At 40.6% G+C, this 72,089-nt stretch overlaps 1 protein-coding gene and 1 pseudogene across 1 annotated transcript; both read left to right on the plus strand.

Annotated features, from left to right (window-relative positions):
• The first annotated feature begins 27,516 nt into the window (after nucleotides 1-27,516).
• Nucleotides 27,517-29,817, plus strand: LOC128588373 (tetratricopeptide repeat protein 4-like). The gene has a single exon (XM_053595114.1). The coding sequence runs from the start codon at nucleotides 27,554-27,556 to the stop codon at nucleotides 28,715-28,717; it is 1,164 nt and encodes a 387-aa protein (XP_053451089.1). The 5' UTR covers nucleotides 27,517-27,553; the 3' UTR covers nucleotides 28,718-29,817.
• Nucleotides 29,579-36,620, plus strand: LOC128588790 (N-lysine methyltransferase KMT5A-like; annotated as a pseudogene).
• Nucleotides 36,621-72,089: the final 35,469 nt, after the last annotated feature.

Consider the following 72,089-nt stretch of genomic DNA (forward strand, 5'->3'; position numbering starts at 1 on the left):
CCGTACAGCAGTGCTGCATTAATATAATTTAACAATTCTGTTTTCTTTGAGTGACCATCTGCTCTGACCCCACCGCTAACTGAGTGATCCTCTAGGCATATTTCTGGTTCAGTTCCCAGGGAGAATTTTGCTGATCCTAACTATTTTTCCTATTAGCCAGGACATTTTAAAAGCTAATCATGACTGCTAAGCTTATATTTTGGCTTGAGTGGGTCAGGGGCCAATCGGCCCAAAGGATACTGCCAGTCTCACTTTGCAATGAATAGGTAATTTCTGTGTAGGATTGCTAAACTGCAGGGATTTGGAAATATTAGAAGAGGGTAGGGGGGTGGAAGTAGGCATTGTAATTCCCCCTCTATACACCTATCTGCATTATCTCATTTGAATCATTCAAGATTTGGACTTATGTATTTAAGTCGGTTCTGCTTTCATCTGGCTACTGGATATTTTTATAGTATAAATTTTTATATATTATTATTATAAGTGTCCTGGGTACAAAGTGAACAGAAAGAGGAACCAAAAATAAATGCATGAATAAAGTTTCCTGGATAGTATAAGAGACAGAGGATACACAGGAAGGGTGACATCTAGGAGAACAGAGGTCTTCTCAAGGAGACCACAGGATACACCTGCGGGGTCCTCTCCATGGTGACTCAGCTCTTAGGAATATATAGACTTAACTTCCTGGAACCTGAAAATTTCCACTTCTGTGAAATCCTGGACTGTAGTTCTGAAGGGGCTGGAATAATTTCTCCCACTTGATTCAATCTGGCCAGTAAGAAAGGTACCCATGGGTTGGAACATTTTGACTTAGAGATAAAAAGGAAAAGATCGAGTCTAGGAGTGAGGCCATTTTAAATTCTTCTATGCCATTAGCTCTGCCAGCTGAATAAAAGCCTTTTTTTCTTAAATACAGTGTTTGGGTGCTCTTTCTCTCAATTGGGACTCGTATTCCAGCAACATATATTCCTGGGAATCACTCAGAAATTGAAGATAATAGATGAGAATGGTGAACAAAATTAACAAACCAATAATCTAAACTGAAGATTAGAAACAGTAGGTAAAGGGCTCTTCAGAAAAGCATCAGGAATTACAGATGGAGTAGGTCTCCTATGTCAGGTATTTCTGAAGCAGACAGAAAAGTTTGATTATAAGAAGCATCACCCAGCCGGTACTAGTGTTTGAAGCAAAAGAAACTAGTTTTGATGCTAGATTGAGCTTTTAATTCAGAGCAAATATTCTGCACTGCCTTCTAAGAAAGTTCAGGAGCATTGGAAATTCTAAGCCAGCTACCAGAGGAAGTAAGCAGTCCCAGAGATTTGCCATTATCATGCATCGAAGCAGTAAAAAAGAATGCACAGCATTTTCACTCTTTGTTGACTGAGAACAGGCTGTTATAATATCAAGTGACCTCTTATTCTGGTGAATGCCTTAGACCAATTTGGAGGGTTAGAAGTATCTGAGAAATCAAAACCAAACCCTAAACATAAATAGCAATGAATAACCTGGACAGGCTGCTTCAAATATGAGTCCTCAGTGAATGAAGACCACCAGGAGTGATAATGGAGGTGGTTTAGCCTAACCCCAAACCAGCAAACGATATGGTCTGTGGGTTAAACCGAAGCCTTTTCTGTGTTTGTAAGTAAATTTTATTGGAGAACACCCACATTCATTTATTTATATATTGTCTGTGACTGCTTTTGCACTATCATATCAGAGGTCAGTAATCACTGCAGTGACAACATGGCCTGCAAAGCCCAAAATATTTACTCCCTAGCTCTTATAGAAAAAGTTTGCTAACCCAGGCCTGATTCACCACCCAGTAACAATGCTTTTCAATACAAGTGTATTTCCCATATTTGGAAAATGGAGATCAGTGCTCTACATGGAGATGGTGTCTGATGATGCTAATCCTCAGCATAAAGTATTAGTTTGCCCTATCAGAACAAAATCAATGTCTGAAGAAAATGGACAGGGGCCAGGAGAGGGAAGGAGAGGAAGCCAAAGGAAGGAAATCCAGGGGAGGAGAGGACACAGGAGGCCACATGCAGGAGAGGAGGAATGGTTTGCAATCTGGAGATATGTCGTATTTAGTACCATTTGCTTCCGATGGCCACTTTGCTTATATCTTTGTGATCTATATGCCATTATTCACAGTAAAGTCATCCTATTTTAAATTAGTTGAAAGCAGATTTTGCTGATGTGCAAATGAAAAACTCCCCATCAGCTTAGCTTATCTGATAACTCAAAGTGGTAGTAATTTCAAGAAGGGCTAAAAGAACAAACAATGGTGTTGAAAAGTCCCTTTAAAAATGGAACAATCATCTGGGCATGGTGCCATGGACCTGTACTTCTACTGGGGGAACTGAGGCAGGAAGATTGCTTGGGCTCAGGAATTGAAGGTTATTGTGAACTGTGATTGTACCACTGCAGGTCAGCCCTATGACAAAGTAAAACCCTAACTCTTGGAAGATAAATGGAAGTATGGAGTAAGATTTAGCAGAAGACTCCTTCTTCCCACTACTGAAAGAAAGATTACTTATTTATATTAGACTGTTAGACCTGTAAGTAACAGACAATTTTATGCTGTTTTTTTTATTTGTAATTTTTATCAGAATTGATTAAAGGAAATTGTCAGTAAGAGCTCCAATAATATAAACTGTTAGGCTTGCTATCAAAATCACAATGGCTACACTTAGTAGATTAAAAATAAAAGTTACTTCATGCCACGTTACATGTGTAGGACAGTTTTATTACATATACTTTAACATATATTTATGACATTCCTTTAGTTTGTTAACGTACTTGGCAGTCCAAAGCCTGCTATCAAATAACAAAATAGGCTCCTTTGTATCCTAAAGCACTAACACTGTGCGCTAAAAGTAATAAAGCTAGTTAAATGAAAGGAAAACTAGCTCCTTGAGGTTATTCCATTTTATATGAAACACACTAATAGGTATGTAGCTGGGTGAATATAATGGTTTCTGTGGGAACCAATTTAAAGCCTAAGCAAATGAAAATATTGATTTTTGCTGTGTCAATGTAAATAAGCAAAATATGAGTGCTTACTATATAACAAGCAATGTGCAATGTCACTGGAGAAACATCATGAAATAAGACATATACTTGCACTCCAAAAGCATCTAACTGCTCAGAAGAAGAGTCGAACGAAAAATAATCAAATTTAAGATGGAAGTTTTAAATAAATTAGTGATAAGAACCAAGTACTGTACAAATAAAAAGTAAACTATGACCTTCATTCAACTGAAACCTCAATATCTTGGAAATTGTGCTCATTTTCTCTTTATCTCTTTCTAAAGATACTCACCATAGTGATAAATGTTCATGCAAAATGTCATATTTTCATCTATATCAATGAAATAACTATTTTTCCAATTTTTTCCCTAAACCTAAAACTTCCCTGAAAAATCACATCTGTTGGAAAGTATCTCACTTTTGCATTTTCTCAGAGTGAGACTGTGATTGGAAACCCCCAATTAATTGAATACAATATAAGTTCTGCCCTGTTGTTCAAGTGCAGACTTGCTGAATAAATTGTATAATTTTTACTGAGATCTCCTGAAGGCAGCAGTAAGTGTGTTCTTTGCCTTCTTTTTCTTGGCAAATAAATAAGAAATTTTTATGTTTAGAGAAAGTTCTTGGTGTCTGCCCAGGCTGCCAGGCGGAAGCACAGGGGCACCATCATAGCTCACAGCAATCTTGAACTCCTGGGCTCAGACCATCTTCCCAGGTCAGCCTCCTGAGTAGCGGGGACTACAGATCTGTGACATTCTGCATGTTGGCTGATTGTGTGTGTGTGTGTGTGTGTGTGTGTGTGTGTAGAGATGCTATGGTGCCCTCCAGAAACATGCTGGTCTCAAAATTCTGGCTTCAAATGATTCTTCTAACTTGGCCTGCAAGGGGCTGGGGTTACAAGCATGAGCTGCAGTGCTCTGCCAGAAATACATTTTAATGTCCACTGTATGTTTTTGGACTACATCTTGACCTCCATCTTTTGGTGATATTTTATTCTTAAATTTTTATAGCAACGTTTCTTAGAGTAAACATTTTACTTACAGAAGACTTTAGGTAATCAAGGAAATAACCTAAAACATTTAACAATTAATTAACAGTTATTTCTCCTAGATGATGGTCAGGACACTCTGAAAGTCAACGCCAATTGTTACTTTGAAGCACGCAAGACCTTTTGATTCTACTCCAACTATACTGTGCATGGTCAGATGCTTTCCACAGCTCTTTCATCTCCCTCCCACCTTAGGCCTCCCATTGTTTTATCTACTGCACACCCCGCTTATATTTCTTATGCTCCTTCTGTGAAATACTGTCGACATTAAAGGGCTCGTTAGCTCTGAGAGTAAGTTCTTACATGCTAGAGTCTGATAGGAATAAGTGGATTATGCCTGGTTTGATGAAGACTGGACAGTAAAGCAGAAGTGGAATTGGACAAGGAAGATGTGGCCTAATGGTAGTAAATGGAATTTAGCAAGCGGTGTTTGTTCAGATTCGTTTCTGTGTCCCTTTGTCTTTAGGGACAAAGAGGTTCCTTTCCTTAGGGTACCAAAAGGCTTCTCTCAAATGAAGTCTTCAGGCCCACTTTAGGGAAAGGGTAGAGAATTCTTTCATGGTTTGCCTCATGGAGTAGGATGGGAGAAAGTCAGAGAGAACTTCTACTTCTGCTCTTTCCTCAAATTCCAAGGGATCACTTTTTTGATAGTATTTCCCAACCCCCATTGCCATTTTAAAGTTTTAACATATGTGCAAAAAGATATGTATAAAATCTGGGTGAGGAATGTGGATGACACTTTGATAGCAGCGTATGATTGAACATAAGAGATACGAGAAGATATTTTCTCCCATAAAACCATGTAAGTGATAGAAAATTATGAATTTTAAAGCTATATCTATATGTAGATGATCCCCAACTTACGATGGTTTGACCTAACAACTTTCCAACTTTTGATGGCACAAAAACAATAAGCATTCAGTAGAAACTGTACTTTGAGTACCCATACAACCATTCTAATTATCACTTTCAATATGGTATTTAATTGAATATGAAATATTTTTAACACTTTATTATAAAATAAACTTTGTGTGAGATGACTTTTCCCAACTCTAGACTCTGGTAAGTGTTCAGAGCATTTTCAAGGGAGGCTGGGCTGAGCTACTGTGTTTAGTAGTTTAGGTGTATTAAATGCATGTTCTAATTTATGATATTTTAAATTTAAGATGGGTTTATTGGGATATGATCCTATTGTAAGTTGAGGAACAGCTATACTGGCAAAATAGTTAACTGATAAAAATCAGTAAATCCATTAATTCGCTTTTTGCACTACATATTATTTTCTAACTATTTGATTTTGACTTCTAGAATATCATCTAAAATTAGTTCATTGAATTTTCAAAATGAAATGAAATCTCAAATCCATCTCTAGATAGTTTGTAGTAATTTCTAAAATAAAAGAAAATTGTGATCTTATGCCAGTGGCCGTATTTGTTCTCTGGGGCTTATACCATTGTTACTCTAAAGGCCAAATTCATTGTCTAATACAAAATTATAGTTTTTATCTTTAAAAGAATTTACTACTTATTATGGTCATAAACATAGTACTCTAAAATATATTTTAAAGAAAATATTTTAATTCTTGTGTATACACAGCTGAAATTAAACTCCAGTTTTAAGAACAGGCTTCTCAATTTGTTCTGCAGGGTATGATTTAAAAATAAAGTTTTCAAATATGTGAACATAGACATTATTGCTAATGACATGTTCAAATATCTCTAGTCTGTCTTACAGGGTTTAGATAATTTTGGAAGTAGGAATTATTTTAATATAAATCCATAAACCAATGTTCAACATATGTGAGAATGCTTCTAATATTTCTGGTGGTATGACCCGCTAAGGGACAGACCCTTGGGACAGGATCCTTGGGAAGACACCCATGTAGGGAAATTTTTTTTAAATTGACTGTGCAGAAGATAAGACATTGAGAGGCACTATTTGTATTAATACCCCCCAGGGTAGAAATTGGAACTGCTCTTTCCTCACATGTCTTTGTATACAAAGCAGTATGATAAATCACTTGTTCTTACATATATAGACATATATTCACACACATATAATATGAAACATATATATGAAAACTGAAGTGACTGAATAAATGCCTGTTTCATTCCATCATTAAATATGAATTCAAGTTGTTTTTTACTTAACCAGTTATTGGGTATCACAACACGGGGCCTATTGCTTTTAAACATGAAAACTGAATTTTGGTGAAGTTAAATAACATAAGGAGTATAGCAGATATACGTAAGGGGTGTGTTTTTTTGACTCTAAGTCAAGTGCTCTATTTGTGGAAAGTAATTTTTCTCTATTACATGCAGAGACTTTAGCAGACACATTTAATATAACCGGTAACCTTCCTTTCTTTTTTTTAATGTTGCCAGTATAGCGTCTTATGAAACTTTTGGTAGAGGACTATTAACCCTCAACCATAGATTCTATAGGAAGAATATCAAGGCTCTACCTTCCCCCAATGTTAGAATGTTGCTGTGTTTCCTTCCATTTTTTTTTTCCTTGACTAGGCAAGCTCAACTCTAATATAGTCAATATAGACATCTGGTTCTCTCTACCAGCTAAACCACGGCTGTCCAGTTTATTCATGGACACACACACACATAAACCCATCAAGATGCAGGTTCTAGAAAGGCAGGACCATTGTGGGGCTTTTCTCCTATTCTACTTCTCAGGAGTTCAACAAACCTGGGCTCTGGATCTCTGCTTGTTACCCTTTCTCCCTCCCTTGCCTGTCTCATACCCACACCTCTCCAAGGCCAGCACCTGCCCCCTGCCCCCACCTGTCCCCAGGGCTGTACACAACAAAGGTCTGGGTAGGAAACTCAGCAGAACTGGATTCCACCTCAATGTTGATGTGAATTTGCTGTGTAACCCTGATGTTTTTTGAGGTCAGGGCCCTTGTGGGAAAACCGAGAAAGCTGCACACTAAGAGCTGTCATTTGACAGTTGTGGCTGTAACACAAACCAGCTTTCACAGAGAGGAAGACCAGGAAAAAGTGGTTTCCAATTTGGCCCAGTCAGGTGTGTGCAGGGTCAGCTGGTAAGCATTGGGTAGAAACTGCACCTGCAGGTTCCTTACTACAAAGCACTGTGTAAAGTCCAGGCTTAGACACGGAGACTGGGATGAGGGCAGAGATGCCACAGCTTCCCAGAGAAGCAACAAGCCAAGGCTACAAAGGCAGCTCCTGGGAATAGGATGCTTAGCCACCTGTAGAGACTGACCAGCGGGGGCCTACGTACACAGTTAGGACACCTCCAACTCCTTGCAGCTGAGCAGCCCACCTGTGGGCTGTGGCAGGTTAGGACTTGAGTGGAGATGGTGAGGAACAGTCTGTCTTCTGGGAAAGGTGAGAAGCCCTGACATTAAATTTGGGTGGTTTTGCTGAACTGTAGTACGACCTTGCATCCTTGAACAGCCCTCGTCTTTGTATAATAATGTTCACTATTCTGTGCAAACACAGCTTCCACTTACACACACATATGTACCCAGCACTGTTCTAAGTGATCTACATCTATGTATTCCCTAATAGCCCTCTGAGGTGGACGGTGGGTTGAAAACAGAAAACCTCATGTCCGTAGCGCAAATCTTGTCAAGTTTATGTGGTTCATCCTAATATTATTATGTCCACTTTACAAATAAGGCCAAGATTAGACATCAAATTGCCCAACATCACATACTGCAGTCCTTCTTCCAGACACATTGCTTTACCAAAGTCTTGGCAAGCAGGGCCAGGTGGTTTCAATGGTCTGTCCTCACCCCAAGCAAGCCAGGTATCCCTCTGTCTATACAGTGGCCATGGGTTCCCCAGCTCATGTGGTCTCCTCGTCCAGGTAGAGACCCCAGGTGTAGCCCACCTGCTCTGCCCAGCCCCATCAGGACCCTTACAGCTTACCTCTCCATATTACTATCACTGGCCACCTCTTCCAAGTCTGCCTGCAGGTCAGCAACCCACTAGATCAGTCATCCTCAAACTTTTTAAACAGGGGGCCAATTCACTGTTCCTCAGACTGTTGGAGGGCCGGACTATAGTTTAAAAAACAAAACAAAACTATGAACAAATTCCTATGCACACTGTACATATCTTATTTTGAAGTAAAAACAAAATGGGAACAAATACAATTCACACGGCTTCATGTGGCCCACGGGCCGCAGTTTGAGGACGCCTGCGCTAGATCTGTGGTTCTCAACCTTCCTAATGCTGCGACCCTTTACTACAGTTCCTGTGATTCGCAACCCACAGGTTGAGCACTGCTGCACTAGATAAACGTCTACAAGTCTGTCTGGAGGGTCTGCCTCACTGTTACAAGCTCCTCCATGTACTTCTCCCGGAGAGAGACCACGTCACGCACACTCTGGCCTTAGATAAGATCCCTACCCACCTATCTACACATTCTCTGGGGAGGAGACACACCCTCAGCCATGCCAGGTGCCCAGTGAGCATCCGTGACATTGTGGGTGCTCCATGAGAGGCTCTCTGCGAAGTGCTTGATCAAACCTTCAGCCAGGTGCTCTGCATTTTATAGAGGAGGAAATGGATGTGCCAGGGCATGGCTCAGGGACACATAGCTTGCTCATCCATGCAGTAGACGCTGCACCTAGTGTGCCCAACAATGCTCTGGATCTGCACTGCCACGCTGCCCGGCACTCTCTGTGCTCAGCCCATCTCGGATGGATGACTAAACAGACACGAGGGTCACAGAAGCAAGTTTTAGAGGAATAACCCACAGGATGGATGGAATGGGGGGGGAGGAGAAGTAGGGTGCGTGCAGAACCAAGAATAGTTTCCATTTAGCTCTGTGCCCTGGGTGCCGCACTTTGATCTCCCCAAGATCAGCAAAGGCAAAGATGGAAAGCCTTGGCAGGGCTCCCACCAGAACAGGCAAAGACGACAGGCTGCCTTTTGTGGCCAGTGCTGTGTTGAGTGTTTTAGGCTCATGCCTTTACTTGCGCCTCACAAGCCTGGTAGATGAGTTGACTATTCTCACGCCCATTTTACAGATGAGGAACTGAGGCACTGAGAAGCAAAGATTTTGTGGCGGGGCTGGACCTCGAGCTCAACATCTGACTCCCCCTCAGTGCTCCTTCCCTGTGCTCAGTACTCCCTGGTATTGCCCTAAACTTTGTCCAGAGTCAGTGAAATCTGTTCCATCCATTCACACACACCCCTACCCTTTCATGTAATGACTATCAACTGAGGGTAACTTCAGAACCAGCGTCCCCCACCCCAGGGGACATTTGGTGCTGTCTGAAGACATTTTTGCCTGTCACAAATAGAGGGACACTATTGGCATCTAGTGGATAGAGACCAAAGCTGTTGCTCAACATCGTACAACACATAGGACAGACCCTATGGCAAAGAATTATCTGGCTGAAATGTCAATAGTGCTGAGTCAGGTTAAACCCAGAATTCCACTTTCTGTGGAATTAATCCTAGGAGGGTGAAATCAAAAGGCAGAGCACAGCTCTGTATCTGAGGAGGCCTGGAGTGGTGCTGTTGATGACAGGAGATGCTGAAAGCTCCTTCATCACAAAGCAATTGGGAATAGTTAGGGAATCACAGTGTGTCACTTTGAAGCTATTAGGCAGACATTAACATTGGAAATAGAATTGTGGCAGGCAGCCTGGAACGCTTCTGTGAAATAATGGGAAGCAAACACAACAGAGCAGAGGAACATCGTGTCTGAATTTTGCAAACAACATGAACACTCACTCAGAGAGTTGAGAGTATTTACGGACGGGATGAAGTGTGGCTATTGGATTGGATTTTTTTGTAAGAGGTTCTAACTATGTGAAGTTTATTTTTGGACTGTTGCTTAAAGGAACACACATGTATCAAGCGAGGAGAGGATGGGGATTAGGAACACAGAATGTGAGGATTCAGGATCAGATGTAAGTTCAATTCCCAGCTCCCCAGAGAACTCACTAGCTGTGTGACCATGAATGGCTCACGGCCCCTCCCCGAGGCTGGGGTCATTCTGCTTTATTTGGTAGATGAGGAAACTAAGGCTGGTGAGGCTATTCAGGGCAAGTAAGGAGTAGAGCCCTGGTCTTCCAGGTTCCCTGTCCAGGGATCTTTCTAGGGCAATGAGTGCCCCATTGCAAAGGAAGACAGAGAGGACCAGGGCAGCTCCCATCATAGAGACACACTCAGCTCTGCCCTGCAGATCAGCTGGTCCCCTCACAAAATTGCAAGTCCATGCTTCTCAAATGATTTGGACTCTTCTAATTTTAAAGAGAAAGAGAGAGGGAGACATGGAGAGGCAGCAGGAAAAACTGAGCCAGCTCGAGAGTGTGCCAAGCTGTTGAGAGAGGGAAGGGGTGGTGTGGAGGGAAGCTGAGTCTGTGTGAGAAGGGGCTGACAGTACATTGTGGTTGATTGAAATTGCAATTGTGGCATCCCCATCTTGGGCCCCCAGGCTGGAGGCCAGCAGCGGTCAGAGAAAATAAAGGACACTGAGGGACAGAGAGGGGGTGCTCACCGCAGGACGTCACCATGTCAGCTCATAAATGCACCTTGAAAGTATCTGCCTAAAAAATCCCTACAGTTTACAAGAGGATTTACCCACACTCAGCTCTGAGGGCCAGAGCAGCAAAATGTCCTGTTCAACGTCACACAGCTGGGGGGTGAAAAAGATGAGATGAGCATCCAGGTCTTGGGTTCTAACACATGAGAAAGGAGTGCAGACGTCCCCTCCCATTTATGTTTGGGTTAACCTGGCCCATCTCAGTTCATGGGGGATTAGGAAAGGTCTAAAGTTTAACCCTTGGGGAACCTCCTAGTGGGTAGAGGAGAGAGAGACAGACCCTGGGTCCTGGGGAAGGGAGGGCTGGTCTGGGACCAAACATGTAGGTAGAGGAAATAGGGCCCTGAAAAGAGTCAAGTCTCTGGAGCCCAGCTGCCTGAGCTCAAGTTCCAACTCTGGTACTCACTGGCTGTGTGACCTTCTGCAAGTTACTTAACCTCCCTGACCTTCAGTTGTCTCTATGGTAAATGGGGGCAATCGTCCCAGGGCTATTGTGAGGAGTAACTGAGTTTGGCAGATCAAACACCAACAGTGGCATTGCTATCATTTAATTCTTGGGGGAAATGAGGAGCCTCAGAAAGGGCAGATTCACTCCCACATCACTGAGATTAGAATGCAGGACTCTGGCTCCACTGCTTTTTCATCATCCTGCAGAGAAAGGATATGAACAAAAAATGAGGGCAGCATAGAACATGAATTATCTAGACAGAGTGAGAAGAGGTGAGGCCAAGAAAGCTATCAGTAGAGGGCAGTACATTTACCAAGGAGGAAGCCTGGGGACCTGCCACCAGCCCTTCCGCTCCACCGCCCGCCTGCTGCTCTGCTGGGTTTGTGCCTCACACTCAGTGGGAACACTCCAAGGAGAGGGATTTGAGAAATATAGTGTCTGTGTAATCAGCAGGAAGACACAGCCAGCCTAAGCCAAAAAGGAAAAGCTGAGAAGTTGGTGCATCCAAGGGACATCAACAGTGTTGTCCAGCACAAGCTAGCTTTGTGGAGGAGGGGAGTTCCTAATGGGATCCAGAAGGGGAAGGTATAGCTGTTCAAGCAAGACCCAGCAAAGGAGAAATACCCTGGATTTCCTCCTCCTTCTCCTTTAATTGTCCATCATTGCCGGAATCATTGGCTGAACCCATCAGAAGGCAAGAAACAGGAAACAAAGTTGTTTCTCTGTAATTACGCAGCAGAATGAAAAAGTGCAGAGAATGGATGTGAGAGTGAGCAGGCAAAATCTCTTACAAGGAGTGTAAGAACATCCAGGATCTAGCCAGGCTTTATTATTTAAGACAGTTTATGTTACCTCGGCACCTGTAACTCAGCAGTTAGGGCGCCAGCCACATCCATCAGGGCTGGCAGGTTCAAACCCAGCCTGGGCCTGCCAAACAACAACAACTGAAATAGCCGGCCGTTGTGGCAGGCACCTGTAGTCGCAGCTACTTAGGAGGCTGAGGCAAGGGGAGTTTGAGGTTGCTGTGAGCTGTGACTCCACAGCACTCTACCAAGGGCAACACAATGAGACTCTGTCTCAAAAAAAAAAAAAAAAAAAAAGATTATGTTGTTTTCAGTTTGTAAAAAGTCACTTAACTGTTTACTTAGAATATATGCACACTTTCTATATATGTATTTCAGAAAAAAAGTTATTAGACATCCAGAATGATGACTTTCAAGGGCTATAGAACCACATGCTGAATTACAGATCCCTATTCTGTATTAGTTACTTACTGCTGCAGAACAAATTACTTAAACACTTCTTGCATTGAAAGGTCAAATATCATTTATTATTGATCATGGTTATTGCAGGTTGACAATTCAGGAGTGGCCTGTTTGGGTGCTTCTGGCACAAAAGACCGTCGTGGGCTGAATAAAGGCTTTCCAAAGATGTCCATGCTCTAATCCAGGAACATGCAATTACGTTACCTTATATGCAAAAGGCATTTTACAGATGCGATTGAGTTCAGGATCTTGAGTTCGGGAGATTATCCAGGTGAATCAAGACATCATGTGAGGCTGTGATTGTCTGGAGGCCTGACTGGGGCAGGAGGGTCCCCTTCTGACAAGGTTCACTGACATGGTGACTGGCTGGAGGCCTCAGTTCTCTGCCCCTTCGGGGCTTGAGTGTCCCTGTTACATGGTGGCTGGTTATCTCACAGCAAGTGCTCAAGGAGAGGACAAGGTATCAGCCAAATGTCTTTTATAACCTAGCTTCAGAAGGGATGCCCCAATACTATAGATATAATCTATAGGTCACCCAGACCAGCTCTGCTCCAGTAAGGGAAAGGGCAACACAGGCTGTGAAGGGCTGAGTCAAAGGTCATCGGGAACCATCCTGGAGGCTGGCTACCACAGTAATGTCACAAGTTCTTCACAGTCAGACCCCAGTTCCATGGACTCCCACACCAACACAGGAAGTCCCTGTAGCCACTCTGTCCTTCTGTTCTTTTAAAACAAAGCTGTTTATAGGTTGACTTGTGTACCCAGGAAAGACAGGTCAAATCCTTATTGTTGATTCCTCCGAATGTCACTGTGTTTGAACATGAGGGTCTTCATAGAGGTCATCAAGTCAAAATGACATCAGTAGGATGGGCCTCGTATGATACGACTAGAGTCCTTCAAAGGAGGAGAAATTTGGACACAGAACAACATAAAGAGGGAAGAGCATGTGAAGAGCACAAGGAGAATGTCACAAAGAGTTCAGGGATTAGTGATGCATCTAAACCTAGGGACATCAACGACTGCCCCCAAAGCACCAGAAACTAGGAAAGGGGCAGGCAACGACTTCTCCCCTAGAGCTGCCAAAGGAAGCACGACACAGACAACATCTGGAGTTTTTTGACTTCCAGCCTCTAGAATCATGACACAAGACCCTTGTGCTGTTTCAAGCCACCCAGGGTGTGGTGACACTTGGCTCCAACGGCCCTAGCAAACTAGCACAGCACTGTGTGCTCTCTTCTTTCTCTGTTACTTGTGTACAACCACACTCAGTGACTGGATTGGTGTTTTTCCACCCTGTGTTCATTTTTGCAAATGTGTACAGATATGTCCATTTGACACAAACTCAGCTAAAACGGGTTTATATTAAAGGCAAAATAGGCTGGGCATGGTGGCTCATGGCTATAATCCTAGTGCTCTGCAAGGCCGAGGGAGGTGGATTGTGTGAGCTCAGGAGCTTCAAGACCAGCAAGAGCAAAAGCAAGAGCAAGTGCAAGACATTATCTGGACCAAAAATAGAAAAATTAGCCAGGAGCGGTGGCACATGCCTGCAGTCCCAGCTACTCAGGAGGCTGAGGCAAGAGGGTTGCTTAAGCCCAAGAGTTTGGGGTTGCTGTGAGCCAAGATAATGCCAAAGCATTCTACTCACAGCACAGAGTGAGACTCTGTCTCCAAAGCATATAAAATGGTAAAACTCACTGGTAAATGTGAGTAAACAAATACAAAATACTGCACTACACACTCCAGTCATTGAGAACTAATCACCAGCACCCACAGGGTTATGCAGGGTAACTGCACCTGCTGACTAGGTCTTTAAATCCATTCATTTATTCTTTCCTGTATTCAGAGATGTATTGAGGTTTGATCCTATGCCTTTCATCATGCTAGAAACTGGAAATGCAATAACAAACAAGGAGAGCTGACAAGTGCTTTCATGGAACTTGCATTCTACAGAAAACGACACACCATAAACACATTCACACACATGTAGATGTGTCACACAGGAATTCACTGGAACATGGAGGTACACAGGGGGATAGAATCAACAACCAGCTGATTGAGAAACAAGAGAGAGCTCAGGGAAGTGACGCTCCAGATCAAATTGGAAGAGTAAGAAGTTAACTGTGGAGAGACTGTTGCAGGGGAAGGAACAACAGATGTAAGTGATCTGTAGCAAGAACAAGCACCATTCAGGCTTAAAGGACACCCAGAGAGGCTGGAGCCCAAACATCCAGGCAGAGAAGAGGGTGAGAGGTCAGCAGCAGCTGCATCCCCCAGGGCTCTGGGCCCATGTTAAGGATTTATCTTCACCTGCAGAGTCTTGGAAACCAAGGGAAACGTTGAAGTGTCAACTTACACAGGATGATCCCATCTGCACTTCATCAATATCACTAGGAGCTCAGTGGGAGAGTGAACGTGGAGGTGGGGATGTATGCCATGACAGGCAGGGAGACAAATTAGGAAGTTTTTGCCCTTGTCCAGTTCCAAGGTGACAGTCTTGGGGCGGCACCTGTGGCTCAGTGAGTAGGGCGCCGGCCCCATATACCGAGGGTGGTGGGTTCAAACCCAGCCCCGGCCAAACTGCAACAACAAAATAAATAGCTGGGTGTTGTGGCGGGCACCTGTAGTCCCAGCTACTTGGCAGGATGAGGCAAGAGAATCACGTAAGCCCAAGAGCTGGAGGTTGTTGTGAGCCATGTGATGCCACGACACTCTACTGAGGACAGTAAAGTGAGACTCTGTCTCTACAAAAAAAAAAAAAAAAAAATCCAAAGTGACAGTCTCAGTAGAGATGGGTTGAATGGAGTTAAACACTTTGAATTAAGTGAACTGAACCCTCTTTTGAATATGGAGGACTCACCAGCAGCGCTGTCTATGCTTTGCTTATGCAATCAGGAGCTTGGGGGTGCCTTCCGTGCACTCTCTGGTGCAGAGGAAGATTAAAACCTCTTCAGCGTAGCTCCTAATACCCTCCTCCTGATATGTAGGGTGTGTACACAGAGCGAACACATAGGGAAAAGAGCTTACATTTCTCACTGTAACTTTTCAATATATGAATTTCGAATTTGAATCTGAGGTTCTTTCCCCATAAAAATGTAAGTAAAAAAAACATGAATATGCACATCATTATACACTTATGAGACTAAAGTCAAGAGAAATGAAAATTCAACTGGTTAAAACATGAATTGCCCTGGATTTCCCAAAATTCCAGACACCCTTCTTTTTCTTTTTATTGTTGGGGATTCATTGAGGGTACAATAAGCCAGTTACACTGATTGCAATTGTTAGGCAAAGTCCCTCTTGCAATCATGTCTTGCCCCCATAAAGTGTGACACACACTAAGGCCCCACCCCCTCCCTCCATCCCTCTTTCTGCTTCCCCCCCATAAACTTAATTGTCATTAATTGTCCTCATATCAAGATTGAGTACATAGGATTCATGCTTCTCCGTTCTTGTGATGCTTTACTAAGAATAATGTCTTCCACTTCCATCCAGGTTAATACGAAGGATGTAAAGTCTCCATTTTTTTTAATGGCTGAATAGTATTCCATGGTATACATATACCACAGCTTGTTAATCCATTCCTGGGTTGGTGGGCATTTAGGCTGTTTCCACATTTTGGCGATTGTAAATTGAGCTGCAATAAACAGTCTAGTACAAGTGTCCTTATGATAAAAGGATTTTTTTCCTTCTGGGTAGATGCCCAGTAATGGGATTGCAGGATCAAATGGGAGGTCTAGTTTGAGTGCTTTGAGGTTTCTCCATACTTCCTTCCAGAAAGGTTGTACTAGTTTGCAGTCCCACCAGCAGTGTAAAAGTGTTCCCTTCTCTCCACATCCAGGCCAGCATCTGCAGTTTTGAGATTCTGTGATGTGGGCCATTCTCACTGGGGATAGATGATATCTCAGGGTTGTTTTGATTTGCATTTCTCTAATATATAGAGATGATGAACATTTTTTCATGTGTTTGTTAGCCATTCGTCTGTCATCTTTAGAGAAATTTCTATTCACGTCTCTTGCCCATTGATATATGGGATTGTTGGCTTTTTTCATGTGGATTAATTTGAGTTCTCTATAGATCCTAGTTATCAAGCTTTTGTCTGATAGAAAATATGCAAATATCCTTTCCCATTGTGTAGGTTGTCTCTTTGCATTGGTTATTGTCTCTTTAGCTATACAGAAGCTTTTCAGTTTAATGAAGTCTCATTTGTTTATTTTTGTTGTTGTAATTGCCATGGCAGTCTTCTTCATGAAGTCTTTCCCCAGGCCAATATCTTCCAGTGTTTTTCCTATGCTTTCTTGGAGGATTTTTATTGTTTCATGCCTTAAATTTAAGTCCTGTATCCATCTTGAATCAATTTTTGTGAGTGGAGAAAGGTGTGGGTCCAGTTTCAGTCTTTTACATGTAGACATCCAGTTCTCCCAACACCATTTATTGAATAGGGACTCTTTCCCCCAAGGTATGTTGTTGTTTGGTTTATCGAAGATTAGGTGGTTGTAAGATGTTAGATTCATTTCTTGGTGTTCAATTTGATTTCAAGTGTCTATGTCTCTGTTTTTGTGCCAGTACCATGCTGTCTTGAGCACTATGGCTTTGTAATACAGACTAAAATCTGGTATGCTGATGCCCCCAGCTTTATTTTTATTACTAAGAACTGCCTTAGCTATACAGGGTTTTTTCCGGTTCCATACAAAATGCAGAATCATTTTCTCCAAATCTTGAAAGTACAATGTTGGTATTTTGATAGGAATGGCATTGAATAGGTAGATTGCTTTGGGAAGTATAGACATTTTAAGAATGTTGATTCTTCAAATCCGTGAGCATGGTATGTTCTTCCATTTGTTAATATCCTCTGCTATTTCCTTTCTGAGGATTTCATAGTTTTCTTTACGGAGGTCCTTCACCTCCTTCGTTAGGCATATTCCTAGGTATTTCATTTTCTTTGAAACCATGGTGAAGGGAGTTGTGTTCTTAATTAGCTTCTCCTCTTGACTGTTATTGGTGTATACAAAGGCTACTGACTTGTGGACATTGATTTTACATCCTGAAACATTACTGTATTTTTTGATGACTTCTAGGAGTCTTGTGGTTGAGTCTTTGGGGTTCTCTAAGTATAAGATCATATCATCAGCAAAGAGGGAGAGTTTGACCTCCTCTGCTCCCATTTGGATTCCCTTTATTTCCTTGTCTTGCCTAATTGTATTGGCTAGAACTTCCAGCACTACGTTGAATAGTAAAGGTGACAGAGGACAACCTTGTCTGGTTCCAGTTCTAAGAGGAAAAGCTTTCAGTTTTACTCCATTCAGTAAAATATTGGCTGTGGGTTTGTCATAGATAGCTTCTATCAGTTTTAGAAATGTGCCACCTATGCCTATACTCTTCAGTGTTCTAATTAGAAAAGGATGCTGGATTTTATCAAATGCTTTTTCTGCATCTATTGAGAGGATCATGTGAGCTTTATTTTTGCCTCTGTTAATATGGTGGATAACATTTATGGACTTGCACATGTTAAACCAGGCTTGCATCCCTGGGATGAAGCCTACTTGATCATGATGAATGACTTTTTTGATGATAAGCTATAATCTATTGGCTAGGATTTTGTTGAGAATTTTTGCATCTATATTCATGAGTGAGATTTGTCTGAAATTCTCCTTTTTGTTTGGGTCTTTTCCTGGTTTTGGTATCAGGGTTTTGTTTGCTTCATACAATGTGTTGGGGGAGGATTCCTTCTTCCTCAATTTTTTGGAATAATTTCTGCAGTACAGGAATAAGTTCCTACTTGGAGGTTTGATAGAATTCTGGTGTGAAGACATCTGGACCAGGGCATTTTTTGGTTGGAAGATTTTTTATTGTTTCTCTGATCTCAGTGCTTGAAATTGGTCTGTTCAGGAGCTCTATTTCTTCCTGGCTGAGTCTAGGGAGAGGGTGTGATTCCAAATATTTATCCATTTCCTTCACAGTGTCAAATTTCTGGGCATAGAGTTTCTGGTAGTATTCAGAGATGATCTCTTGTATCTCTGTGGGATCAGTTGTTATTTCCCCTTTATCATTTCTGATTGAGGTTTCTAGAGATTTTACTTTTCTATTTCTCGTTAGTCTGGCCAATGGTATATCTATTTTATTTATTTTTTCAAAAAACCAACTCCTTGTTTCATTAATTTTCTGAATGATTCTTTTGTTTTCAATTTCATTGATCTCTGATTTGATTTTGGATATTTCTTTTCTTTTACTGAGTTTAGGCTTAGATTGTTCTTCTTTTTCCAATTCCATAGATGGCTTGTGAGATTGTTGATGTGCTCTCTTTCTGTTTTTTGAATGTAGACATCTAAAGCGATGAATTTTCCTGTCAAAACTGCTTTTGCAGTATCCCACAAGTTTTGGTAACTTGTGTCTTCATTGTTGTTATGCTCAAGGAAGTTAATGACTTCCTGTTTTATTTCTTCCTGCACCCATCTGTTATTCAACAGAAGATTGTTTAGTTTCCATGCCTTTGTGTCGGGTAGAGCGTTTTTGTTAGAGTTGAGTTCCACCGTTAGTGCCTTATGGTCTGAGAAGATACAAGGTAAAATTTCAATTCTTTTGATTCTGTTGATAATTGTTTTGTGTCCCAGGATATGATCAATTTTGGAGAATGTTCCATGGGGTGATGAGAAGAATGTATATTCTTTATCTTTGGGATGGAGTGTTGTATATGCGTCTATCAAGCACAGTTGTTCTAGGGTCTCATTTAAATCTCTTATATCTTTGTTTAATTTCTATTTAGAGTATCTGTTCAGCTCTGTAGGAGGAGTGTTAAAGTCCTCCATTATTATGGTATTATCGGATATCATATTGCTCAGACTGAGTAAGGTCTGTTTCAAGAATCTGGGAGCATTTAAATTGAGTGCATAAATATTTAGAATTGAAATATCTTCTTGTTGTATTTTTCCCTTTGACCAATATAAAGTGACCGTCTTTGTCTTTTTTGACTTTAGTTGCTTTAAATCCACATGTATCTGAAAATAAGATTGCAACTCCTCTTTTCTTCTGAATTCCATTTGCCTGAAAAATCGTCTTCCAGCCCTTGACACAGAGCTTTAATTTGTCTTATGAAGCCAGGTGTGTTTCTTGCAGACAGCAAATGGATGGCTTGTGTTTTTTAATCCAGTCAGCCAATCTATGTCTCTTCAGTGGGGAATTGAAGCCATTAACCTTTATTGAGATAATTGATAAGTGTGGTAGTATTCTTTTCATCTTATTTTGTGAGAGTCCATTGCTTAGTTTTATCTTTTGCATCAGTGTGGAGGTTAGGTTCTGTCCTTTAATTTCTGAGTTCCTAGTTCGCTTCTGATCCATTGTGGTGGTCAGTGTGCAGAACAGGTTGAAGTATTTCCTGTACAGGTGGTCTTGTTGTGGCGAATTTCCTCAATGTTTGTATATCCATAAATGATTTGATTTTTCTGTCAATGTTTAAGCTTAGCTTAGGAGGGTACAGAATTCTGGGCTGGAAATTGTTCTGTTGAAGTAGATTAAAGGTAGATGACCATTGTCTTCTTGCTTGGAAAGTTTCATTAGAGAAGTCTGTGGTCACTCTAATGGATTTGCCCCTGTAGGTCAACTGGCGCTTACTCCTGGCAGCTTGCAGAATCTTTTCTTTTGTCTTGACTTTGGACAGGTTCATCACAATGTGTCTTGGAGAAGCTCGGTTAGAGTTGAGGCGACCTGGGGTCCGATAGACCTCAGAAAGCAGTGTGTCAGAATCTTTGGTGATATTTGGGAAATTTTCTTTTATAATATTCTCTAGGATGGCTTCCATTCCTCTGGGGCATTCTTCTTCCCCTTCTGGAATTCCTATAACTCGTATGTTGCAATGCTTCATAAACTCCCATAATTCTGACAGTGAACCTTCTGCTTTCTCTCTCTTCTTTTCTGCCTCTTTTACTATCTGAGTTATCTCAAAAACTTTGTCTTCTACCTCTGAAGTTCTTTCTTCTGCATGGTCTAACCTGTTACTGATACTTTCCATTGCATCTTTAAGTTCCCTAATTGACTGTTTCAGTTCCTTCATCTCTGCTATATCCTTTTTATATTCTTCATATCGTTCATCTCTTATTTGATTCTGTTTTTGGATTTCCTTTTGGTTATTTTCCACTATATTAGCAGTTTCCTTCATTGTTTCCATCATTTCTTTCATTGTTTTCATCATGTGTATTCTAAATTCCCTTTCTGTCAATCCGAACATTTCTTTATAGGTGGAATCCTCTGCAGTAGCTACCTCATGGTCCCTTGGCGGGGTTGTTCTGGACTGGTTCTTCATGTTGCCTGGAGTTTTCTGCTGATTCTTGAGTGATTTCTTTTATCTGTTTCCTTGCCCTAATTTTCCTTTCACTTCCTCTTGCTCTTTAAGTTCTCGTGCCTGTGCACTAAGGGGTAGATGAGTCCTTTTGGTACAGGATCAGAAGGGTGAGAAGGTTGAAGAGCAAGAAAGGGATGAAAGAAAGGAGGACCCAGTGAAAAGAAAAAAAAAATGGAGAAAAGAGAGGGGGTGGTAAAAGGAATATTGACAAAAAGAAGGGAGGCACAGAAAGAGGGAGACAGAGTAATATAGGTGTACAGTAGGGTACTTTGACACAACCTTTAAAAAAAACCACCTTCAGTGGGTGCCCACTTGGGTGGGTCCCTTGAGGTCAGCAGCTCTTTGCTAACTTGATCTGACACAGTACCCCACCTCCACCAAGTAGAGAGCAAAGACAAAAATGCTGTAAATCAAACCAAAACAAGCAAGCAGAATATTTTATGGGATAAAATTGGGTGAAAAACCAAATAATAGCGGTAGAAACACTAGCAAAAATGAAGGTCTAGTTATTAAAAAAGGCAGCAATGGGAAATTATAATTAAACTAGAAAAATTGAGAAAGAAAAAACATCCGTACGAAAAATGATGCAATTAAAAAACAAAACAACATCAACAACATCAAAATAAACAAAAAAACAACCAAACCAAAAAAAAAAAAAAAAAAAAAGGAACAGAAAAAACAAAACACAACGAAAAACAGTGCAGTGTGTATATGTTGTTGAATATTGTCTGGGCAACACATGGTCTTCTGTGGTATGAGATGTTAATCACAGTTCTAATATGACTGGAGGCTGCTGATTTCTCAAACCCCAGCAGGTAGACACCCTAAGTCTGTCTTCAGCCCACTTAAAAGGCACTTTGAACTTGTAAACTTCCTGAGCAGAACCTTTCCCAGGAAAGTGCTTGTTGCTGGAATCACTGCTGAAGTGGCTATCCACTTACCCAGTGTGCCAAAACCGGTCTCACTCTGCCCTTGAGTGTTAGGGCTGCAATGCAGCTCAGACCTCACCATTAGGCTACTTGGTCACTGGGTTACCAGCTCCCCCCCAATTCTAGCTCTGCGACCCTGAGGGCGGAGCTTGCTGGGGCAGATCGCTCACAATGGCTCCCTGTGGCCCACATCCAAACACTATTAGCTCCGTCTGGCTCAGCGGCTCAGACTAGGGCCCTAGACAATGGCCAAAGTTCTCCACATTCCCACTCAGGCTCTCCCCAAGGCAGTTCAACTGAGTGCCAAGTCCAAAGACACCAAAACAGTTCACAGGTAAGGTCTTTCCGGTTTGCAGTCTTGCTGCTACTGAACTTACAGTTGCGGGGGGGGGGTGTTTAGACTGATTGAACGCACGCGACCACTTGCCAGTTTTCCACTTCTTTAGTCCTCCTCTTGGGGTCCAGAAGTCTCTCGCTGACTCTCTGTATCCTCACAGGGGTGATGATAGGCAGATCCCACCAGCCAGAGATGCCTGGAGTCCTATCTCCCCAGACTCACGGTGCCCAGCTGCAAGGAAGCTGTTACTCGGCCACCATCTTGCTCTCACCCCCTATTTATTTATTCTATTTATTTATTTATTTTTTGAGGCAGAGCCTCAATATGTCGCCCTGGGTAGAGTGTTGTGGCATCACAGCTCACAGCAATCTCCAACTCCTGGGCTCAAGCGATTCTCCATCCTCTGCCTCCAAAGTAACTGGGACTACAGGTGCCGGCCACAATGCCTGACTATTTTTTGAATTGCAGCCGTCATTGTTTTTTGTTGAGCCTGGGCTGGATTCAAACCCACAACCTCATTTCTTGTCTTGGCTAGCACCTGTGGCTGATGCCGTAGCTGCCTGAGCCACAGGTGCTGAGCCTAGACAAGGAAAAAGGAGATTACAGCAACTGCATCCCCCAATGGAACATGAGGTAGAAACCACAGGGCATTCCACAAAGAAAGAATTAATGGAAATGATAGAAAGGGAAGTTAAAATATGAATGGCAAAAACAAAAAAGAATTGATGAGCACGTGGAAAAACAGAACCAAAAAAAGGGCAAAAGATATAAAGAATATAGAAAGGATATGGCATAGCTTAAGGACTTAAAGGAATCAATCATGGAACTTAAAGATGAATTAGAAAGTATCAGTAATGGATTAGACCATGGAGAAGAAAGAATCTGAGAGCTATAGGATACAGCTCTTGAGCTAACCAATCCAGTTAAAGAGGCACAAAAGAAGAGAGAGAAAGCAGAATACTTGCTCAGAGAATTATAGACTTCATGAAGCATTCAAACACACAAATTACAAGTATTCCTGAAGAGGACAAAGAATGTTCCAAAGGAATGGAAGCCCTATGTGTGGAGGATATCATAAATGAAAACTTCCCAAGTATCACTAAAGATTCTGAAACACTCCTTTTCGAGGGATATCAAACTCTGCGCAATCTCAACACAAAGAGAGTATCTCCAAGAAACATTTTAATGAACATGTCCAAAGTCAAGACAAAAGAGAAAATTCTGCAAGCAGCCAGATTAAGTGCCAATTGACCTAAAGGGCAAGATCTAGCAGGGTGATAGTTGACTTTTCAGCTGAAACTTTCTAAGCCAGAAGAGAATGGTCAGCCACATTTATCCTTCTTAAAGAAAATAATCTTCAGCCCAGAATTCTGTATCTTGCTAAACTAAGCTTCAAAATTAATGGAGAAATAAAATCTTTTACTGATATGCAAATACTGAGGAAATTCACCACAACAAGACCAGCTATAGAGGAAATACTTAGACCTATTCTGCACACCAAACATCACAATGGACCATCATCAAAGCAAACAACCACAAACTAGAGAAAACCTGGCTTCCACAATGGCACAAAGGATAAAACTAAACAATGGACCTTCACAAAATGAGATGAAAGAACTCCACCACACTTATCAATTCTCTCAATAAATGTAAATGGATTTAATTTCCCACTGAAGGGACACAGACTGCTTGATTGGAATAAAAAGCACAAATCATCCATATGCTGTCTCCAGGAGATACACCTAACCTTAAACATCAAAACAAGACTCAAGGTAAAGGGTTGGAAAACAATATTTTAGGCAAATGGAAACCAGAAGAAAGGATGGGTCACAACCATATTTTCAGATACAAGTGGATTGAAAGCAACTAAAACTAAGAAAGATAAAGATAATCACTTCATGCTGATCAAGGGAACAATACCTCAAGAGGACATTTTGAATTCTAAATAGTTACACACTCAAGTTAAATGTTCCCAGTTTATGAAGCAGGCATTGATTGGTCTGAGCTATATGATGCACTATAACACCATAATAGCTGGTGACTATAATACCCTCTGGTTGAACTGGACAGATCATCTAAACAGAAACTAAACAAGGAAGATGGCGGACTGAAGCCAGCTTTCAACAGAGGCTCCCGTCCAGAAGGAGAGTTAAGGGACAGGAATTTAGTATGTATCCTGGTGGACTTGAGCCTCACCAAGAGAGAAGGTTGAAGAACGCACATCAACACCGCTGAGGCAAGTTGTGATCACAAGGACGCAAACAAAAGGTACAAAATCCACCACCAAGGGGACGGGAGTCCCCCTACCCCATGAGACCGGCTCAAGAGCCCCACAATTAAACAAGCAGGCAGAAATTAAAGGCCCTCCCACTACACTCCACGGGAGAGACCTTTAAAAACTGGACCTACCTCCCCTACTGGCGTGTCGTGGCGTTCTCCTGCCAGGCATAAAACTGAATAAAACTTGGGAATCCTCCCGGCGCTCCCCTCCCGCCCACTGAGGTCTGGAGGCCTGTCCCCCAGGACTTTGGATCCTTGGGTGATTTCTCAAGGGGAGTGGACAGTCCCCGAGTTGCGACTGGTCAGCATTGACTCTGAGGCACGCGAGTGAGGAGAGGGCACTGGGCTGAGGGGGAGTCACGCCTCGTGGCACTTCCCTGCGGATTAGGTGCAGCAACCCTCCCCGGGCAACATTGCGGGGCAGGCACAATACTGAATAAGACTCTAGCTTCCCCGCTGAGAGCTGAGAGCCCCTACTCTCACTCGGGGTCTGAGGGACTATCCCCCAGGAGTTCGGATTCTTGGGTGATTTCTCGAGGGGAGTGCACAGTGCCTGAGCTGCGTCATGTCAGTGCTGACTCTGGGACACGTGAGTGAGGAGAGGGCACTCTGCTGAGGGGAAATCAAGCCTTGGCGGCACTTCCCTGCGGTGCAGTGCAGGAGCCCTCCCCGAGCCGTAGTGTTGCGTAAAACTGAAAGAAAATCTAGCTTCCCCCCCCACTCCCAATCGGGGTCTGGGGGCCCATCCCCCAAGAGTTCTGATTCTTGGGGGATCTCTTGAGTGGTGTGGACCCAGCACAAACTGCGGCCGCTCAGTGCTGACTCTGGGGCGCGGGACAGAGGAGAAAAGGGTCGCCTGAGTGCCCACACGAGAGCAGCAGTTCCCTGGAGGTAGATCATAAGCCATTTTTTCTTTAACGGCAGAACGCTCACTTCTGGATATTCTGAGGCCACACCCCCTGTCTCCCTGGGCAACCAGAGGAGGCCACCAGTGAGCGGGGGATTTCCTGACACGGCTCACAAACCCGGGAAGCTTCCAGTGTGGGGCCGACCCAGAGAGGTGTTCAGACGCAAATCTCCAGCAGCAAAGACGTTTGAACTCAAAACAGCCAGTCTTCTGTAGGCGATTTCGACAGGAACAGAGACAGAACCCCGCAAAGTTGTCTGTTCTGTTCTGTTCTGTTCTGTTAGCAGCATCCATCAGGGACGGGGCTAAGCCTGAGTGAACACCTCCTTCCCATCACCTGCATCAAACACTCAAAGATGTCAGGCCCCATCTCCTCCTGCTAGATAGCGGCAGTCTGCGGGGGCCTGGCAGACTTCCTTGCGATTCAGGCAGGTGCAAACCCCTGGAGTATCTGTTCACTGCAGGCAACTGGGTTAGCCATCTGCAGAGATACCAATGACTGGGTCCGACGGAGGGGCAAAGTGGGGAAGGAGACGTCAACCTTCCTAGACTGCTCTTTTTGTGGGGTGGCTCCTCCTGACTCCACGCTGCACTGGGGTGAGCCGTGTCAGAGGAGTCACCAGGCCCCTGTGATCCAGTTCCCAGAGACCTCTTGAACTCTCCCACCCGAGACAAGTGCCGATTGAGACAGTTGATTTGGACCTTTTGAACTGGGTTAATAGACTGAGGACTTTTCAGGCGGTGCCCTGGATGTGCGATTGTAGGAAGGTTTGATTCTCCTTTTCCAACTGGGGCCAGAGGTCGGCGGGCAGGGTGACTTAATTGCTGATTTTTCCACACAGCTGAGACTTCAAGCCAGAGTAGAAGTTGCAATAGGATCGAACAGAAACCAGCTGAAAACAAGACAGAACCACTTTGCTCCACCACACCAGACAGGGCCCCAGTTTCTCACGCCACAACACTGTACGGGCCCTCCATAAAACCCCAGGGGAAAAACCAAAGGGAGTAAAATAACCATGGGGCGGAATCAGCAGAAAAACTCTGGTAACATGAATAACCAGAATAGATCAACCCCCCGAAGAAAAGATACGGCAGATGTGATTGAAGATCCCATTCATAAACAACTGGCTGAGATGTCAGAAATCGAATTCAGAATTTGGATTGCAGACAAGATTAATAAAATGGAATTAGGAATTCGAGGAGAAATTCAAAAATTTTGTCAAGAAATTAACGAATTTAAAGACAAAACCACCAAAGACTTAGACACACTGAAGCAAGAACTTACAGCCCTCAAAGATATGAAAAATACAGTAGAATCCCTCAGTAACAGAATGGAGCAAGCAGAAGAAAGGATTTCTGACATTGAAGATAAAGTCTTTGAACGCTCCCAATCTCTCAAAGAGGAAGAGAAATGGAGAGCAAAAACGGATCACTCACTCAGAGAACTCTCAGATAATTAAGAAAAAAGCAACATAAGGATTATAGGGATTTCTGAGAATGATGAAGTGGCCTCCGAGGGCACAGAGGCCCTTCTGCATGAAATTATGAAAGAAAATTTTCCAGACATGCCTAGAGAATCTGAAATTCAGATAGCAGACAGCTTCAGAACCCCAGCACGATTCAACCCCAATAAGTCATCCCCCAGACATATCATAATTAGCTTCACTAAAGTTAACATGAAAGAGAAGATTCTCAAAGCAGCCTGGTGAAAGAAAACTATAACGTACAAAGGTAAGAATATTAGAATAACTGCAGATCTCTCTGCTGAAACTTTTCAAGGCAGAAGAGGCTGGTCATCAGCCTCTTCACTGGCTGGTCATCACTTTTAATTTCCTAAAGCAAAAAAACTTTCAACCCAGGATCTTGTATCCAGCTAAACTGAGTTTCATCTATGATGGAGAAATTAAATACTTCAATGACATTCATATGTTGAAAAAATTTGCCGTAAGTAAACCAGCTCTTCAGGATGTTCTCAGACCTATCCTCCACAATGACCAACCCAATCCTATGCCACAAAAGTAAACTCACTCAGAAACTTCGGATCAAACTCCAACTTCCACACTGGTGAAAGGATTAAAAATGTCCACTAGACCTTTGAAAAACTCGATACCCAAAATTCCACCACACTTATCAATACTCTCCATCAATGTGAATGGCTTAAACTGTCCTCTAAAGAGGCATAGGTTAGCTGACTGGATACAAAAACTCAAGCCAGATATTTGTTGCATACAAGAGTCACATCTCAACTTAAAAGTCAAATACAGACTCAGGGTGAAAGGATGGTCATCCGGCCCCGGTTCCAGGATGGCGGAACCGGCAGCGCGCACGCGCGTGGTAGCAGCTGGGAGGATTGAGGGATGGACGCCCGCACTGCGGAAGTGGCTGTTAGTTTCACGCCGCCTGGACCTGGACTGGCCGGTCAGGGTCGGCCATGGAGCAGCCTGAGCCGGACGTCGCCTCCGACGACGCCATGGATGCGTTCCTGGAAAAGTTCCGGAGCCAGCCTTACCGTGGAGGCTTCGACGAAAATCAGTGGGAGGAGGAATTTGAAAAGGTCCCCCTATTTATGAAGAAAGCCCCATCTGAAATTGATCCCAAGGAGAGTCCTGACTTGGCTTGCCTCCAGTCAATTATTTTTGATGAGGACCGATCTCCAGAAGAACAGGCCAAGACCTATAAAGATGAGGGCAATGATTACTTTAAAGAAAAAGACTATAAGAAAGCTGTGATTTCTTACACTGAAGGATTGAAGAAGAAAGGTGCAGATCCTGATTTGAATGCTGTCCTTTATACCAACCGGGCAGCCGCACAGTACTATCTGGGCAATTTTCGTTCTGCTCTCAACGATGTAACAGCTGCCAGAAAGTTAAAACCCTGCCACCTCAAAGCAATAGTAAGAGGTGCATTATGCCATCTGGAACTGAAACACTTTGCTGAAGCTGTGAACTTGTGTGATGAGGGGCTGCAAGTAGATGCCAAAGAGAAGAAGCTTCTGGAAGTGAGGGCTAAAGCAGACAAGCTAAAGCGAACTGAACAAAGGGATCTGAGGAAAGCAAAGTTGAAAGAGAAGAAGGAGCAGAATCAGAATGAGGCTTTACTCCAGGCTGTCAAGGCTAGGAACATCAGGCTCTCTGAAGCCGCCTGTGAGGATGAAGACTCAGCCTCAGAAGGCCTAGCTGAGCTTTTCTTGGATGGACTCAGCTCTGAAAACCCCTGTGGAGCCAGGCTGAGTCTAGATGACCAGGGCAGGCTGAGCTGGCCCGTGCTCTTCCTGTACCCGGAGCATGCCCAGTCAGACTTCATCTCTGCTTTTCACGAGGACTCCAGGTTTATTGATCATCTAAAGGTGATGTTTGGTGAAACACCCTCCTGGGACTTAGAGCAGAAGTACTGCCCTGATGACTTGGAGGTCTACTTTGAGGATGAGGATGGGGCAGAACTCTACCGGGTGCCTCCCAGAAGCACCCTGCTGCGGGCACTGCAGCACCCCAGGTACTTTCTCAAATCCCTGACACCAGCATTTTTGGTCTGTGTGGGATCCTCTCCTTTTTGGAAGAATTATCTCCAGGAGAGAAAGGTGCACCAGATAGAGTGACTGAGCCAGGCTGTGGGTGCCAGGCCCCCTAGGCTCCCCCTCTGTTTCTTCTGCCTGGAATCTAGCATGCCTGAGGCAGCTGGACACATTCCTAGAGTCCAGCACTTTGTTTCTGTCACCTGGGGATGGTGGGGGAGGAGATGCTCGCTTCCCTGAACTGCAGCCTTTCTGGCCCAATGCTGCCCTCCAGCTGTCTTATGTTTTCAGCTGCTTTGGTCACAACGTCCTTGGACTCCATCTCTGAAGGGACATCTGAGGTTACCACAGCAAATGACCTGTGCGACTCTCTGCCCTTTGGAGACTGACTCAGGATGCAGTTATGTGGTTGTGAACCTTGTGCAGTTAGACTCCTTGTTCTGCATTTATAAAGACTGTACAGACTGGGATCCCTGGTGCCCCTGAAGAGTCTGCCGGTTTTGCTCGGCAGGGTGAAATGCACTCCTGTTGTCCTGGCTATTCAGGAGGCTGAGAGTGAAGTATTACATGAGCCTTGGAGCTCAAGGCCAGCCTGGGGGACATAGTAAGACCTCATCACTTTATAACAACAACAAAAAAAAAGTTTGTCAATTTTCCTGTTCTTTGCAGTACGGAGAATTGGACAGTGGCCTCTGAATTCCTCTGCAATTTTCACATTTTAGGACTTTGTGTCTTTTAAATTCAAAAATCTTCTCATGTGTTGGGTCATCATATTTTGTGTGCAGCTATTTGTCACCCCTCCCAAGGATTTTATACATCTTTACCCATAGCTGTGTGGTTTTTTGCAGTGCCCACTGCATGAGCACTGTACATCCCACATGGGGAGCATACTTCCCTTCTCCCCAGGCAAAGGGATGTGAACAGGCATCGACACCCCCCACCCCAATGTCCAGGCAGAAGCTTGCAGAGCCCTTGAGTGGTGGGGTCATGTTGTGCCTCTGCCATGAGAACATGTCTCCCGTGTTGGAGCTGTTCCTTAGCGTGGGTGCCAGAATGTAAGACGTGGAACAGAGCTAAAGCAGATGGACTGCAGCCCTCGACTGTCACACGAGAGAAAAACGTTTGCTGTAGTGAGCCCGAGATTTGGGGGTTATATCTTACCACAGCAAAGCTGCCTAATACATTATTAAACTAAAACCAGCTGCTGTCCTTCAAAAAAAAAAGAAAGGATGGTCATCCATATTTCAGGCAAATGGTAATCAGAAAAAAGCAGGTGTTGCAATTTTATTTGCAGATACAGTAGGCTTTAAACCATCAAAAGTAAGGAAGGACAAGAATGGTCACTTCATATTTGTTAAGGGTAATACTCAATATGATGAGATCTCAATTATTAATATCTATGCACCCAACCAGAATGCACCTCAATTTATAAGAGAAACTCTAACAGACATGAGTAACTTGATTTCCTCCAGCTCCATAATCGTCGGAGATTTCAACACTCCCTTGGCAGTATTGGATCTTTCCTCCAGAAAGAAGCTGAGCAAAGAAATCTTAGATTTAAACCTAACCATCCAATATTTAGATTTAGCAGACATCTACAGAACATTTCATCCCAACAAAACTGAATACACATACTTCTCATCAGCCCACGGAACTTACTCCAAAATTGACCACATTTTAGGTCACAAGTCTAACCTGAGTACATTTAAAGGAATAGAAATTATTCCTTGCATCTTCTCGGACCATCATGGAATAAAACTTGAATTGAGTAACAACAGGAATCTGCATACCCATACAAAAACATGGAAGTTAAATAACCTTATGCTGAATGATAGGTTATTTAAGGTTATCAGAACCTCTGGGACACCGCAAAGGCAGTTCTAAGAGGGAAATTTATAGCACTGCAAGCCTTCCTCAAGAGAATGGAAAGAGAGGAAGTTAACAACTTAATGGGACATCTCACGCAACTGGAAAAGGAAGAACATTCCAACCCCAAACCCAGTAGAAGAAAAGAAATAACCAAAATTAGAGCAGAATTAAATGAAATTGAAAACAAAAGAATAATACAACAGATCAATAAATCAAAAAGCTGGTTTTTCGAAAAGGTCAATAAAATAGATAAACCTCTGGCCAACCTAATAAGGAAAAAAAGAGTAAAATCTCTAATATCATCAATCAGAAACAACAAAGACGAAATAACCACAGACTCATCAGAAATCCAAAAAATCCTTAATGAATATTACAAGAAACTTTATTCTCAGAAATATGAAAATCTGAAGGAAATAGACCGATACTTGGAAGCACGCCACCTTCCAAGACTTAACTAGAATCAAGTGGAAATGTTGAACAGACCCATATCAAGTTCAGAAATAGCATCAACTATACAAAACCTCCCTAAAAAGAAAAGCCCGGGACCAGATGGTTTCACGTCAGAATTCTACCAAACCTTTAAAGAGGAATTAGTACCTATATTACTCAACCTGTTCCAAAATGTAGAAAAAGAAGGAAGACTACCCAACACGTTCTATGAAGCAAACATCACCCTGATCCCCAAACCAGGAAAAGACCCAACAAGAAAAGAAAATTATAGACCAATATCACTAATGAATATAGATGCAAAAATATTCAACAAGATCCTAACAAACAGAATCCAGCAACACATCAAACAAATTATACATCATGACCAAGTTGGTTTTATCCCAGGATCTCAAGGCTGGTTCAATACACGTAAATCTATAAATGTAATTCAGCACATAAACAAATTAAAAAACAAAGACCATATGATTCTCTCAATTGATGCAGAAAAAGCTTTTGATAATATCCAGCATCCCTTCATGATCAGAACACTCAAGAAAATTGGTCTAGAAGAGACTTTTCTTAAACTGATAGAGGCTATCTACAGCAAACCCACAGCCAATATCATATTGAATGGAGTTAAATTGGAATCATTTCCACTCAGACCAGGAACCAGACAAGGCTGCCCATTGTCTCCATTGCTTTTCAACATTGTAATGGAAGTTTTAGCCACTGCAATTAGGGAAGAAAAGGCGATCAAGGGTATCCATATAGGGTCAGAAGAGATCAAACTCTCACTCTTCGCAGATGATATGATTGTGTATCTGGAAAACACTAGGGACTCTACCACAAAACCCCTAGAAGTGATCAAGGAATACAGCAGCGTCTCAGGTTACAAAATCAACATTCATAAATCGGTAGCCTTTATATACACCAACAACAGTCAAATTGAAAAAGCAGTAAGGACTCTATCCCATTCACAGTAGTGCCAAAGAAGATGAAATATTTGGGAATTTACCTAACAAAAGACGTGAAAGATCTCTATAAAGAGAACTATGAAACTCTAAGAAAAGAAATAGCTGAAAATGTTAACAAAGGGAAAAACATACCATGCTCATGGCTGGGAAGAATCATTATTATAAAAATGTCCATACTACCCAAAGCAATGTATAATTTCAACGCACTCCCTATTAAAGCTCCACTGTCATATTTTAAAGATCTTGAAAAAACATTACTTCATTTTATATGGAATCAGAAAAAACCTCAAATAGCCAAGACATGACTCAGAAATAAAAACAAAACAGGAGGAATCACACTACCAGACCTCAGACTTTACTACAAATCGATAGTGATCAAAACTGCATGGTATTGGCACAAAAACAGAGAAGTAGATATCTGGAACAGAATAGAGAACCAAGAGATGAATCCAGCTACTTACCGCTATTTGATTTTTGACAAGCCAATTAAAAACATTCAGTGGGGAAAAGATTCCCTATTTAACAAATGGTGCTGGGTGAACTGGCTGGCAACCTGCAGAAGACTGAAATTGGACCCACACCTTTCACCATTAACTAAGATAGACTCTCATTGGATTAAAGATTTAAACTTAAAACATGAAACTATAAAAATACCAGAGGAGAATGCAGGGAAAACCCTTGAAGAAATTGGTCTGGGTGAGTATTTCATGAGGAGAACCCCCCGGGCAATTGAAGCAGCTTCAAAAATACACTACTGGGACTTGATCAAACTAAAAAGCATCTGCACAGCTAAGAGCACAGTAAGCAGAGCAAGCAGACAGCCCTCAGAATGGGAGAAGATATTTGCAGGGTATATCTCTGACAAAGGTTTAATAACCAGAATCCACAGAGAACTCAAACACATCAGCAAGAAAAAAACAAGGGATCCCATTGCAGGCTGGGCAAGAGATTTGAAGAGAAACTTCTCTGAAGAAGACAGGCGCACGGCCTTCAGACATATGAAAAAATGCTCATCATCTTTGATCATCAGAGAAATGCAAATCAAAACTACTTTGAGATATCATCTAACTCCAATGAGACTAGCATATATCACAAAATCTCAAGACCAGAGATGTTGGCGTGGATGCGGAGAAAAGGGAACACTTCTGCACTGCTGGTGGGAATGAAAATTAATACATTCCTTTTGGAAAGATATATGGAGAACACTCAGAGATCTAAAAATAGATCTGCCATTCAATCCTGTAATTCCTCTGCTGGGCATATACCCAGAAGACCAAAAATCACAACATAACAAAGATATTTGTACCAGAATGTTTATTGCAGCCCAATTCATAATAGCTAAGTCATGGAAAAAGCCCAAGTGCCCATCGATCCACGAATGGATTAATAAATTGTGGTATATGTATACCATGGAATACTATGCAGCCTTAAAGAAAGATGGAGACTTTACCTCTTTCATGTTTACATGGATGGAGCTGGAACATATTCTTCTTAGTAAAGTATCCCAAGAATGGAAGAAAAAGTACCCAATGTACACAGCCCTACTATGAAACTAATTTGGGACTCTCACATGAAAGCTATAACCCAGCTACAACTTAACAATAGGGGGAAGTGGGAAAGGGGGTGGGTGGGTAGAGGGAGGGGGATCGGTGGGATCACACCTGTGGTGCATATTACAGGGGTATTTGCGAAACTTGGTAAATGTAGAATGTAAATGTTTTGGCACAGTAACTGAGATAACGCTGGAAAGGCTATGTTAACCACTGTGATAAAAATGTGTCAAATGGTTTATGAAGCGAGTGTATGATGCCCCATGATCATATCAATGTATACAGTTATGATTTAATAAAAAAAATATATATATAAAAAAAAGAAAGAAACTAAACAAGGCACTTAAATGCAATCATAGAACAAATGGGCTTAATAGACATATACAGAACACACCATCCCCAAACAAATTAATATACATTCTTCTTATCATCCCATGGAACGTATTATAAAATACATCATAATGTAGGTCACAAATCAAACCTCAACAAAACTTTAAAAATTGAAATTGTACCTTGTATCTTCTCAGACCACAGGGCAATAAAGATAAAACTTAACTCCAAAAAAATTATCATCCCCACACAAAGGCATAGAAATTAAACAACCCTATGCTGAATAACATCTGGAAGAGATACAGGATGAAATTATTAAACTCCTCAAACATAACAACTATGAAGCTACAAGTTACCAAAACTTGTGAGATACTGCAAAAGCAGTCCTAAGAGAGACATTTGTCATATTCAATGCATACATCCGAAACACAGAAAAAGAGCAAATAAACAATCTAATGAATCATCTTAGAAATGGAAAAGGAAGAGCAATTCGATCCCAAACCTACCAGAATAACCAAAGTTAGATCAGAAATAAATGAAACTGAAAAAACAAAAAATAATCACTCAGAAAATTAACAAAACAAAAAGTTGATTATTTTTAGCAAATAAATACAATAGAAAAACTTTTGGTCATATTTACTAGAAATAGAAAAGTAAAAGCTCTAGTAACCTCAATCAGAAGTGAAAAAGGAGAAATAACACCAGATACCACTGAGATATAAGAAAATTATCTCTGACTAGTACAAGAAACTATATGCCCAGATTTGACAATGAGAAGGAAATGGACCAATACCTGGAATCATACTGTCTCCCTAGACTTAACCAGGAAGAAATAGATCTCTTGAACAGATCAAGCACTAACACCAAGAAACAATAAAAAATATTCCAACACAAAAAAGTCCTAGACCAGGTGGTTTCACACCACAATTCTATAAAACCCTCAAAGATAAACTTGTACCTATGCTACAGAACCCTTTTCAAAACATTGAGAAGAAAGGAACCTTCCCTAACATGTTCTATGAACCAAATATCACCCTGATACCAAAACCAGAAAAAGACCCAACTAAAAAGGAGAATTAGAGACCCATTTCACTAATGAATATTGATTCAAAAATACTCAGTAACTTCTTACCCAATAGATTACAGCAACACATTAAAAAAAATTATATACCACAATCAAGTAGGTTTCATTCTAGGGATGTAAGGATGGTTTAACATATGCAAATTCATAAATGTAATTCACCATATTAACAGAAGCAAAAACAAAGGCCACATTATTGTTCACAGCCATGATTTAATAATTAAAAAAAAAGTCCATATGATCCTTCCAATAAATGTAGAAAAAGAATTTGATAACAGGGCAACGCCTGTGGCTCAAAGTAGTAGGGCGCCAGGCCCATATTCCAGAGGTGGCAGGTTCAAACCCAGCCCTGGCCAAAAACTGCAAAAAAAAAAAAAAAAAGAATTTGATAACACTCAGTAGCCTTTTCTAACAAGAACACTGAAGATACTCCTGAGGTGGGAGCCGGATAGCGGGAGGGAGGGCCACTGAGGACACGCCGCCAGCGCCTCCCTCCCTGTGAGCCTCATTCCAGGTGGCCCAGGGCTGCCACAGTGCGTGGGAGCCAGGGCCTGCCTTGCAAGCCTTGAGGGAAGGGGGTGCCTTGAGGCACCGCCTGCCGTTCCCAGGGCACCGCGGTGGCGCTGGTGGCTTCTGCAGCTGCAGCGGCAGCGGTGGTGGCTCGGCTGCAGTGGCGAAGGCGCAGGGCGCGCCTCCATGGTCTGGTCTGGGCTGCAGGCAGGAATATGTTCAAACCCGGCGCAGTGGAGGCCACGGTGGTGGCAGCGACCGCCCGGAGCCTAGAGACAGTGGAGCGTAGGGGCGGTGCAGGCTCCACAGCCACAGGGAGAACGTATTTCCTGGGCAATCAAAGATTTATTCCTACAGGAGTCCAAACAAATTCTCTGGAGTGCGTTACCCCTTTCAGGAAGAAAACTCAGTTGCACATCACGATGTCAAATGCCAGGGGAAACCATTAGATGAAATCTACAGGCGGCGAGAAGAGATAAGAAATCCTGGAAATGCAATATGGAATACCATGAAGTCTGAAGAACAGAAGATCAAAAATGTCAGAAAAGGTCCCCTGGCACCTTTTCCAAACCAAAAGTCTGAAGCTGCAGAGCCTCCAAAAACTCCAACCTGGTCTGCTGATTCTATCAATGCAGCAGTTGCCAAGCAAGCTCTGAAAAAGCCCGTCAAGGGCAAACAGACCCCTCGCGAGAAAGCTCAAGGAAAAACACAACAGAAATGCAAGCTCACAGACTTGTACCCTGTTCGAAGGAGCTACAGGAAGAGCAAAGCTGAGCTGCAGTCAGAAGAAAGAAAAAGAATAGATGAATTGATCGAAAGTGGGAAAGAAGAAGGCATGAAGATTGACCTCATTGATGGCAAAGGCAGGGGTGTGATAGCCACCAAGCATTTCTCCTGGGGCGACTTTGTGGTGGAATACCACAGGGACCCCATCGAAATCACCGATGCCAAGAAGCGGGAGGCTCTGTATGTACAAGACCCCTCCATAGGCTGTTAATTGTACTATTTCCAGTATCTGAGCAAAACCTACTGTGTGGATGTAACTGGAGAGACAAATCGTCTGCGAAGGCTGATCAATTACAGCAAGTGTGGGAATTGACAAACCAAACTGCACAACAGGGACGGCATTACCTCACCTCATCCTCATCGCCTCCTGAAACATCCAGGCTGGAGAGGAGCTCTTGTATGACTATGCCGACAGCAGCAAGGCTTCCATGGAAGCTTACCTGTGGCTGGAAAATTAGCTGACTGGCCCGTCGCCCTCCTTCCCTCACCCCTTCTTCTTCAAAGGACAAAGTGCCCTCAAAGGGAATTGATTTTTTTTCTTTTCTTTTTTTTTTTTATTGTTAAGTCATAGCTGTGTACATTTGTGCAATCAAGGGGTACAATTGCTGGTTTCATATACAATCTGAAATATTCTCATCAAACTGGTCAACATAGCCTTCGTGGCATTTTCTTAGTTATTGTATGTAGACATTTGTATTCTGCATTTAGTAGCTTTCGCCTGTACCCATTCTAAGATGCACCGTGGGTGTGCCCCACCCATTACAGAAGGGAGGGGGGAAGTCAGGGTGCAGGGAGGGTAAAGGGTGGGGAACTGATTTTTTTTTTACACACTTAATCTTAGCAGATGACTTCGGATGTTTTTAAAAAAGTGTATGAAGATGACTTTTCACTGTAGTATTTAAATATCTGTTACAGGTTTCCAAGATAGACTTGAACAGATGGCCATATAGTATGAAAACTTTTATATTCCAGTTGCTTTTGTACTTTTTTTGTATACAAGTTGAACGTTTGTGCAACCCTGTGTGCAGTCAAGGACTCAGCATAGGTTTTAGAGGAAAGAGTCAAACATGAACTAGGAAGCTGGGCAAGTCTCCCGCCTCCAGTGGAAGAGCCAGACTTTGTCCCCACACTCCCAATGTCTATGTACCCGGTGGGTGTGAGGAAGACGCTGCCTCCTGAAGCCTGGATGACATGTTTTCAAGCTCTTGTTCTCCTGATATCTCATCAGGCACACACTGAAGTATATGAATAAATATTTTTTAAGGTTTCACAGTTAGCTAGTCTTCCCCTCTGCTTTCTTGAAAGCTTACTGACCACCTGGCCTTGAAGCATGTTCCATGCATAGATTTACTCTTCCAGAGGCTACTGCCTTTCTGGGCACCTTGAAGCATCAGGGCAGGAAATCAAACCAGATGTGGGCAGGGAAAGCACTGTTTACCTACCTTGCCAGGGCAGGGTTTCCTGAAACTGGGTTAATTCTTTTTTTTTTTTTTTTTTGGCTGGGGCTGGGTTTGAACCCGCCACCTCCGGCATATGGGACCGGTGCCCTACTCCTTGAGCTACAGGCGCCGCCTGGGTTAATTCTTTATAGAAATGTGAACACTGAATTTGTTTTTAAGAAATAATAGTAATAAATCAAAAAGAACCAAAAAAATTAAAAAGAAAGAAAAAAAAACAAACAGAAAACAACTTCCGTGTATATAGGTCTTGAAGTGAGTGAAGAGGCTGTGTTATATTGGGGGCCGTTTTCATTTTTGTAGAAGAGATCTGAGATGGTATTCTATTCTAATTAGAAATAAAGTTTTGTAGTGGGGGAAAAAAGAACACTTAAGAATATAGGTGGCACATTTCTTAAACTGATTGAAGAACAACCCTATGCTGAATATGATATATAAGACAAACCCACAACTAATATACTAAATAGAGTAAAAGTGAAAGTCTTTTCACTTAGAAAAGGAACCAAACAAGTATGTCCTCTGTTTACCACTATTGCCACTACTATTCAACATAGTGCTGCTGGAAGTTGTAGCTAATGCAATCAGCAAGAGAAAGATATAAAGGGCACCCAATTGAGGGAAGAGGATATCAAATTCTTGTTCGTTGACCAGAATATGATCGTATACTTAGAAAACCCCAGAGACTCAACAACAAGACTCAATGGAAGTAATCAAGAAATATAGTAACAACTCAGGGTATAAAAACAGTGTTCACAAATCAGTAGCCTTTGTATATGCCAATAACAGCCGAGTCAAGAAGCTAATCAAAGATTCAATTCCTTTCACAGTAGACTCAAAGAAAATGAAATACTTTGGAATATACCTTAAAAAAGAGGTGAAGGATCTCTACAAGGAGACTTATGAAACCTTAAGAAATTCATGAAACCTAACAAATGGAAGAATGACCCGGCCCGCAGGTCAGTCGACAGGGATACCTGGAGGAGGGGGTGAGAATGAAAAAGGGGAAAGGGGCGCGAAGAATGGAGACAAGACAGGAGTCTGATCAAGTCTCGTTTATTGCAAAGTTCTTCCAGGGTATATAAGGGTAGGTGAAAGAGGAGGTTTACGTCACCAGGTATCCAAGCAACCCAGCCTTGGTGTAGATAAGTTCCAAACAGCAAGCTTCCAAGTTTTGCTCATGTGATTTACGAGAAGAGGCCTGGCATTTGCAGGGAAATGAAACTTAGGCCTAGCATTTGCAGGGAAATAGAAACTTAAGTCTGTTAGTACCGGAAATAGCACTTGGCCTACAAGATAGATGCTGTGGTGTCAGCCTTCCACAGAAGAACATAAAATGATCTTGGCTTGGAAGAATCAACATTGTTAAAATGTCTATACCACCCAAATCAATTTACAGATTCAATGCAATCCTGATTAAAACACCAACATCATACTTTGAGGAACTAGAAAAAATAACTGTTTGTTTTGTACAGAACCAGAAATAAAAGCATATAGCCAAGGCAATTTTTAGTCATAAAAAAACTGCTTTAGGTTACATTACAAGTCGACAGTGATCAAAACAGCCTGGTATTGGCACAAAAATCTAAACATAGACATTTGGAAGAGAATAGAAAATGATAAACAGATAAAACCAATCTCTTAGAGCCATCTGATCTTTAACAAACCAAACAAATGCAAAAAGCCCCCATTCAACAAATGGTGATGGTAGAACTGGATAACTACATGTAAAAGATTGAAATTGGACCCACATCTTTCACCATATACAAAAATTGATTCAAAGATGGATAAAAGATTCAAATCTAAGACATGCAAGTCATACAAACTCTAAAGAAAGTGTGGGGAAACCTCTTAGGGATGTTGGCCTGGGGAAAGATTTTATTATGAAGAAGACATTAGTGGTAATCGCAACAACAAAAATACACAAATGGGACTTGATTAAACTGAAAAGCTTTTGCACAGCTAAGGACACAAGAATTAAAGCAAATAGACAATTTTCAGAATGGGAAAAGATACTTGAATATTATGAATCTGACAAAAGCTTGATAACCAGGATGGATAGAGAACCCCTATTAATCAACAAAAAAGGAGAAAACAATCTTGTTTATCACTGGGCAAAAGACATGAGCAGAACCTTCTCTGAGGAAGACAGATGAATGGCAAAAAAATAGGCAAAAATGCTCATCATTCCTAATCATCAAAGAAATTCAAATGAAAACCACCCTGAGATATCACATAACCCTGATGAGAATAACCTATATCACAAAGTCCAGCAGTTGCAGATACTGGCATGGATGGAGAGAGGGACACTTTTATACTGTTGGTAGGACTGCAAGCTAACCTCTTTGGAAAAATTTATGGAGAATCCTCAAAGTACACAAATTAGACCTCCATTTGACCCCCAAATCCCACTATGAGGCATCTACCCAGAAGAAAAGAAATCATTTTATCATAAAGACATTTGCACTAAATTGTTTATCACAGCTCAATTTACAATTGTCAAGATGATATAGAAGCAACCTAAATGCCCAACTCAGGAATGGATTACAAAACTGTGATGATATGTGAGTTTATGTGTGTGTGTGTATCAATCATGGATAACTATTCAGTTATAAGTAAAGATAGTGCTTTTACATCTTTTCTATTAACCTGGATGAAGTTACATTCTTCTTAGTAAAGTATCTCAGGAATGGACAAACAAGTATCCAATGTACTAAATTTTATTATGAAGCCAGCAGATGATCTAACACATACCATCTAGGAGAAAAAATTAATTCCATTCACTTTACGGTAAAGGAAATGGGGGAGAAGGAGGGGGGCTCCCACTTAAAGGGCACAAGTTAGGGATGTATGGCCAAGGCTCCTGACAAGATGGAGAAAAACTGGACAGAATCAGACTCTATGAAACCAAAGGTGTGGAGCTGAGCCAAGAAAGAAGTTTGGCAAGCTGTGATTCCAAAGAAGAGCACTTAAGAAAACAAATTATAGCGTGGTGCCTGTGGCTCAGTGGGTAGGGTGCTGACCCCATATACCGAGGGTGGCGGATTCCATTCTGGCCCTAGCCAAACTGCAACAACACAAAAAAACCAGGCATTGTGGTTGATTCCTGTAATCCCAACTACCCGGGAGGCTGAGGCAAGAGAATTGCCTAAGCCCAGGAGTTGGAGGTTGCTGTGAGCTGTGATGCCAGGGCACTTTACCAAGGCAAATAAAGTGAGACTCTGTCTCAGAAAGAAAGAAAGAAAGAAAGAAAGAAAGAAAGAAAGAAAGAAAGAAAGAAAGAAGGAAGGAAGGAAGGAAGGAAGGAAGGAAGGAAGGAAGGAAGGAAGGAAGGAAGGAAGGAAAGAAAGAAAGAAATCAAATTACAAGCACAAAGCCTATCACCTAGAGAATGGGAGAGCCCTCCCCCAAGCAGGAGGCTTGCTGCAGGCTCTCTGGAAGCAAGCACAGGACAAAAGGCCTCCCATTTTACCTCACTGAAAAGAGCTGCTATACAGCAGTCTCCTTCTTCAGGGAGGTCCCACTTGTGAACCTAGACACCACCCAGCCCAGCATAAAATTGAGCAAATATTTTTCTTGCAATTCTGAACACACACTCCACCCATCCCCCCTCACATGGTGATCTAAAGTTCTGCCCCTGCAGAGCCCAGACTCTTTGTCCTTTTCCTGAGAGATCTGGGCATAGTGTGGACCACCAAACATCAGGACATAATCTGTGACTAGTGGGGAAGAAAGAGGGCATGGGAAGAAAGGGACATGTGGAGGGAACAGGAGCAGTCCTCTGGTTATGACTTTGCCCAGCCAGAAGTCGTGTTGACCTCTGGTTCGGGCTGTGTCTGGTGGGACGAGGTGCAGAACCCCCAGCTCTGATGGTGACCACAAGCAGGACAGTGGTTGCCCAGTGTAGACTCTTGAGTTCAGCAGGTGGGTTGAGGATCCCAAGCTCCAACTGAGCCTGTGAGCAGAGACATGGAGTCTCTGTGTGGACTGAGGTTGGCGGGAGTGAGCAAGGATCCCTGGTTCCAACTGAGCCTGTGAGCAGAGGCTTGCTGGGTGTGGACTCAGCCCTGTGGGCAGGAGCATGATCTCTGGGCTTTAAATGAGCTGGCAAGCAGAAATGTGGAGGCTGGTGTTGACTGACTCCAACAGGCAGGGGCGAAGACCCTCTACTCCAATTAAGCTGGCAAGCAGAGGCACAGATGCCCGGTGGGAACTGAGCCTAGCAGGCAGGGTTCCAGACTCCTGGCATTGATTGTGCCCTGGGGACAAGGGCATTGTTGGGATGCCTAGTTGGGACTTTTGGCAGGCAATTTGGAGCTCACCAGAGGGAATCGGGCCCCATGCTTTCTGTTGTGGGACAGAACTGACTGCAGATTTCTATCCACAGTTGGAGACCCTTGGATCCCACTCTGCTGAGCATAGTTTGTACTGCTGGATACAATTTGATTGGAACGTGCATCTAGGGCTATCTACCCAGGGGCATTCTGAAGTTGACCTATGAAGTTCTGTAGAGGAAAAGAAATGAATGGTGGAGGCAGGGTTCTGCAGCAATCTGTATCTCTCCCCAGCTGAGATTTACACCTAATACCATGACTTCTTAGGATAGGGTTTAGGTTGGCTGATTTCAAAACAGAGCCAGCTTGTGCTATCTCACCAAGTAGGCTCCTAGAGTCTCCAGCCAAAACTCTAAAAGGGGGCTTTGTAAGATTGTAGAGAATAAGCCACAATTACAAAGCCTAGTGCTTTTGCAAGGAGATGATTAACTCTACTACCTGGGACCACCAATTAAATCTCCCCATACCAGTTTTAATAACCAAAAGATGGAAAATAAACATGGGGTGGAAACAACAGAAGAACTCTGGCAACATGAAAAATTAGAGTAAATCAACTCCCCCAAGGAATGACAAAGAAGATAGAACTAAAGATGCCATGCATAGACAAATGGCACAAATGTCAAAAATAGAATCCCTAATGTGGATGGTAAATAAGATGTATAGAATGGAAGAAAAGTTAGAAATTGAAACCCAAAGAGTATTTCTAAACTTGTCTCAAGAAAAATTAATGAATTCAGGTGGCATCCATAGTGCAGTGAGTAGGATGCCGGCCACATACATCGAGGCTTGCCATTTCAGACCCACCCCAGGCCAGCTTAAATCAATAATGACAACTACAAAAAAAAAAAAGAAAAGAAAGAAAGAAAAAATAGCCGTGCATTGTGGAAGGTGCCTATAGTACCAGCTACTTGGGAGGCTGAGGCAACAGAATCACTTAAGCCCAAGAATTGAAGGTTGCTGTGAGCTGTGATGCCACGGTACACTACCAAGTGTACCATAATGAGACTCTGTCTCAAAATAAATAAATAAATAAATAATAAAAGAAAAATATTAATGAATTCAAAGAGAAAGTCACCAAAGACATGAAGATAATGAGAAAAGTGACAGCAGAGCCCAATAAAATGAAAAAGTTATTTGCAGAGTTCCAAAATACATGAGAATCCCTCAGTAATAGAGTTGACCAGGCAGAAGAAAGGATCTCTGAAATTGAAGACAAAGTTGTTGAACGTTCTCAAACACTCAAGGAGGTGGACAAATGGAGAGCAAAACTGATCATTCCCTGAGAGAGTTGTGGAATCACTTCAAAAGAACAAACATTCATCTTACAGAGATTCCTGAAGGAGAAGAGGATGGTTCTGAAGTTACAGATGCTCTACTCCAAGAGATAATGAAGGAGAATTTCCCAAGCATGGCAATAGATATGCAAATTCAGATAGCAGACAGTTTCAGAACCCCAGCAAGACTCAATCCAAATAAAGCATCTCCAAGACACATAGTAATTAACTTTGCCAAAGTTAACATGAGGGAGAAAATTCTGCAAGCAGCCAGGCTTAAGAAAAGCATTACCTGCAAAGGGAGAAATCTTAGAATGACTGCACATCTCTCAGCTGAAAACTTTCAAGCCAGAAGAGGATGATTATCGACCATCAAAACAGGCTTGATACAGGAGATACACCTGAGATACAACAGGATATACAACTGAAGATGCCATGCATAGACAAATGTCACAAATGTCAAAAATAGCATTCAAAATATGGATGGCAAATAAGATGAATAGAATGGAAGAAACATTAGAAATTGCAATCCAAATAGTAGTTCTCCAAAAACAGGCTCAGCACCTGTAGCTCAAGCAGATAAGTCACCAGCCACATACACCAGAGCTGGCAAGTTGGAATCCACATACGCCAGAGCTGGCGGGCCTGCCAAACAACAATGACAACTACAACCAAAAAATAACTGGGTGTTGGGCAAGCACCTGTAGTCCCACACTGGACATTTGAAAAACATGACACCCAAAACAACACTAAACTTATCAGTCTTCTCAATTAACATGAATGGTTTAAATTGTCCTCTGAAGAGGCACAGGTTGGCTTACTGGATATATAAACTCAGTCCACATATGTGCTGCATAGAAGAATTTCATCTTACCTTTGGATAAAAATAGACTCATGGTAAAGGGACGGACATCTATAATACAGTCAAATGGAAATAAAAAAAAAAGCAAGGGTTGAAATTTTATTTGCAGAAACAATTGGCTTTAAACTGACAAAAGTAAAGATAAGGATGGTAACTACATATTTCTCAAGAGACACACTCAACATGAAGAGATTTTTGATAATTAACATTTATGCACCCACCAGAATGTGCCTCAATTTATAAAGCAAACCCTAGCACAGTGGTTCTCAACCTGTGGGTCACGACCCACAGAAACTGTATTAAAGGGCCACAGCATTAGGAAGGTTGAGAACCACTGCCCTAACAGATATGAACAACTTGATATCTTCTTGCACGATAGTAGTTGGAGATTTTAACACCCCTTCGACAGTTTTGGACAGATCCTCCAAGAAGAAACTAAACAAAGAAATATTAGACTTAAACTTGACAACAGAACAACTGGAATTAACAGACCTCTATAGAACATTTCATCCTAATGAATCTGAATATACATTTTTCTCATCAGCCCACGATCATCCTCAAAATTGATCATATCTTAGGTTAGACACAACTCTAACCTCAGCAAATTCAAAAGTATAGAAATTATTCCTTGCATCTTCTCAGATTACCATGGAATAAAAGTTGAACTCAACAGCAAAAGGAATCTTCATGCTCAAACTAAGTCATGGAAACTAAATAATCTTAGGCTGAATGATAGCTGGATCAAAGATGAGGTTAAGAAGGGAATCACCAAATTGTTGGAACTAAATGATAATGAAGACACAAATTATGAAAACCTGTGGGATACCACAAAGGCAGTCCTAAGAGGGAAATTTGTAGCATTGAAAGCCTTCATCAAGAAAACAGAAAAAGAGGAAGCCAACAACTTGATGGGTCACCTCAACCAACGGGAAAAAGAAGAATATTCAAACCCCAAACCCACAAGAGGAAAAGCAATAACTAAAATCAGGGCAGAATTAAATGAAAATGAAAACAAAAGAATCATTCAGAAGATCAACAAAACAAAAAGTTGGTTTTTTGAAAAGATTAATAAAATTGATAAGCCTTTGGCTAAGCTAACCAGAACCATAAAAGTAAAATTTCTGATATCATCAATCAGAAATGATAAAGGAGTAATCTTACAAGGGTACATGTGAAACTTAGTAAATGTAGAATATAATTGTCTTAACACAATAACTAAGAAAATGCCAGGAAGGCTATGTTAACCAGTGTGATGAAAATGTGTCAAAATGTTTATAAAACCAATATATGGTGCCCCACTACTGCATTAATGTACACAGCTATAATTTAATATTAATAAAAAAAGAAAAAAAAAGAAATGATAAAGGAGAAATAACAATAGACACCTCAGAAATCAAAAAATTCCTCAATGATTACTACAAAAAACTCTATTCTTAGAAATATGAAAATCTGAAGGAAATAGACCAATACCAGGAAGCACACCACCTTCTTAGACTCAATCAGAAAGAAGTAGAAATTCTGAACAGAACTATATCAATCACTGAAATAACAACTATACAAAATCTCCCAATAAAGAAAAAGCCGGTACCAGATGGCTTCACATCAGAATTCCACCAAACCTTTAAACAGAAACTAGTACCTATATTACATAACCTATTCCAAAACATAGAATAGGTTTTTAAGGAACAAAGAAGGAATACTTCCTAACACATTCCATGAAGCAAATATCACCCTGATCCCAAAACCAGGAAAGGAACCAACAAAGAGAGAAAATTATAGACCAATATCGTTAAAGAATATTGATGCAAAAATATTGAATAAGATCTTAATGAACAGAATTCAACAACACATCAAATGAATTATACACCATGATCAAGTCAGTTTTATTCCAGAGTTACAAGGTTGGTTCAACATATGTAAATCTATAAATATAATATGTCACATAAATACAATTAAAAACATAGACCATATGATTCTATCAATTGATGCAGAAAAACCTTCTGATAATATCCAGCATCCTTTCATGATTAGAATACTTAAGAAAATAGGCTTAGATGGGCCATTTCTTAAACTGATAGAGGCCATCTTCAGCAAACTCACAGCCAGTATCAGAGTGAATGGAGTAAAACTGAAAACATTTCCACTCAGATCAGAACCAGGCAAGGATATCCATTGTTTCCACTGCTATTCAACATACTAATGGAAGTCTTAGCCATAGCAATCAGACAAGAGAAGGCAATTAAGAGTGTCCAGATAGGGTCAGAGGAGATCAAACTCTCACTCTTCGCTGATGATATGATCCTATACCTGGAAAATCCCAGGGACTTAACTACAAAACTCTTAGAAGTGATCAAGAAACACAGCAGCATCTCAGGATACAAAATCAATACTTACAAATCAGTAGCTTTTATATGTACCAACAATAGTCGAGCTGAAAATATAGTCAAGGACTCTATTGCTTTTACCGTACTGCCAAAAAAGATGGAATATTTGGGAATTTACCTAAGAAAGGACATGAAAGATCTCTATAAAAAACATTATGAAACTCTGAGCAAAGAAATAGCTGAAGATACTAACAAATGGGAAAACATACCATGCTCATGACTGGGAAGAATCAACATTGTTAAAATGTCCATACTACCCAAAGCAATCTACAGATTTAATGCAATCCCTTTATAGTGCTTCATTTTAATGGAATCAGAAAAACTTCAAATACCCAATGCATTACTCAGGGAAGGAGTGGGGAGGTGGGCAGAGGGTGGGTGATTGGCGGAATTACACCTGCGGTGCATCTTACAAGGCTATATGTGAAACTTAGTAAATGTAGAATGTAAATGTCTTAACACAATAACTAAGAAAATGCCAGGAAGGCTATGTTTACCAGTGTGATGAAAATGTGTCAAACGGTCTATAAAACCAGTGTATGGTGCCCCATGATCACATGAATGTACACAGCTATGATTTAATAATTAAAAAAATACTATTAAAAAAAGAAATGAAAACATATCAGGAGACATTATGTTACCAGACTTCAAGCTATACTATAAATCTGTAGTGATCAAAACTGCACGGTATTGGCACAAAACCAGAGAGGTAGATTGTTGGAACAGAATAGAGAACCAAGAGATGAGCCCAGCTACTTATCAGCATTTGATCTTTGATAAGCCTATCAAAAACATTCAGTGGGGGTAAAGATTCCCTATTTAACAAGTGGTGCTTGGTGAACTGGCTGGCAACCTGTAGAAGACTGAAACTGGACTCTTGTCTTCCACCATTAACAAAAATTGATTCTCACTGGATAAAAGATTCAAACTTAAGACATGAAATTATAAAAATACTAGAAAGGAGTGCAGGGAAAACACTTGAAGAAATCGGTCTGGGAGAATATTTTATGAGGAAGACACCCCCACCCTGGGGAATTGAAGCAACACCCAATATACATTACTGGGATCTGATCATAGTAAAAAGATTCTGCACGAGCAAGAGCACAGTAGGTAAGGCAAACAGACAGCCTTCATTTGGGAGAAGATTTTTGCAGTGAATCTTCCAACAAAGGTGTGATAACTAAAATCCACAGAGAACTCAAACTAATCAATAAGAAAAGAACAAATAACCCCATTTCTATGTGGGCAAGAGATCTGAACAGAAACTTCACTGAAGAAAACAGGCGTATGGACTACAAACACATGAAAAAATGCTCATCTTTAATCAGCAGAGAAATGCAAATCAAAACCACTTTAAGATATCATCTAACTTGGCTTGGCACCTGTGGCTCAAGCGGCTCGGGTGCCAGCCACATACACCTGAGCTGGCGGGTTAGAATCCAGCCTGGGCCGACCAAACAACAATGATGGCTGCAACCAAAAAATAGCTGGGCTTTGTGGCGGACACCTATAGTCCCAGCTACTTGGGAGGCAGATGCAGGAGAATCGCTTGAGCCCAGCAGTTGGAGATTGCTGTGAGCTGTGATGCCACAGCACCTACACAGGGCGACAGCTTGAGGCTCTGCCTCAGAAAACAAAACAAAACAAAGCAAAACATATTATCTAACTCCACTAAGATAACTCACATAACAAAATACCAAAACTACAGATGTTGGCCTGAATGCGGAGTGAAGGGAAAACTTCTACACTGCCGGTGGGAATGCAAGCTAATATGGACTTTTTGGAAAGAAGTTTGAAGAATACTCAAGGAACTAAAAGCAGACCTAACGCTTGTTCCCACAATTCCTCTACTAGGTATATACCCAGTTGATCAAATATAATTTCACAAAAAAACACATTTGCACCAGAATATTTATTGCAGCCCAATTCATAATTGCCAAGACGTGGAAACAGCCCAATTGCCCATGGACCCATGAATGGATTAACAAATTGTGGTACATGTATATATGTATAGTTGCATGTGTTGTGGAGTGAATTATACCCACTTTTATAGAAAAAAAAAGAATCCCTTTATGCTGTTTAAAATATTTAGTGTCCTATGGATACTAAAGTTCAGGTACATTCAAATCTCTTATTCATGATGCCATATGATGCTCACCCTCCCACATTTATTTATTTTTACTCTATAAATGCTATTTAACCAGTTGCTAGCCTATATTGTTCTTTTATAACTATCATTTTTTCATTAGTCCCCCACCAATATTTTCAATATTAATCCAATCTATGGATGAAAACCTCATGAATACGTTTGTGGTTTGCAAAGAAAAGTGAGTTTCACTGATTGAAATATACCTTTCTAGTACAGTAGTTTGCTTAAATTTTTACATGAGGGGCTAAAAGAAGTATGGAAATGGATTAAAAAAAAAAAAAGACCACCAGTGGTATCTGGTGATGCTATTATTACCTTATGTTACACAGAAGATGAGATGCCTATGGACAAAGCTACTATGAGGACCAGAGGGCCAGCAAATGGACATGTGAAATTTTATTTGTTTGTTTTCAAATAGATCCTTTACAAAGCTTATGTAGGCAATTGCTGATTGAAACGTTTATACAAGAATTCACCATTCTTCTTTAATGTCTTGAGCTATCTTGAAATCAGATGGTGGCATTTGTGGATATTTCCCTGTTAAGAACAATCATTATCTTAATATATTTTATGTTACATGTGCATATTATGAAATTTAATTGAGTAATTGCACCAAACAATAGTTCTTAAAATTTCTCAGATCTCTCAAAAGAGAGAAATTATGGGTCGTGGTAATTGATTCAACAGTTTTTCTACGACTTTTTTCTATTCACAGCAAGTCTATCGTTATATCTTTCCAATTGTAGTTTTCTTTCTTTCTCTTTTCTTTTAGACCTTTGTTGCCCTTAGTTGAGTGCCATGGTGTCATAGCTCACGGCAACCTTAAACTCTTAGGCTCAAGTGATTCTCTTGCTACAGCCTTCTGAGTAGCTGGGATTACAGGTACCCACCACAACACCTGCTATTCTTAGAGAAAAGATCTCACCCTCTGGCTCAGGCTGGTCTCAAACCTGTGAACTCAAGCAATTCACCTGCTTCCACTTTGCAAGTGCTATAATTACAGGCATGAACCAACACGCCCAGCCTCAGTTATAGCCATTTTTTAAATTTTTATGTAACTTGGGAGAAAACAGTCCTGTTGCAGGGTTAACCACTTATTGTTTTCAAAATAAAATTTTACTTTATAAACATTATTTTTTTACTAATGGTTTTGTCTTCAGTCATAGCTATCTCTCTGCTTTCATTATTCAGCATCATGGTATAAAACACTTACTTTAGTTAGCGCTAGATGATAATTCTAGTTTTCTTTTTTTTTAATTTATTTATTTTTATTTATTTATTTATTTTTTGCAGTTTGTTTTGGCTGGGGCTGGGTTTGAACCTGCCACCTCCGGCATATGGGGCCGGCGCCCTACCCCTTTAAGCCACAGGTGCCGCCCGGATAATTCTAGTTTTCAATGTCACTATTTCAGGATTGTATCTGGGGTTCGTCCTTGGTTATGATATGATTGTTTTTCAGTTTGTTACGTGCCCCTGGTGCCTAAGAATGACTGATGGAATGAAAGCAGAGCCCTTTCTTGAAGAAATGGATGTGAGTATGGGAGGAAGAGTGGCAGAAGAGCTTATAGTTGGAATGCACCATATCACCACAGTTTGACTTGAAAGAGTGCCTTTAGTTCAAATTTTCTTTGTAGGTCTAAAGATTTTTTTAAAATATTGAGTTGTATATTTTTAAATGGGTTTCATTAGGTGGTTCCAGGGATGTTGATAATGTAACTAACAGAGCAAAACAGATGGTTACCATATGTGGAGTCAGTGAAAAGGTAATGTCTAATTTTAATCCTTCTTACGTATAAATCATGTGTCAAGTGTCTCTTTCAAGGATGGTCTGATTGTAAGTAGGTAGCCTTACTCTTCTTACTCTCATCCCAGGGGGATTTGAGGTAACCTTTTAAAAACATTATTCTAAATACTACTCTATAAGTAACAAAGGAGTGCATTGTCTTACCTCAGAATTAGGTGTTGAGACATTGACTGCTACTTCATAAGTTACCCAAATGCTAAAGTAAATTTGTTAGCCTTAGCATATGGCCTGGAGCAAAGCCTACCCACTGAGCTTGCTTTACCCACTACTTCTCTCACAACCCAACCTCATCATGGCAGCTCAGTGAAGCACTTCTATGCTCTAGCTTGTGGGTTTTGACACTTGGAATGAGGTTTTCCTCATTGGGTTTTGACACTTGCCAAGGTTTTCTAGGGAGCACAAAGAACTAGATGGTAATGATATAAAGTTTTCCCTCTTTGTCATACTTTCACTACTTTGATTTTGGTCTTTATACCTTCAGAAGTATAATGAAATTTCTTTGCTCTCAGATGCATTTTTACACTGCATTACTATTTTACCCATGATATTTACTTCTACATATGTACAATAGTACTTTTCTCTGTCAAATATTGGTGCTTGGGGCTTTCCTATTCAGTTGTGTTTTTCCTTTTGTTGTAGCTCAAAGTTATGATGTGTAGTAGTCACACAGGAAAACTGAGTCCAAAAACTCCATCTGCCATCACAAAAAATAAGAGTGCTTCTAGACCGCGAAGGCTGGCTCTGTGCCCTGCCCGCCAAGAGACCGCTGAGGCATCAAGCCCTGTCTGCCTGGAGACCACCAAGGCTGCACCATGCCCCACCCACCCAGAGACCACTGAGGCCCCTTACAGTGCCCCACCCATCTAGAGACCGCTGAAGCCCCGTGCCCACCGTGCCTCTGCACCTGGCCTGACCAGAATTGACAGTGGAGTAGTGTTCTCCTTCCTGATGTCACTGGGCACTAGATACTGCCATAATCACGTGCAGTGTACCCTGCCCTGGTGCCAGATCTGTGTGCAGCACACTCCTAGAGCTGCTCCTACAACCAGAATTCTCTGGCTTTGGCATTGGCAGTGGAACTGTGCAGGGGCACTTCCCACAAAGATCCACCAATAGAGTGATCAAGCCGGGATCTAATCTTGGAGAAACACCCTGCCCCCCAACTCTGTGCACTGCCAGAGGAAACCAGAAGTCACTCTATAGGGATACTGGTGGTGCAGAGTGGCAGGGGCAAAGTGCGGTGCTTGAGGGAGATAAGCATTGGCAGGCCTCCTACCCCTAGGATTAGACTGAGCCCAAGTGGAACACTTGCCAGTGAATATTGAACACCCGAGGCAGGCAGGCCTCAGCTCCCCCAGCTGGCTGGGTGGCATTGACCTTCCTTTGACTCTGACAGGTGCTAAACCCTGGCACTTCGCATTATTGGAGGAAACAGGACTGCAGCCATGCAGGGGCACCAGTGATTAGGCGTGAAAAAGGAACAAAGTGGAGGAAGACACTCAGCCCCCTGGTCCTACTGTGCTACTGGGCGGGCCTTTCTGACTTTGTAGAGCACCGGAGACAGCCAAATCTGAGCAGCCAGTAGATTTCTGCTATCTAGCTGCTAGAGACCTTTCAAACTCTCCCACCTGAGAGGTCATACTGACAGGGACAATTGGTTCAGAACCCATAACTTGGGACAATCACCCAAGGACCGTCTAGGGTGATACCCTGGTTGTGTAGTTACAGGAAGGGTTGATTTTCCCATTCCAGTTGTTGTCTCCGGAGGTGGGGTTACTTAATTGCTTCTATTTCTTCACAGGTAAGACTTCACCAGAGTCACTGGTCCACCAGGATCAGACAAGAACCAGTTGAATACAAGACTGAGCTCCCTAACACCACCATACCAAGCAGGTTTTCCCAGCCTCAGACTGTAATACCATACAGATCCTTTGCAAAGCTAAAGGGGAAAAAGCTGTAGTCATCAGTCCAAGATCCTTAACAAAGGGCTGGTTAACCACAACCCCAGGAAACCCCAATCTAATCTCACCTTCCCAGACCACCTAGCGAACAGTGAAAAACAACCACGAGGCAGAATCAGCAGAAAAACTGTGGCAACATATTTTAAGTATCTCTGTGGTGTATAATTTATAACTGGATTTTTAAATTTGGCATAGCTATTCCTACTCATGATCAAATGTCACTACATATGGTTTTATTTATTTCATTGATGAGCTATACCTAAGTACTCAATGACTAATACTTACCTATTCACAATTTTTACAACTGCCATCACTGGTATAATCTGCAATTCACTTGTCATTTTCTAATATTTTGAATGGGAAATTTTTGGATTTTTCTTTGTTATTTTATTGTTTATATTTGTTTTTGCCTATTCTAAATTATTTATAGTAAAAATTATGTTATATTTCTCCATCAAGATTAATTAATTTAGATGTGTGCATTGAACTTTATTTTATTAAAAAAACTAACAAAAAATGAATAAATTGTAAATTTACAGTATTGAAAGTTCAAGTTGCATTGCTTCTCTTGAAATCCTTCCAATTGTTAGTAGCTTTTAAAAGATAATGTTATGATTGTTGCTCCTAATTTCTTAAGCTTGATAATTATCTGACTTACCATTATTATTCTTTGGAATTATTTCAGGCCCATTGAAATCAACCTGTTTGTCAATGTAATTCAAAGAACTTTATTTATTTTTGAGTATTTTTTCAATTTTTTCAAATTAATATGAGGGTACAATTTTTAGGTTACATTGTTCTCACTTCCAGGGTAAAGTTCCATTTGTAGAAGAGCCCATCACTCAGGGGGCCTGTTATACACCTTCACAATGTACACATTAGGTGAGATCCCACCTCATGCCCTTCCTCCTTTTGCCAAATGGTCTCCCCTAACCCCCTCCTGCTTCCCTTTACCTCCAAACTGGACTATATTAGTGTTTTATTGTTCTTTTGAGCATGTAATTATTTACATATTGATTTCATAGTAGTATGGAGTACATTGGATATTTATTTTTTCATTTTTGTAATACTTTACTAAGAAGAATATGTTTCACCTCCAACCAGGTAAATGTAAAAGATGTAAAGTCTTTATCTTTTTTTTTTATATATATATTTTTTTGTAGAGACAGAATTTCACTTTATTGCCCTTGGTAGAGTGCCGTGGCGTCACACAGCTCACAGCAACCTCCAACTCCTGGGCTTAGGCGATTCTCCTGCCTCAGCCTCCCGAGTAGCTGGGACCACAGGCGCCCGCCACAACGCCCGGCTATTTTTTTGTTGCAGTTTGGCCGGGGCCGGGTATGAACCTGCCACCCTCGGTATATGGGGCCGGCACCCTGCTCACTGAGCCACAGGCGCCGCCCGTCTTCATCTTTTTTAATTGGTAAATAATATTCCACAGTGTACATATACCACAGTTTGTTGATCCATTCATGGGTTGATGGGCATTTAGGTTGCATCGATGACTTGGCAATTATTAATTGAGCCACAATTATCATTTTAGTGCAAATGTCTTTAAAATCAAAAACCCCATTCCTTTTATAATAGTACCAAAGATGATGAAATACCTGGGAAGTTATCTAATAAAAGATGTGAAAGATCTCTATAAAGAGAATTATGAAACTTTGATAAAGGAAATAGCAGAAGAGGTCAACAAATGGAAGAACATACCATGCTTGTGGTTGGAAAGAATTAACATTGTTAAAATGTCCATGCTACTGAAAGCAATCTACAGATTTAATGTAATCCCCATCAAAGCGCCAATGTCATACTTTAAAGAACTTAAAAAAATAGTACTTTGATTCATATGAAATCAGAAAAAAAATACAAATAGCAAATAAAGTTCTTAGAAATTAAAACAAATCTGGGGACATCATATTGCCAGACTTTAGGTTACATTACAAGGCTATACTGGTCAAAGCAGCATGGTACTGGTGCAAAAATAGAGACACAGATCTATGGAATTAAGATAGAGAATCTAGAGATGAACCTAGCCACATATCATCATTTAATCTTTGGTAAGCCTAACAAAAACGTGCTGGGAAAATGTTATCCATATGCAGAAGACTGAAATTTGATCCTCACTTCTCACCATTCACGAAAATTGATTCTTGTTGGATAAAAGATTTAAATTTAAGACACAAAACAATAAAATTCTAAAAGAGAGCATGGGGAAAACACTTGAAGATATTGGCCTAGGAAAAAACTTTATGAGGAAGACCCCCCTAGCAATTGTAGCAACACCAAAAATAAATAACTGGAACTTGGTCAAGCTGAGAAGCTTTTGCATAGCTAAGAGCATCACAAACAGAGCAAACAGCCTTCAGAATGGGAGAAGATTTTTGCATGTTATGAATCTGACAAAGGCCTGATAACTAGAATCTACAGAGAATTAAAATTAAACAATAAGAAAAGTACAAACAACCCTCTGTATAAGTGAACAAGAGATTTGAACAAAAACTTCTCCAAGGATGACAGATGAATGGCCAAAAAACACATGAAAAAATGCTCATCGTCTTTAATCATCAGAGAAATGCCAATCTAAATGACTCTAAGATATCACCTAACCCCAGCAAGATTAGCCCACATCACAAAGTCACAAAACATCAGATGCTGGCGTGGATGTGGAGAGAAGGGAACACTTCTACACTGCTGGTGGGACTACAAACTTATGCAGCCTTTTTGGAGAGAGGTATGGAGAATCCTCAAAGATCTAAATGTAGACCTTCCATTTGACCCTGCAATCCCATTACTAGGTATCTACCCTGAAGAACAAAAATTCAAAGAACTTTAAATGAGCCCTGGCTTACTGTCACAGTTAGCTACAGTATGCCTACTCCAATCTCTGACATTCCCAAAATGTTTTCACAAGCTTCTCTAAGTATTTTGTTTTTATGATTCACAAAAAAGTTAAATAAAAACTTTAAATAAATTCTACCACACAGAGTCCACAGATATTTGTCTGTAATTTTTTTCTTGTGATATTTTTATGTCTTTTATCAGAATAATTCTGGCCCCATAGACTGAGTTTGGGAGTGTCCTTTCCCTTCAATTTCCTAAAAGAATTAGAGAAAGATGGGGGTTAATTCTTCTTTAAACAGTTGTCAGAATTTACTGATGTAGATCTCAGATTCTTTTTGTTAAGAGATTTTTTTTTTTATTACTTATTTACTCTCTTTAATTTATATTGGTTTAGGGTGGTGCCTGTGGCACAGTGAGTAGGGCTGTGGCTCCATATAACGATGGTGGAGGGTTCGAACCTGGTCCCGGCCAACCTGCAGCAAAGAAAAGTCGGGCATTGTGGTGGGCGCATGTGTTCCGCCCTACTTAGGAGGCTGGGGCAAGAGAATCACCTAAGCCCAAGTGCAGGAGGTTGCTGTGAGCTGTGACACAATGGCACTCTACTGAGGGCGACAAAGCGAGACTCTGTCTCAAAAAAAAAAAAAAAAAGATATTCATTTGTTGAGGTTTTTTTCTCCTTAAGTTAGTTTAAGCAATTTGTATGTTTCAAGGAATTTTTCCACTTCTAGGCTAAATAACCTCTTGACTTTTATAGTGTTCTCTTATGATTTTTCTTTTTTATCTCTATAGGGTTAGGGATAATGTCCCTGTTTTTATGTATTATTTTAGTTATTTGCATCCTCTTCATTTCTACATTGGCAGACTGACTAAAAGTTTGTCAATTTTGTTGCTATTTTCAAGGAACTTTTGGTTTCATTCTCTGTTTCCCCATTCCCTATTACATCTCTGCTAAAATCACTTTTAATTTCCTTCCTTCTTTTTTTCCTTCCTTCTTATAACTTTAGCTTTGTTGTACTTTATTCCAGTTTTTGAAGGTGTAAAATTAGTTTACTGATTTGAGATCTTTCTTTCTTTTTAAATAGACACAGGGTCTCACTAGGGCTCCCATGTGGGCATGCAGGAGCAGGATTACAGTTCACATTAACCCTGGACTCGTGTGCTCCAGGGATCCTGCCGCCTCAGCCCCCCCTATAGCTGGGACCACAGGCGTGTGCCACGGCATGTCTGGCTTTTAATTTATCTATTTATTTATTTATTTTTGTAGAGAGAGGATCTCACTATCTCTCCCAGGCTGATCTTGAACTTCTGGCCTCCCTAAGTGCTGGGACTGCAGGCATGAACTATGGCACTGGCCTTTCCTTCTTTGTAATACACACATTTATAGCTATCTGTTTCTCTCTCTATAGCTTGCACTGCATCCAAAGCATTTAGGGGCATTGCATTTTCATTTTATTCATCTCTCAATATGTTATAATTTCCAGCATGACTTCTCCATTGACCATTGATTGTGGAATGGCACGTTGTTTAATGCTCACATATTTTAGAATTTTTCAATTTTCCTTCAGTTACTGATTTTGAACATCATCGCTTTTTGGTTGGAAAAGATCCATTGCATGGAATTCATCTTCATGCGTCTATTCAGACATGCTCATTGTCTAACATATGGTCTAGTGTACACAGTGTGCACTTGAGATAAATAAAGACTGAAACGGAGTCCCGAGTTTCAAAGTAGTTCCTTCTAATAAATTTTAATAATTGTAATTGTTGCCTGGGTGGGGAGATTATATTCCCTGATATCACTCCAGGGAACTGATGTTTTGTCATATAGAATATTTCAGTCATTCACTCAGTGACGTATGCTAGGTAGGTTTTTAGTCTACCTAAAATACCTTAAAAATAATTTTTCTTCCCCTTTATTTTCAATTTATGAAATATTCATTACTATGACCTCAGCATTTCTGTAAATGCTGTAATGAAGAGTCTTATTTTAGAGTTTGGGCATGGTCACTGAATGACATACTCAATAAATTAAAGTGATGAAAAGACCAAACTGTAACCTCAAAATATTTTCAACACATGCTGTTTATTTGGATTTATTTAATTAATACTAGAATCTTATTTCATTTTGCTCTCTTTGGTGTTTTGTAGAGAGGTCATTATTGACAGTCATGTAGGCAAGGGAAATATTCTCTACACTCTTGAATTAAACAACTGAATTTGTAAAATGTGAAGGAATATTTGCCCACGTATGTGTCCACTTCCTTCTTTTTATATGTGATGTAGCCATCTTGGAGGAATTTAATGATTTACCTCGATGCATAGGACAGGTGAGTGGTAAAATATTTTAAAGATAAATTGCTAGAACTCCTCCTCATTTCACAGCAAAATAAACCAAGACTCAAAAAGAATATGCAGCTGGCTTGAATCTCAGGTAGTATTTTACCACTTTACTTTCAGGCAAAAAAGAATACTGGAAAAAGGCAACTACTTAGTTATTATATCAATAATTACACCATTGGCCATATTTTCTATTAAATTTATCATCATGAAACATGTTAAGGAAAAAAGGGACTATTATTTCTAAACGCCTGATTATTTTTTGTGAGGATAATTTATTTTCAATAGATATTAAATATTATTATCATTAAGCTAAACATAATTCTAAACTGTGATAGTTTGCTGTAACATGTTTTTACCTCTTGGGATAATTTTAAAACATTAAGAGAGTTTTCAGTTGTCTACAGGATATTTTTTAAATCTCTAAAGAATCATAAAGTTAACACCATGGAGGCATTGCCATGGAAATTAGGTACTGAAAGCTAGAAAAACAATAACAAGTTATCCATTTGTACAAAGCTTACGTAATTACAAGCACATTTTATTTCTATGTTTTTAGTAACTTGGCCGTCATTTCCTTTTAAAATTAGTTCATTTTTTTTTTACCCTGGCTATTTATGTCATTAGGTTAATAAAATTGGGTCTTTGGCTAATTTTGCTCTTTCTGATTATGTATTCTTTTTTGGCTGATAAGAAAACTTAGGTATAAGAAAAAATGTTTCAGAGGCAGAGGGAAAGGAAAATAATTTTTTTTTAGAAATGGAATTTAAGAAAAATAGTAAAAGAAATCATTATTTGTATTTATAGTTCATTAACCAAAATTTCTTATATTAATTTTTTTATTAATTCTTTACATAATATATTTTTATAATTGTTTCCTAAATCAGAATCTACTGTAAAAAAAGAACACTTTTGAAATCATTGCTTCATGTTTTGGCTCAGCAATACCTAACTGTTCATGAATATGTGACCTAACACGATGAAACATTCCCGGCTTATCAAGACCTAAGGGTTCCCAATCCAGCCCCCAAATATGTTGTGTCCCACCTTAAAGTATCTGGCACATCGTGTGTATTTGTATTTTAGAAATGTTAATATTTATAAATATACATTATATTTAAGTTATATGAAAGTCATATACAGGCCATCCCAGAAATCACCATTCATAGCAGCATATTTTGTAGAATTTTGTAATAGACATTTTATAAATAAAGGTACATTAAGGCACAATTTATCATTTTCTTATATATGGAGACTTTTGGGACACGCTGTATAAATGGGTAGCAGAAAAAATAGTAAAAACATTTTTTTTGGTTTGTAGAAATCTGTGATAATGTTTAACTGATCATTGTATTAAAATTTGTGAACCAACTACTAAAATGTTACTTGCCCTGTGCAGTTTGGATGGGCTCCATTACTACAGTGGAGAGCTATGAGCTGTCACTCATCTTTCAGGCCCCGCCCACTGCCTGATCAGAGTCGCATCAAGATTAAGCCAAGTCCTTCTGTGGAGGAATCTTGCATCACTTTGACAAATACATACCTGAGGATGGTTTCCTTCAATACACATAGACCACTAGAAATTTTCTGGGATGACAATGCTATAAGAAAAATAAAATACCCAGAAAATAAGAGATTCGTAGATACTGAATCTGAATTTTCTTTTTTTTTTCAGTGCTTATGCTTTATTAGTTTACATTTCATTATAAAATGTTATAATTTAATAATCCCTAAAATGTTCTTCATTTCCTGTACTTCTTTCTTTTTTTTTTTTTTTTCTTGTTGGGGATTCATTGAGGGTACAATAACTGAATCTGAATTTTCATGGCTCAAGTTTGATTAGCACTACAATACTTATGACATTAATCCTTATACATCTTTAGAGATATTTAGTGTACCTTTGTTTGACATTCATTCATCACATAATATTCTGAATATCTATTGTAGTAATAGTAATCACTTAATCCACTTGTATGGTTAAAATGAAATCATCTTCACCAGTACAGTCTACAAATTGGATCAAGAGTTTATCTTTTATCAGCAAAAATTCATTTTAGTAGTTCTCACTTCTGCTTCTGACCCAGTCAAATGATAAGAAAAGGATAATTCTCAAAATTGTACCTTTTCTGAACTCTTCAGAAAGCAGGACAGCCAAACTGACCAAAGGGATGACAGGTCCCTCCAAGGAGAGCCTTGGCATGAACTCTGGCTTACTTCTGGCAGGGTCAGGCGACTTCACTGCTATACAAACAGGAAGCAAGAATTCAGAAACAATACTAAAAGATTTGCTAATGACCGAGCGGTGGCTCAGATGCAAGTCGGAAACCTCTAGAACCACAGACAGGAGAGGAATTTCAATGCTCTGAATTTTTCTGCACAGTCCTCACTAAGAAACACTGGAAAAAGATAAACGCCTTAACAATTCTGAGAATAAATGATTTTTGACATAGAAGCAAGCTACGATTGAAGCAAATTTTTGTTAAAACTGATCAGGCAGATACTCTACTTTGGACTTAACAAAGCGTACCTCCCTGGAACCTTTTCTTAAGAAGCATTTGGAGTAAGTAATAACCCAAGGATGTAGAAGACAGGTGCCCAGGTAACAGAAGATCTGATAAAGGAGAGAAAAAAGGAAATTCCCAGGTCAGCCAAGAGGAAGCTGGTACAGAAGAGTTCAGGATAGAGCATTCCTAGGACACACGCCAATTCCTAGAACAAAAGCAGAATTGAGTTTCACATTTAAAGGAAATTTGTGGCCTAAGAGTTTGAGAGCAAATTAATGAGAAATATATAAAATAAGCCAGTAATTTTTATAGACAAGTATTAACTACAGGGAAAAAAATATGTTGTAGGAAGGAAATTCAGTTATGTAAAGGCATCATTGTGGCTCAGCTGAAAGCAATCTTCAAAGAAATATGAGGATGTAAACACAGAATATGGATTTGTCCCCAAATTGTGTTAGTCGTGCATTTTTGAGAATTATGAAGAATCACATGTGTTTCTGAGTGCATGTGAAGTGGGGGCTGTGATGTTAAGTGGGTTAAACCCTCATTGTTCCAGCAAAGACTCAAAACATAACATCTAAAACTTACACATTAGGGAATATTAGTATAAGCAGGTTTTTAGAAAAATGGATGTAAGTACCATGATAAACAGGAAACAGAAATTAAAATCATTGTCTCTGGAGAGTAGAATTTGTTCTGAAGAGATGTATCAAAGATGGCCAGACACTAGGTGAAGTAAGTGACAGGGTGGACTTTAATCTGTCCTGTATGTGGGTCCCTCAGGAAGTCTGCAGATGGACTGTTTCTTGGACTCTCACTTCCAAGAAACCCAGAGGACAGCGTCCTTTCTGATTCACCTGGGCAAGTTTCCACTTACTTGGTATGGGTGTTGCTGGGAGGGCTTCGTTTGTTTCTGTCTGCAAAGATTACATATTTCTTCATTTTCAGGTATTTCACAGCTTTCCTAAGTACTCACGTATTATCGCAATTAGGACAAGAGTCCAGCATGCACTGAATTCCACTTTGCTGTGTACAGAGGCAACCAGCGATTTTTCGGGAAGCAGGGGAAATATTTCACATAACAGAAAGGGGTGCTTCATGCATGTGGAGCCTGGCTGGGTTGCTCACTGGAGCATAGGGGAGTCAGGCTCCAACCCTCCCTCAGAGGCTGGGTGTCATGGCCCTGTCTTCAGGGGATAGTTGGAACAAGCAGTAAATTCTTTAGGCAGCCTTAAAATTTTTCTCAGGCAGACAAAAATTTTAAGTAATATTTTGGAAATTTCATTTAATAATGAAATTCAAAAATCCTGGAATACTATTATTATTTTTTTTTTCTTTGCAGTTTTTTTGGACGGGGCTGGGTTTGAACCCACCACCTCCGGCATATGGGGCCAGCGCCTTACCCCTTTGAGCCACAGGTGCCACCCTATTATTTATTTTTTAAATAATATCCTAATATTCCTAGTATTCCAGGATTTTTGAGAAACACTTTAAAGAAAACTAGTATTATATTAGCGATGTGTTTAAGAAACACTTTAAAGAAAAGTAGTATTATATTAGCAATGTGTTTTGAGCTACTAGAAACTGTTAGTATGCATTCAAGTCTTTGGAGGCCAAGTTAACAGGCCAATTCCAGAAGCCGGCTCCGGGGAACCAGTCTAGAGTCTGATCAAAGTGGGGATCTTTGGCAGAAGTGAAGAAGCAAAGGCTGTTTTGGTTTTCATTAGCATTCTAATATTATCTAGATTGAAAGCTGTAAATGTATAGTTTTAATAAAAACTAAATTAAAAAATCAGTTTAAAAGATGAGGCTTTTTTGACACACTCAAAAATTTGAAATTATAGTTACCTGCGAGAGGGAACGAGCCCATTTCTTCTCCCCACTTCTGCTGTCTCACGGGTACCTCCTGTCTCTACCTGTCCTGGTCAGGGAAGAGAAGCTGCAGATCTAATTTATCAGAATCTGCAATATTGATCGGGTTTGTTTCTCTGGTAGCCATAGACACTGATCTCAGAAGCCAGAATCTGTTCCTTCAATTTTATTTGACTTCATACTTCAATGTTGTAAACACATGGGCAAGACCATATCGGGGCTGTTCCCTGAGTGACTGGGACAGGCTCCTTGTCCCTTTCCATGCTGACCGTTCAATTTACAGACTGCCTCAGAGTTTCCAGGGGTACAAATACAAAGCCACTCTTAAGTGGCTTATAATTTAGTTTTTTTTTTTTCCTTTCAGAAAGAATGTTAGCCTCAAGAACTGACTTATTTTTGTATTTTAATTTCACAGAGCTGAGAAAATTCTTCTTCATATGCAAAAAGAGTTACAAATAATGCTAGTGTCTCTCTATCTCAAGACACTTCAATATAATTAATTTAAAAGTTTGATGGAAAATAGTAAATTTTCTCTTTAAAAAAATAATACAATTCCTACCTCTCAAATGATGGTTGCCCTTTACTTTTTCATCAGTGGAGACTGAGGCAGAGAAGAATGGTTATCATTTCATATTAAAATTGCTATATGATACTATCATCCGATAGTATGTTATTTTGCAGCTGTGTGTTTTTGTTTTTACATAAAGCGTGCTGGATGTTTATTCACAACACAGTACTTGTGTGTATAGCTTTCACTGAGCATATTTATAGGTCTGAACTTTAAGAAAGAAAAATTCCAAATCTCTCCCTCCAAAATCAAAGAGACACTTGTAAGATATTCCAAATCTCTCCTTCCAAAATCAAAGACACACTTGTAAGATGTACATGTGCATTGGGGGACTTTACTCTGACGTCACCCAGGAGGGTCTGTGGGTGCGTGGCAGTCATTCTCCAGTTGGTGAATTAACGTAAAGATTTCTTGATGCAGCTCAAATTAATGTGAAATGCAAAGTAACATGTTTGTGAAGCACTTAAGGCATATCTGATCCCAGGATATATATATATATATATATTTTTTTTTTTTTGCAGTTTCTGTGCCCGGGGCTGTGTGTCAACCCGGCTCCTCTGGCGTATGGGGTCAGCACCCTACTTCTTTGAACTACAGGTGCCACCCCTGATTCCAGGCTTTTTGAGAAACAGTTTAAAGTCACTAACCTAGCCCCACTGCCTTGTTAACACGTGGAAAGGCAGCTGGCTGAGAGAGAGGAATTGCCTGAGGCATTTAGCCATTGGTCGGGATAGGATGGATTTGATTGGGAGCTATCAAAAGAAGTTTAAGAATTAATTTGTTACCACATTAAACTTTGAATAAAATCTACAAAAGAGGGAACACTTTTAAGGAGAGCTGTGATCTATATTTTACTTAACCTTTCATTTAAGATTCAGAAAAATTTAGATTCATTTAAAAAATGTATACTGGCACAGTGGAAGCATGCTGGGCCCATGCAAAAATGTACTTATTCGTAATCAGATTTTACCTTTATTTCAGACCACTCATGATATAAAAATATCCTAATTATATGATTCCTTCCCACAGGAAAGCTAACTGTCCAAAATGAGCATAATAATGTTTCCATAGCTCATGTTAAAATTAAAGTGGTATATGTAAAGTCAGGAACCCTATAAAATGATAATCTTTTGTTAAAATTCTCATCTGGAAGAAGCAGAGAGAATCATAAAAATTATTTTCTGGAAGAGATGTTTAGTTAAAAGGCTTCATTGTGAGTGAGTTTCCAGGCATCTTTGCCACCAACTTTTCCTATTGTGTATTTTTATATTTCACTTTCAATTACAACTATCTATTTGTCTGTCTATCTATTCACCCACACACACATATATATGCACACAAACATATATAACAACTATATATATATAAACTATAAAGCTGCCAAGTAGAGAGCAATGAGCATTAGCAGTTCCTTTCATAACTTTGCCTACCCACTCTAGGTGTTAACTAATCAAGCTATTTTTTGGAATGTTTGAATGAATGGAATTGAACGATTAAGCTTCAAACTGCATCATCATTTTTACCACAGAAGCAACAGAATGCACACATAAAGTTGTATAGAAATCTCAGAGACTGAGGTTGGGAAGGTCAGATATCTCAGAATAATACAGGGGAAAAATGAAAAATAGTAAGATGAGGGTGAGAGAGAGAAAAGTATTGTGTGTAGAAAGAAATGAAAATGACAGCCAAGAGAAAAACTCAATTCAATTTTAGTTGCAGGGAGAGGAAGGAGGGAGGGGAGAGATACGGGAGAGAGGGGGTAACGGGAACATGTCACACTCTACAACAGGGGCTGTACCTAACAAATGCAAACATTGTAACCCACTTGTTTGTATCCTCATATTAAACTGAAATAAAAAAAAGAAAAAGAAATAAATATAAAAACAAACAAAAAGATTAAAAAGGGGCTTAATGAAGTAATAAAGCAAATGTCAGTATAAAATTTCTGAAAATTTTGTGATAGCCATATGTACACTTCAATAATTTCAAATTTAGAAATTTCTGGAAATATTTTTCTCAAATTGCAGAACACATATTAACATTTGAGGAGGGCTGTCTGGAAAGTATCCCGTCATTGTTAATGCCATTTTCATGGGACATGGATGAAAACTTTCTGGATGATCCTCATAATATCTAAATTCTAGCATATGTCAGATGGACATATTTGTGGACTGGAGTGTGTCAGTAGTATTTAAAAAACAAAACAAAACAAATGAACAAATAAAACTCTTTAACACGGACCACTACTGTATGTGTCACCATGAATTTGACAGTTTTTTTTATTTTTTTTTTAATCAAGAGTCTGCTCAGACATTGTGATAAGAATTCTAGGTAGCAGGCAGTAAGCTGATAATTTTTTTTTTTTTTTTTGAGACAAGAGTCTCAAGTTGTCACCCTGGGTAGAGTACCATGGTGTCATAGCTCACAGCAACCTCGAACTCCTGGGCTTAAGCGATTCTCTTGCCTCAACCTCTCAAGTAGCTGGGACTACAGGTGCCCACCACAATGCCCGGCTATTTTTTGGTTGTAGTTATCATTATTGTTTGGCAGGCCTGGGCTGGATTTGAACTGGCCAGCTCTGGTATACGTGGCTGGTGCCTCAGCCACTTGAGCTTGCCGCACCCGGCACCACAACTTTCCTCGTTCCTTCTCCCTGCTCCCCCTCGGACTGAAGCCCACCGACAGGGCGGTCCGCGGCATGAGCTACAGGTGCTGAGTCGATAATTCTTAAGTCTATATCTGAATCGTGTCTGGAGAGTTACTGCAAACAATGGCAATGCACTAGACTGGTTTAATTTATAAATTAAAAATAATTTATTAAATATATGGAAGATATGTGTGGCAGGTAGGATTTGCAACAGAAGCCAAACTGGTAGGTGATAGTTTCCTAAGAGATTATGTATTGTTTTATCACTAGGCTGTGACTTACACTACTATTGGGAGTGACCAAACACATCTAAATTTCCAAAGTCATGTAGTCAGAAAGGGAAGATCAGGCCCAGAATGGGCTCCCTGGGTACAGGATGGGCTCCCCGGGCACAGGGTGGGCTCCCTGCATACAGGGTGGGCTCATCGGGCACAGGGTAGGCTCCCCAGGCACAGGGTGGTCTCCCCGGGCACAGGGTGGTCTCCCCGGGTATAGGGTGGGCTCCCCGGGTGCAGGGTAGGCTTCCCCGGCACAGGGTGGGCTCCATGGGCACAGGGTGGGTGTTTTCTTCACAGATGGGGCCTCAGCTCATTACCAGAGAGACAAAACTCAGCAGGGGCAGGAATATGACGATGGAGGAACGTGAGTAGTAGAGATGCACCAGGTCCAGGCTGGGCATGCAGAAACCTCCCTTACAATTGCTTTTGGAAAAAATTAAAATCTTAAAGTATGGAAAGGAAACAGTAAAAGTTTTTGTCTTCAAAGACATCAAACTTGTTTATATAGTAAACCACAAAGAATCTAGAAACATCTCTTGAAGCTAGTATGTTATTTTAGAAAGGGTATAGACGGGCGGCGCCTGTGGCTTAGTCGGTAAGGCGCCGGCCCCATATACCAAGGGTGGCGGGTTCAAACCCGGCCCCAGCCAAACTGCAACCAAAAAATAGCCGGGTGTTGTGGCGGGCACCTGTAGTCCCAGCTACTCGGGAGGCTGAGGCAAGAGAATCGCTTAAGCCCAGGAGTTGGAGGTTGCTGTGAGCTGTGTGAGGCCACGGCACTCTACCGAGGGCCATAAAGTGAGACTCTGTCTCTACAAAAAAAAAAAAAAAAAGAAAGGGTATAGACTATAACATCAATATTAAAGAGGGAATTATGACTCTACTGTCAAGAAAAACTGTAAAATACAATTTAACAGTACCATATATTATGGATTCAAAAACCATAAAATACTTACTGATACATCTAACAACAGACGTGCAAGGCCTCCACGTCGGGAACTGTCGCACATTGTTGACAGAAGTGAACTCCACTCAAACCTGAGTGAAGGGAGATAAGCAGTGGTTATGAACTAGAAGACTAAATATTGCTAAGTTGTCAATTTTAGCCATAAAATGGATGCAGAAATGCAAAGGACCTAGAACCCCTGTACAATCTTTAGAAGGAATAATGATATCTGAAGACATTCACTGCTTGCTTTCAAGGCTGTCAATCTATAGATCAAAGAGAATGTAGCATTAGAAAAAAGTCAGATAAACAGATCAGTATAGCATAGTCGTTAATAAATAAACACACACTTATATGGTCATTTGAATTTCAACAAAGCTGCCAAGGAAATTCAAAGGGGAATAAAAGCCTTTTCAAGAAATATTTCTTGAACTGAAAGCAGAAAAACAAAAATATACTCCTATATCACACAGTATGTCAAAATTTGTTTCTGAGTTAGATAACAGTTCTAAATGCAAAACCAATACTATAACATGTTTAGACACCAACATAAAGGAATATAATTATGTGTGGGCACAGACAAGAATTTCTGAGCAATGACACAAAAACAGCTGACCGTAAGAGACAAAATACTGGTAAATTGGATCTTATCAAAAATACACATTTTGGCTTATAAAACATATATCATTTAAAAAATGAGAAGGCTAGCCAAAGAAGAGAAGAAAATATCTATCATTCGTCTATCTGGCAAAAGTTTATTATCTAGAATATACAAAATCTCACACACATAAGTAAAAACAACACAAAAACTCAATAGAAATGGTCAAAAGATTTGGACGTAGTTTAAAATAGTGTATGCATATAGCCAAGAAACACATACAAAATTTGCTCTACCTCATTGGCTACCAGGAAAATGCACATTGAAACCATAATAACCGTAGTAACCCTAAACCACAAACCACATTTGTACCTCCAAATGTTGGCAAGGATGTGATACAATAAGGACTTTCATACGTTGCCTCTTGCATATTCTAGACATAAATAAATTCTTGTATGTGTGACAAACTGTTGCCCCAGATGTGGTGGTTTTACTCATTTGCTTTGTGACATGTTTTGCTGGCCGTAACTTCTTACATTTAATGACGTGACATGTATTGGTGTTTGACCTTGTGGTTGAGTGTTTTGAGTGTAAGAAATTATCTATACCACAAGATCATAAAGACATTCTTCTATTCATTTTTTAAAACTAAAATCATTTTTCTTTTCTTATTTAAATTAAAATTCTCTCTGGAATTGATTTTGTGTGCAATATGAGTTAAAAAGCTGATTTCATTTTTATTTTATTTCACTAAGAAACTATTCCAGTAAAACTGGACTCATTGATACTTTCCACATTCCTTTGCAGTACATGTGTGTTGTGAAGTGTCACCCTCCTGTCCTTGCGTCCACTCCGGCACTTTTGTTCCTCTGTTTAACTTGTGTGTTGTACACAAGTACCACTCATATCGAATACAAACGCTTTATAAAAGTCTTGATGTTTGAGAAGTCACATCTCTTTAATTTTTCTACTTTGCAATTGTTCTAAGTTGTCACTACTCTTCATACCAAATACATTTAATGAGCTGGTTAAATCTCATATAGCACAACACGTTGGGATTGTAATAAAACAATTGACATTATAAGCTTGTTTTTTGGGTGGGGGGAATCTACATAGTTAAATACTGACAGGACTTCTCTCTTCACATGTCTTTCTATTCTTTATGTTAATATTTTTTGACTTTCAGCTTCTACAGGTATGAACTTATTTTAAGTCTTAGGCCCTGTCAGTACTGTGCCAAAAATATGTCAACAATGGATCCAGGTAGAGCAGCAGTTCTCACTCTGTGGGTCACAACCCTTTGTAACAATGAAAATACATCCTGCATATCAGATATTTACATTATGATTCATAACAGTAGCAAAATTACAGTTATGAAGTAGCAACGAAAATAATTTTATTGTTGGGGGTCACCACAACATGAGGAACTAACTATATTAAAGGGTCGCGGCATTAAGAGGCATTAGGAAGGTTGAGAACCTCTGGTGTAGAGGATGTAGATGGGCAGATGGCTACATAGCGAGACAGCTGAGCAGGGAGATGGTTTCCCATGACAGCGTTGTTTTTAATAGCTCCAAATTGGAAACAACCTACATGTTTAAAAGGAGCAGAGTGGTTAAATAAAACTTTTGTTTCATGTTGACGAAAAATTACTACAGGGAAATTAAAACTATGTTTTAGAAGTATAAATAAAACCAAGATCAATGTTTAAAGTTAGAAGTATAAATAAAACCAAGATCAATGTTTAAAGTTAGAAGTATAAATAAAACCAAGATCAATGTTTAAAGTTATTTTCAGGTAAAAAAGAATTATAAGACAATATAAATTTACATACATATATATGTATATATGTAAATTATCACCTATTTAGAATTTTAAAAGATTGAAAAGAAATATACAAAGTTATTGGTTTGTATATTGAATTCTGTTCTCCCAAATTCATACGTGAAGTTCTAACTCCCAGTACCTCAGAATATGAGCTAATGTAGAAATAGGATCTTTAGAGAGTTAATCATGTTAAAATAAGATTATTAAGTGGGTACTAACCCAATAACACTAGTGTCCTTATAAAAAGGAAACATTCGGAGGCTGACATGTGTGGGGACAGCATCGTGTGAGGACTCGAGTTACGCTGCTATCTGTCAAGGAGCAACCAGTGGCTAGAACTGAGGTGGGGAACCAATTCTCCTTCTCTGCCCTTAGGACCAAGCCTCTCAGCAACCCCTTATGGAGCTTGCAGCACAGTGTTTCCAGCGACACCATTTCCCAGGCGCCCTCGAAGGAAGATTTCAGGTCATTTCCACTCACAGAGGACCATAGCCTTCTCTGCCACAGCTGTCTCCTCCCCCCAAATATGCTCTCAACCCTTGGGAAGTGAAGGCCTCCTTCATGCTTCCTCTCACCCATCTCAGCCATATGGGGAGTGTTTTTTCCCTCCCTCCCTCCCTTCCTTCCTTCCTTCCTCTCTCTCTCTCTTTCCTTCCTTCCTTCTTTCCTTCCTTCCTTCCTTCCTTCCTTCTTTTCTGACTTACTTACTTACTTATTTCCTTCCTTCCTCCCTCTTTCTTACTTTCTTTCCTGACTTACTTACTTCCTCCCTCCTTCCTTCCCTTCCCTTCCCTTCTCTTCGCTTCCCTTCCCTTCCCTTCCCTTCCCTTCCCTCCTCTCCCCTCCCTTCTCTGCTTTCTCTCTCCCTCACCTCCCCTCTCCCATCCCCTTTTTTTCTCTCTCTCCTCCCCCTCCCCTCCACTCCCCTCCCCTTCCCTTCCCTTCCCTTTCTTCAGAAACAACTATCTTACTCTGTCACCCAGGCTGGAGGACAGTGGCTGCAGCATTACTTGCTGTAGCCTAGAACTTCTGGGTTCAAGTGAACCACCTGGTTCAACCTTATATGACTCGTCTAAAGGTGCCTGCCACCACACCTGGCTAATTAATTTTTTTATTTATTTATTTTTTTTATAGAGACAGGATCTCATTATGTTGCCCAGCTTGACTTGAAGTCCTAAGCTCAAGTGATCCTCTTGCCTCAGCCTCCTGGGTCACTGGGATTACAGGAGAGAGCCACTCAGTCAGCCTGGCTGCTCTTTATATTCAGTATTTTTTCAGCTCTTTCTTTATTTCTTAATTATTACTAGATTAATCCCTTATTACTCAGATCTCTGAAGTTACAGTTAGTGGTTAATAATTCTTTCTATTATATTCTCTATGTTCAAATTACTTCACGGTTTTTCTCTCATAGAATTTCAGTCAACTTAGGCTGAATACTCATTTTTTCCTTGTATTTGACATAGATATGGAAATTATGGAAAATTTCCTCTGGAAGTAACTGACTGCCCAGGCCCTGACAGAGGCTGTACTGCCAGTCACATCCCCTGTTGAGGGTGGATGGTATCTTAGGTCAGGTCATTACAACAAGTTGCCAAAGGCCACATGGCTTATAAACTATACAAGGGCATGTCACAGGCCAGGAGGTTCTAATCCTGAGATCAGCATGGGGGGACCCCGGGACAGCCTTCCTCTGGTTTGCAGGCAGTGACTTTGTGTGTCTTCAGTTGCCAGAAAGAAAGCGACAGCCTTCTTTTTTGTCTTTCTTACAGGGCACTAAACCTATTTAGGGGCTCCACCCTCCTGAGAGAGTTACCTCCCGGGGCTCCACCTCCTTGTACATACTGTGGGGTAGGATTTCAACAAGGGGATGTTGGAAGTACACTTCATTCAGCACTGAAGACAACAAAATGTTTTCACCTTGCAGAGAACTGGAAATGAATCCTCAGTCTATTAAATCCTTTCCTTCTATCTTCACAGTATTTCTCTCTCTCTTTTTTTTTTTTATCTTGCATGTGGTTTTAAATCTCCTATAATATGCAATCTACCTCCTTCTCCAAAAATAACACATCAATTGTTGAAAGAATCAAACTGTGAGTAATCAAGCCATTTTTTCACTATAATTTAGTTGTCTCACCAGGTTTAAAAGTGGTGGCATCTTGTTCTTGAACTTATGCATGACTTACTGGGGTGTCAGAGACAACCAGCACTTTCGGGGTCGTCCTTGGACAACTACTATGACAAACGGTTAAAATGAGGAGCCACTGAGGATGGAAATGCCAGATGCATGAAGGTCAAGATAAAGGGAGCAAGAGAAACATTTTGGAAGGAAGTCTGGCTGGCCAAAGCGTGCTGCACCATGCCTCTGGGTGTAGGAGACTGAGCTCCAGGCTTATAGAAGCAGCCACTGGCTTTTGAAGAAGGCACTGGGAGCCAGACACTCTCCTAGCTGACTTGGAGATGTTTTGCAGCCCAGAGACAAGCCCTCAAGCAGCTGTATGAGTTAATGAGATAAGATCAGTAGCTTGTGTTAAGTGTTATACTTTATAACATTCATAGGGCAACAGGATGGGAGTTGAACCCAGGGGGGAAAGAACACTTAGCAACCATTAAACATGTGATCCTAGCACGTGGGCCCCCATTTCTGTGGTTTCAGGCTTCAATAAAAGGCCAAGGGAGAGGTTTCTTGGGGCTCTTGGAGAACAGACAGGATGCTCACCTCTTGCAGACATGTACCTTCAATCCATGTCCCGGCTGTTTTTATTCTCATGGTAACGGGGTGCCACAGCAGGCACTGATCTCTGGGGTTCTAAGGTATGAGAGGAGGGCCAAGTCCTTTGGAGATACCTGCAAGAGAAGCAATCTTGGTACCCAAGTTTCAATTACATCTTGGAGAAAAAAGAATTATAGGGAAAAGTTGAGATAGGCAAATGTATGGTTCAACCAGACGTGTAAAGGCACAGTGGAAATATTAGTGTATTAAAAAGAAGAAAAAGAATTAAAAAATTAGAAATTTGATAATTTTACGTGGCATATTTGCTTTTTTTTTACAGAGTCTCACTTTATCGCCCTCTGTAGAATACCGTGGCATCACACAGCTCACAGCAACCTCCAACTCCTGGGCTTAGGCAACAATCTTGCCTCAGCCTCCCAAATAGCTGGGTCTACAGGTGCCTGCCACAATGCCTGGCTATTTTTTTATTGCAGTTTGGCCCGGTCCGGGTTTGAACTTGCCACCCTTATATATGGGGCGAGTGCCCTACTCACTGAGCCACAGGCACTGCCCTATT

This window comes from Nycticebus coucang, chromosome 6 (genome assembly GCF_027406575.1).
Source record: "Nycticebus coucang isolate mNycCou1 chromosome 6, mNycCou1.pri, whole genome shotgun sequence".
Lineage (NCBI taxonomy): Eukaryota > Metazoa > Chordata > Mammalia > Primates > Lorisidae > Nycticebus > Nycticebus coucang.

What these genes read in the sequence shown, in the direction of transcription:
- LOC128588373 (XM_053595114.1), top strand. Translation starts at nt 27,554, where the DNA reads ATGGAGCAGCCTGAGCCGGACGTCGCCTCCGACGACGCCATGGATGCG.